The 71,191-nt window shown below is 37.0% G+C and overlaps 7 protein-coding genes, 1 non-coding gene and 1 pseudogene across 11 annotated transcripts; 5 read left to right on the top strand and 4 right to left on the bottom strand.

The window, feature by feature from the left end:
- Positions 1-25,759: 25,759 nt before the first annotated feature.
- LOC145113940 (uncharacterized) lies at positions 25,760-26,890 on the bottom strand. The gene is made up of 2 exons (XM_079049978.1): positions 26,287-26,890; positions 25,760-26,223 (listed from the first exon to the last, which is right to left on the bottom strand). The coding sequence occupies exons 1-2, from the start codon at positions 26,888-26,890 to the stop codon at positions 25,760-25,762; spliced, it is 1,068 nt and encodes a 355-aa protein (XP_078906104.1).
- Positions 26,891-30,341: 3,451 nt separating this feature from the next.
- On the top strand, positions 30,342-33,520 carry LOC145130392 (F-box/LRR protein). The gene is made up of 10 exons (XM_079065220.1): positions 30,342-30,675; positions 30,770-30,877; positions 31,202-31,294; positions 31,414-31,557; positions 31,789-31,890; positions 31,964-32,003; positions 32,111-32,263; positions 32,363-32,544; positions 32,651-32,769; positions 32,953-33,520. Exons 1-10 carry the CDS (start codon positions 30,457-30,459, stop codon positions 33,374-33,376), a joined length of 1,584 nt encoding a protein of 527 aa, XP_078921346.1. The 5' UTR covers positions 30,342-30,456; the 3' UTR covers positions 33,377-33,520.
- A 17,613-nt stretch (positions 33,521-51,133) lies between these two features.
- LOC145130295 (agamous-like MADS-box protein MADS4) lies at positions 51,134-54,716 on the top strand. 2 transcript variants are annotated; one of them, XM_079065160.1, is made up of 8 exons: positions 51,134-51,385; positions 51,538-51,619; positions 53,145-53,212; positions 53,288-53,387; positions 53,619-53,660; positions 53,777-53,818; positions 54,232-54,383; positions 54,464-54,716. In XM_079065160.1, the coding sequence occupies exons 1-8, from the start codon at positions 51,201-51,203 to the stop codon at positions 54,534-54,536; spliced, it is 744 nt and encodes a 247-aa protein (XP_078921286.1). In that variant the 5' UTR covers positions 51,134-51,200; the 3' UTR covers positions 54,537-54,716. The 2 variants fall into 2 exon arrangements, with proteins under 2 accessions (XP_078921286.1, XP_078921260.1); XM_079065134.1 differs by having other exon boundaries at positions 51,135-51,385; positions 54,223-54,383; positions 54,464-54,715.
- Positions 54,717-54,889: 173 nt separating this feature from the next.
- LOC145104753 (uncharacterized) lies at positions 54,890-55,435 on the bottom strand. Its single transcript, XM_079041942.1, has one exon. The coding sequence runs from the start codon at positions 55,228-55,230 to the stop codon at positions 55,021-55,023; it is 210 nt and encodes a 69-aa protein (XP_078898068.1). The 5' UTR covers positions 55,231-55,435; the 3' UTR covers positions 54,890-55,020.
- Positions 55,436-58,219: 2,784 nt separating this feature from the next.
- LOC145130168 (CBS domain-containing protein CBSCBSPB1-like) lies at positions 58,220-62,126 on the top strand. Of its 3 annotated transcripts, none has more exons than XM_079065092.1 (15): positions 58,220-58,338; positions 58,463-58,631; positions 58,817-58,985; positions 59,065-59,197; positions 59,293-59,463; positions 59,551-59,629; positions 59,737-59,850; positions 59,929-59,995; positions 60,091-60,196; positions 60,277-60,335; positions 60,429-60,538; positions 60,633-60,763; positions 60,845-60,930; positions 61,011-61,100; positions 61,693-62,126. In XM_079065092.1, the coding sequence occupies exons 2-15, from the start codon at positions 58,504-58,506 to the stop codon at positions 61,876-61,878; spliced, it is 1,629 nt and encodes a 542-aa protein (XP_078921218.1). In that variant the 5' UTR covers positions 58,220-58,338; positions 58,463-58,503; the 3' UTR covers positions 61,879-62,126. The 3 variants fall into 3 exon arrangements, with proteins under 3 accessions (XP_078921218.1, XP_078921184.1, XP_078921154.1); XM_079065058.1 differs by having other exon boundaries at positions 58,220-58,345; XM_079065028.1 differs by having other exon boundaries at positions 58,220-58,358.
- A 248-nt stretch (positions 62,127-62,374) lies between these two features.
- On the bottom strand, positions 62,375-62,458 carry TRNAS-UGA (transfer RNA serine (anticodon UGA)). Its single transcript has one exon. It is a non-coding gene; the product is annotated as a tRNA-Ser (tRNA).
- Positions 62,459-62,654: 196 nt separating this feature from the next.
- On the bottom strand, positions 62,655-65,083 carry LOC145130051 (protein NUCLEAR FUSION DEFECTIVE 4-like). Its single transcript, XM_079064934.1, has 3 exons — positions 64,637-65,083; positions 63,636-64,546; positions 62,655-63,330 (listed from the first exon to the last, which is right to left on the bottom strand). Exons 1-3 carry the CDS (start codon positions 64,967-64,969, stop codon positions 62,856-62,858), a joined length of 1,719 nt encoding a protein of 572 aa, XP_078921060.1. The 5' UTR covers positions 64,970-65,083; the 3' UTR covers positions 62,655-62,855.
- Positions 65,084-65,514: 431 nt separating this feature from the next.
- Positions 65,515-66,852, top strand: LOC145130114 (thylakoid lumenal 17.9 kDa protein, chloroplast). Its single transcript, XM_079064976.1, has 4 exons — positions 65,515-65,866; positions 65,954-66,068; positions 66,164-66,233; positions 66,432-66,852. The coding sequence occupies exons 1-4, from the start codon at positions 65,517-65,519 to the stop codon at positions 66,650-66,652; spliced, it is 756 nt and encodes a 251-aa protein (XP_078921102.1). The 5' UTR covers positions 65,515-65,516; the 3' UTR covers positions 66,653-66,852.
- A 1,095-nt stretch (positions 66,853-67,947) lies between these two features.
- On the top strand, positions 67,948-70,329 carry LOC145113934 (acetolactate synthase 1, chloroplastic-like; annotated as a pseudogene).
- Positions 70,330-71,191: the final 862 nt, after the last annotated feature.

Genomic DNA, 71,191 nt, shown 5'->3' with positions numbered 1-71,191 from the left:
TTTGGGTTGCACTTCACCAGCACAATTTATATGGATAGTCTTTTGAGAATAGTATATTTATGATTTATATTAATATATTATAAGTTCTAATATATTAATATGGAATCATATTATTTAATTAGTATTGATCAAGAATTAATTTAGAATTAATTAAGTGATCAAAAAGAACTAATTAAATATGGACTCTTATACATATGGAATGGGCCAAGTTCATTTAGGTTGGGCTAAGCTTTCATGGATGGTCCATGGAGCTTTTAACCCATGGATCCTATGTAAATGAAAGGTCATGGGTATTAGGGTTTACATGGATGTAACCCTAATCCTCCATAATATATAAAGGGGTCCTTGGCTCACAAAATTGGCACAAGTGTGTGAAAATAAGAGTGGGCCGATTTTAGTGTGCATACATATTCTCTCAAGTTCTTCCAAGGTGTTTTGGTGATTTGTGATTCCATTTGAGGCTTCCACACTATTGGGGCTAAGCTCTTAAAGCTTGAAGACATCAAGCTACATCAAAAGGTATGTCATCTAACTACAACTTTGTAGTATAGGTGCTTCATAATATGCTAGTTAGGATGAAACCTTGGAATAGTTAATATTTGCATGTATAATAGAGAAAACATAGATCCAAGGTTTATAGGGTTGCATGTACACCATAGGAGTGTTAGAATGCTCAAAACCCAACAGTGGTATCAGAGCCATGGGTTGTTTTCTGTTATATTGATGCAAATGTTTTATTTTCAAAGTTGAAAAAAAAAGAGGAAAAAAAAACATGACGTTTGTCAAATTTTAAGATAATTACTTGTTTTTGTGAAAAACTAATTATTTGTAAAATTTGAATCATTTGTTATATGAGTTGAATTAGGTCAAATTTAGTAAAAGATAAAATGATATGATTATTTTATTAGTTTTAAAAGTTTGATCTAAAGAGTTTTTTGAAACTTCCATAAGTTATGGATATGAAAGTTTTTTTTAAAAAAAAAAATTGATTCAAAGTTGTTATGGAGTTACAAAATTTGGTGTTAATGTTTTAAAGAATTCCATAACTTGTTCTTAAGTTATGGAACATGAAAAGTTTCATCATAAAACAAGTATTTAACTCCATAAGTTATGGAATCCAAAAGTTTTCAAGAGTTACAAAACTTGCCCTCAAGTTTTGGAATTTGGAAAAAGTTTTTTTATGATAAAAAAAAAAGAATTGAATTCTAAAACTCTTGGGTTCATAACTTAAACAATTAATTAAATGGTTTTAATTTTGAGTTTAATAATTAGAATTATGATGTTTTGTTGAATAGTTCAAATTAACTCTTATGGACTTTATTAATAGATAATTAAAGTGTTTAATTAAAAGAGAATTAATAATTCCATAATGACATGGTTTAAATTTAATTAAATTAAGAGTATAATTTAATTAATAGATTAAACCACCAAGTATTTTAAATGTCTAAAATACACCCTTATATTATTGTAATATTAAAAGTTTAATATATTATATGTATAAGAGCAAGTCGTCTTACCATTAGTATGCCTCATTCACGAAGCCGGTCTATAAGGGGGGTATAAGGTACTGCCTATAAAATGACAGTTTAATGGGTGTCCACTCTCACCCACCGCTTCCTTGACTGGTGGAGGGTCGTTAGCCGAACAGGTAGGACAAGGACTATAATTCTCCCTTCATTAAAAGTATTAATGATAAATACTAAGTAACTAAACTTTTTATAAATTCCCAATCTTAGTTACTTAGGAAAATGTGAATAAGGTGTTAATCCATGAAATTACACTTTGCACTTTGTTTAAGCTGTTAGTGGAGCGTGTGTGGTTAACCGACACACTAACCTGGACTTAACAAGGTAGGCAAAGGGTAACTTAATGTTTATCATAGTATCGTTGGAGCGTGTGTGGTTAACCGGCACATCGATTGAGGGGTAAATATTAAGGGTACCAAGTATATTTGCATGGTTACTTCACACCTTGTTTTGTGATCCTCGGCATCCCAGTCACAAAACCTGAAGGGCACACTCGAGATTGAAACATGCCATTGAAAAATTCAATGAATCTCAAAAGAATCTAGGAGTTTCAAAACCAATTAAAACCTAATAATACATTTCGTTTATCTTGGTGGAAATTGGTGAATCGTCATTCACCTACCTTCAAATATTTTATAGCTTGGATTACGGCATCCCTCTTCCAAGTTATAAAATAGTTTGTTGGGTCCTAGCCTTAATATATCATATTGGGTGTTATATTAAGGACTTAAATCAACTTTACGTTAATTTCTCCCATTGTTGATGTCTGGTTAATATTTATATATATATGTATAAGATCAAGTCGTTTTACCGTTAGTAGGCCTCATTCACGAAGCCGGTTTATAAGGGGGGTATAATGTTGTTGCCTATAAAATGGCAGCTTAATGGGTGTCCACTCTCACCCACCGCTTCCTTGATCGGTGGAGGGTCGTTAGCCGAACGGGTAGGACAATGACTTTAATTCTATTTAAAAGTATAATGATTATTATAAAGTAACTAAATGTTTTATAAATTCTCAATCTTAGTTACTTTAGGAAAAATGTGAAATGGTGCTAACCCATGAAATTCACACTTTGTACCTTACCAAGTCGTTGGTGGAGCGTGTGTGGTTAACCGGCACACTAACTTGGACTAGTAAGGATAACAAAGGGTGACTTAATGTTTATCATAGATCGGTGGAGCGCGTGTGGTTAACCGACACATCGATTAGGTGATAATATTAAGGGTACCAAGTGAATTTGCATGGTTATTCACACCTTGTTTTGTGATCCTCGGCATCCCAGTCGCAAAACCTGAAGGGCACACTCGAGATTGAAACATGCCATTGAAAAGTTCAATAAATCTCAAAAGAATCTAGGAGTTTCTAAGAACCAAATAAAACCTAATACTTATATATTTCGTTTTTTCATGGTGGAAATTGGTGAATCGTCATTCACCTGCCTTTCAAATATGTTATAGCTTGGATTACGACATGCCTCTTCTAAGTTATAATATATTGTGATTGGATCCTAGCCTTAATACTACATTTGGGTGTTTTATTAAGGACTATATTTATATCTAAACTAAACTTGTCTTTTCTTCTTTTCAGATGTCTTCCAACAATGCTGCTTCTGGCCCAAACCCTACCGGCTCCTTCTCTCTCATGAACCTGTGTGGGAGAGTCATCTTTGATGGATCCAACTTTACAGATTGGATCAGGAACATCAGGATGGTCACTCGGTATGAGAACAAAGAATATGTTCTCGACAAGGAGCTTAAGGTGCCCGAGCAAACTGCTACTCCTGAGGAGCTTGATGAATATGAGGCACATGAAAGAGATGCTACAAAAGTGGCATGCATCATGATGGCCACTATGACAGCCGAGCTTCAAAAGTCCTATGAGGACTACTATCCTTTTGAGATGCACCAGGATTTGATGGACCGCTACCATCAGAGTGCTCGTCAAGAGCGATATGAAATCATCTCCTCCATGATAACAACCCGAATGAAGGATGGTGAACCCATCACGGGCCAGTTGCAGAAAATACAAAGGTATGTGGACCGTTTACAGAAATTGAATGTGAACTTCCCTGAGGAGTTGGCAATTGACATCATTTTGCACTCCTTACCTTCATGTTATGATCAATTCCGCATGACATACCACATGAACAAGGAGGAAGTCACACTCAGCAAACTTCAAGGACTTCTGAAGACCGCCGAAAGTGGTCTTAAAGGTAAGTCGGTTGTTACTACTCCTACTCCTACAGCTACCCCTGTTTTGGGTATCGGACAAGGCAAAGGGAAGAAGAGGAAGACCCGTTCGAAGGGTACCAATGGAAAGTCTCTTGATGGCTCCTCATCAAGTGGAACCAAAGGTGGTTCTGCTACTCCTTCTGCTATCCCTAAGGATGCTGAATGCTTCTATTTCCAGAATAAGGGGCACTGGAAGCGAAACTGCCCAAAGTACTTGCAGGATGTTAAGGATGGGAAAGTTAAACCATCCCAAGCAGGTATTTACACTATATTGTCTAATAACTCAACATATTCTAACTCTTGGGTCCTTGATATAGGCTGTGGTATTCACATATGTTCTTATTTGCAGGGCCTAAGAAGAAGTGAGGATATGGAGCACGGAAAGATAAACTTAATCATGGGGAACAAGAAGGTTTCATCTGTTACCAAGATTGGAGTTTATACTTTGTTGCTAGATAGTGGGTTAAAGTTAGATTTGAATAAATGTGTTTACTCGTCTGAAATGACGAGGAATATTATTTCTTTTCATGTTTTGTACAAACAAGGGTTTACCTTTTCTTTTGATAATGAAATTTGTAGTATTAATGCTTTCTTTAATAATGTTCTTTATTTTAAAGCATTACCTTGTGATGGTGTGTATGAAACTGTGTCGGTTGTAGATAACCTAGGAAAAAATGTGTTGTGTATTGATTCTTCTACTAGCTTGGATAAAGCATCATTGTGGCATTGTCGTCTTGGACATGTAAACAAGAAATGCATAGGCCAACTCCAAAAGAATGGAGTCTTGGAGTCATTTGACCTAAAGTCGGATGATAGTTGTGAATCTTGTTTGCTTGGGAAAATGACAAAATCACCCTTCACTGGTTCTTGTGAAAGGGGTGAGGGTTTGTTGGACCTTATACATACTGATGTATGTGGACCTTTCAAAACCGCCACAAGGGATGCTAATCGCTATTATCTGACTTTTACTGATGATTACAGTAGATATGGTTATGTCTACTTAATCAAGCATAAGTCAGAAACTTTTGAAAAGTTTAAAGAGTTTAAACAGTAAGTAGAAAATCAATTGGGCAGGAACGTTAAGATGCTTCGATCCGATCGAGGTGGTGAGTATCTTAGCACTGACTTCCTCGACTATCTTAAGGAGTGTGGGATTGTCTCACAATTGACACCTCCCAGGACACCACAGCTGAATGGTGTGGCTGAGAGGCGTAATCGGACCTTGTTGGACATTGTTCTCTCTATGATGAGTCGAGCTTCGCTACCAATCTATTTCTGGGGGTATGCCTTAGAGACTGCCGCCCATATCCTTAATATAGTCCCTACAAAGAAGGTTGCCAAAACACCTCATGAGATGTGGACTGGGAAAGTTCCCAACTTGGACCACATCAAGATTTGGGGTTGCGAGGCTTTTGTGAGATGCGAGACTCACGATAAGCTCGAACCTCGAAGTGAGAGGTGTATTTTCATCGGCTACCCACAGAAATCCTTTGGTTACCTCTTCTACAGACACAGTGAGAATGTGGTCTTTGTAGCAAGGAGAGGGGTCTTTCGAGAAAGAGAGTTCATGAGCCAAGGAAACAGTGGGAGGCAAATTGACCTTGAAGAACTTCAAGAGTCAAGTGGTGAAGGAACCTCAAATCCTAGCAATCAACCTGAGGAGGAAACTCCTGTTGATCCGACTGACAAGTCTGTACCTCTAAGGCGTTCCACGAGAGTTAGGAATGCACCTGAGCATTACTATGGTTTCCATATTACTACGGAAGGTAATACACTTATCAGTGATAGTACACTGGTAATTCTGGATGAACCTAACAGCTACCTGGAAGCTATGGCAGGCCCTGAGGCTGCTAAATAGAAAAAGGCTATGGACAGCGAGATACAGTCCATGTATGACAATCAAGTTTGGAACTTGGTTGACAATGTACCAGAAGAGAATCCTGCAGATCCCCTTACGAAGGGACTGACGAGGGTTAGGCACTTACAGCATGCGAGGCGCATAGGGCTGAAGGATGATATTAGTTTTACAGATTAGATAGCTATTTCTGAAGCTTGTAAAATGTAATCGACATTTGATGATGAATAAAAGGTGTATTTATTTATGAGTAAGGTGTTACTGTCTTTTGTCAATTATTTACTATTGTTTCAGCTTTGCATGTTTTGACTTCCAGAATAAATTACTTTATTCAAACTTCCACAGTCGGTCATACGTTGGAAGTAGGTATGAAATAAGACTGTCATGAATTGGGCTTGTAGATGACTAAAGGTGTTTAGCCATAGCAATGGTTGCTACAACATTCATGAGTGCTCATAAGTTCTGAGTATTGGAATAAACCCACGCTCACTGGCATCACTTCATGGAATTTATCTCAAGTGATCGTGAGACGGTAATATCATATAAGTCTTCAAACCTAGAGATATGACTTGTTGCCTATGAGTTGGTTATACATTGATTGTACGTAAACGCATTGGTAACTCGATGTTATAAAGCGTGCCTTTGTGTATAATTCAACAAGTAGTAGAACAAGCATATGAGTCGAAGTTTATCTGTTCCTTCTTGGATTAGAAGCGATATTTGGGCCCCTCGATGATTTTGTGTTGACCCATGTATCGGGCCCGGTCAGAACTAAATTGATGTGTTTGATTAAGTTCTTTGTCAAACAAATCGGAAATCGGGAAACAAACAGCTGGACAATAAGTAAGACATTGTTCCATGTATTTGTCCGGCTGATATCTAGAACAGAGGATTATATGATCACTTATCTAAAATGGCGCTTCATAGTTCAACAGAATTTTGAGAGCTACGATTGCTGGTTGGTTCCTGAAGTAATATAGTCAAATATAGTTATTAGACTTATCCAAGTGGGAGACTGTTGGATAAGGTGTCTAAGTCCATAACTTTATTTGGTGTATACTTGACCCGACCCGACATGGTCCATTTGGGTTGCACTTCACCCGAACTATTTATGGTTAAACCTTTGAGAATTGTATGTTTATGATTTGTTAATATATTATAAGTTATAATATATTCATATGAAATCATATTATTTAATTAGTATTTATCATAAATTAATTTAGAATTAATTTGGTGATAAAAAAGATGACTAATTAAATATGGGCTCTTGTATTTATATAGATCTCGGCCAACTTCTCCGCTGAAGAGCTCTCACTGATAGCCAGAAAGTGAGCACTCTTTGTCAACCGGTCTACAATCACCCATATCGCATCGACACCTCGCGCGGTCCTCGGTAATTTGGTGATAAAATCCATGGAAATTTGTTCACACTTCCACTGGGGAACCTCTAAAGGCTGCAACAGGCCATGTGGATGCTGGTGCTCCGCCTTGACCTGACGAAAGGTCAAGCATCTCTCGACTACCCATGCCACATCCCTCTTCATACAGGGCCACCAATAATCCCTTTTCAAGTCCAAATACATCTTGGTGGCTCCCGGATGGATCGATAATCTCAACCTATGGGCCTCCTCCATCAAAATGCGTCGAGCTCCACCCGTATACGACACCCAGATCCGCCCATGATAGGTCATAAGCCCACGACCATCGGTCTCAAACTCAGAAATCTGCCCAATTACCCGCTCTTTCTTACGGTTCTCTGGTCTTACGGCCTCCACCTGGTCCTCTCGGATAGTATCTAAAACTGGAGTCATCACCGTCATCTTCATGCACACGTCTCGGATCGGAGCACTCACTACTCGGCGACTCAGGGCGTCAGCTACCACATTAGCCTTGCCAGGGTGATACAAAATCTCACAGTCGTAGTCTTTCAATACATCCAACCATCTCCTCTGTCTCATATTCAGGTTGGGCTGATCCATAAGGTACTTCGGGCTCTTATGGTCCGTGTATATGGCACACCGAACACCGTATAGATAGTGACACAAAATCTTGAGGGCGAACACCATCGCCCCAAACTCCAAATCATGGGTGAGATACCTCGTCTCATGAGGCTTCAACTGCCTCGATGCATATGCAATCACGTGTCCCCTCTGCATCAACACGACACCCATCCCTGATATAGATGCATCACAGTAAACTACGAAGTCCTCCACTCCCTCAGGAAGGGCTAACGCTGGAGCTTCGCACAATCTTTGGCGAAGAGTCTCGAATGAGGCCTACTGCTCAGGCCCCCAAGCAAAAGTAACAACCTTCCTGGTCAATTTGGTAAGAGGAACGACAATCTTGGAGAAATCCCTGATAAATCTCCGGTAGTAACCTGCCAGGCCAAGAAAACTCCTGATCTCAGATGGGGACCTCGGCACCTCCCATCACATAACTGCCTCAATCTTGGTCGGGTCGACCAAAACCCCATCCTGGTTAACGAGATACCCTAAGAAATGGACCTCTCGTAACCAGAAATCACACCTGGAGAATTTGGCATAAAGCCTCTCTGTCCTCAATACTCCCAGAATCTCCCGAAGATGCTCCTCGTGCTGCTCTTTGGACCTTGAGTATACCAAGATGTCATCGATGAACACCAACCTATCCAACATAGGCCTGCACACCCAGTTCATGAGATCCATGAACGCTACCGGTGAATTGGTGAGTCCGAAAGGCATCACCACAAACTCGTAGTGCCTATAACGAGTCCTAACGGTCGTCTTCTGGATATCCTCCTCGAAAAATCTCATCTGATGATATCCAGATCTCAAATTAATCTTGGAAAACCAAGACGCCCCCTGCAGCTGATCGAATAAATTGTCAATCCTCAGTAGTGGATAACGGTTCTTGACCGTTAACTTGTTCAACTCCCGGTAGTCGATGCACATCCGGTGTGAACCATCCTTTTTCTTGACAAAAAGGATCGGCGCTCCCCACGGTGAGCTTCTCGGTCTAATAAAACCCTTCACCAACAGCTCCTGAAGTTGCAAGGATAACTCCTACATCTCGGACGACGCAAGGCGATAAGGTGCTTGGCAATAGGCGCCGCACCCGGAATCAAATCAATCTGGAACTCCACGTGCCTCTCGGGAGGCACACCCGGTAACTCCTCGGGAAAAACATCTGGAAACTCACACACAACCAGAACATCGGGGATAGAACTCGGCATCTTAGTGGCGACTCTCGTATCCATCACATACGCTAGAAAGCCCATACACCCCTGCAGTAAACTCTGCCTCGCCTTGGCGGCAGAATAGAAAGTTGGCCCATATCTGGTCCCCTCGTCATACACAGTAAGTACTCCCCCACTAGGGTCTCGTATGGTCACCATCTGATGCTCACAGTCAATCACAGCTCCAAACCGGCTCAACCAATCCATGCCCACTATGACACAGACATCACCCATCGCTATCGGCACCAGATCTATCGAGAACTCAACACTGAAAATCTCCAATACACATCCCCGGAATACATCAGTGGCAAAAACCGCTCGTCGGCTATAGAAACGCTCAGTGGTCGACTCAACGCCTCACGTCCGACACTAATGTGACGACTAAAGGATAAGGACACAAAGGATCGACTTTCACCCGAGTCTAACACCAAAGCAGGCACAAAACTCACAAGAAAAGTACCTATATTCAACACAATATAAGCATAAAAAATCTCAAAATAACATAAATAAAGGAGATACGTACCAGCCATGACATCAGGTGCTACGCGGACCTCCTCCGTTTTCAGCTGAAAAGCTCTCCCACGAGCCCTCGGAGCCTCGGCCTTCCCCGGCCGACCATCACTAACACGTAAAGCAGCAGGAGCAGAAGCCTGGGTTGATCCCTGAGTGAGCTGAGGACACTCGAACTTCTTGTGGCTAGTCTGGTTGCAATGAAAGCAAACCGAAAATCCCTTAGGGCAGTCCCTCGCCATGTGCCCCTCCTTGCCACATATGTAGCAAGTCCCTGCACGACAAGATCCCTCGTAGTTCTTGCCGCACTTGCTACAAGTGCGGCCCTTCTGGCCTCCTGATCTCTAATCAGCGGGCTTAGCCCGCTTGGTCGCCGGTTGTGACTGTACCGACCTCCTATCTCTCCCCTGCTGCTCTCCCTCCTCCGTGGTCTGAATCTCCACCTTAATCTCTCTCCTCCTGGCATTCGTCTGCAACTCAGCCAATGTCCGATAAGACGAGTTCGCCACAAACTCCTGCATATCCCTCCTCAAGATGCTCAAATACCGGCTCACACGTGCCTTCTCAGTGGACGCGTGCTCAGGGCAGAACAACGCCCTCTCATGAAACATCCTCGTAATCTCTGTCACTGACTGTCGTCTGCTTAAGATACAGAAAATCTTGTGCCAAACGTTCCCTCTCCACCTAGGGAACATACTCATCTCGGAACAAATTGGTGAACCTCTCCCAAGTCACTGCAGCATGATCTGACAGGGTAAAATCAGTCGTCACAAACTTCCACCAGTCCTTCGCTCCCAAGCAAAGCTGGTTCAACGCGAATCGGACTCTCAAATGCTCTGGACATGAACATGTATAAAAACACCCCTCAATGCTGGAGATCCATCTAATAGCAGCGATCAGATCCTGAGCCCCATCAAACTCAGGTGGCTTCGTGTTGCTGAACTCCCGGAACAACAACGAGTCACCCCCCCTGTGGCCTCGAAGCAGCTAGGGCTACGGTGGCTGCGGCAACAGCAGCCTCCGTAATAGCAGCATATCACTCATCAAACGTCTCAATCATGGTGGTCTTGATAGACCCGAACATCTCTGGTATAGCCTCTCTGATAGCTGCAACCACCTCTTCATGTATGATCCTGCGGATCTCCTCGTCACTGGTACCACTGCCCCCGGGTTGTTGTGGGTAACCACCATAGTGTCTCTGAAATACAAACACAAAAATCATCAGAGACTAGCTCAAGAACTCACGCCATTACCCACCCCTACATGCTCCTTAGTATCCTAAGGTTCTTACTTGGATCGCATACAGATCCGATGTTTCCGGTAGTACGGGCCCAATACTACCTTCCACACCATCATGTAGTCGTCCCAAGTCCTCCTCCTAGGATCCTAATTCATAAGCACTCTATCTCTCACGGATATCAACTACTCTCTCGGTAGATACCTCAATGCTCATATAGGAACCTCTCCTAGATGATGGGTTGAGCCATAAGAACTTTCCTATGTGCACATGCAAACCCTAATGCTTGTATCTAGGTTTCTCTAATTGTACATGCTTCATCCAAGACTTTCAAACCCTAGATCTATTGAGTATAATTCGAAATTAATGTGACAAATCAGATCTAGATGATTACCTCTTGTTGCTTGCTTGAATCTTCTTGTTCTTGGAGCTTAGAGTCACAATTGTCACTCCTCTAATGGCTTACAAACACCAACTAGCAAAATGATGATTTGGAGAGAGGAGATAGGTATAGAAATCGGCCCTAGGGTTCCAAGGAATCAAGTGTAGCCGATTTCTACAACCCAAGGGATCTATTTATACTATGAGCTTCTAGGGTTTCAGCCAAAACCCTAATGGACAACTTAATCACCAAGCAGCCCATGGAACCTTCTGGAGTAAGGCCTTGGACGAAATCTTTATGGGATCCTTCCCACAATTTCGTCCACCCCTTATCCATGAGGGTTTCCTAGCCCAAAATACAACTATCACACATTTGACAGTTTAAGCCCCTTTATTCAATTAATCTCTTTTAGTCACCAAATTAATTCCTAATTAATCTATGACTAATATTAATTAAATAATATAATTATTCCTTTAATATATTATTCTCATAATATATTAATATAATAATATCTTCTCTCTCTCTCTTCATAAATCACCCTGTCAAGTTGTTATGGTGAAGGCAACCCAAAAGGACCATGCACAAGCGGGTCAAGTACTTACCAAATATAGTTACGGGCTTAGACACTAATCCAACAGTCTCCCACTTGGATAAGTCTAGTAACTACAAATGCAAGCCTAATCCGATTAGCAATCGTAGCTCTCAAAGACGCTGTCAAACTCTGATCTTATCAGTAACCTGTCCTTTAGATAAGGGATCATATAATCCTCTGTTCTAGATATCATGTGGACAATCACATGGAACATAGTCATACTTATTGTCCATCAGTTAGTTTCTCGATCTCAGATTCATTTGACATAGAACTTAATTGAACACATCAATTCAGTCCTGACCGGGCCCGGCACATAAGTCAAATCAAATCATCGAGGGGCCCTGATATCGCTTTTACCCTCTTAGGATAAAAGGAACAGATAAACTTCGACTTATATGCATTTACTATCCACTAATCAAATCATACACAACAATGTGTTTTATAACATCAAGTTACTGATGCGTTTACGCATTATCAATGCACAACCAATTAGCAAACAATAAACCATATATCTAGGTTTTAAGACCATATGATATTACCGTCTTGCGATCACTCGTGATGAATTCCATGAAGCGATTCCAGCAAGAGTGGGTTTATTCCAATGCTCAAATCAAGTTCATAAGCACTCATGAACGTTGTAGCAAACCTTTGCTATGTCTAATACATTTTAGACATTCTACACACCAATTCATGACAGTCTTCATTCATATCTACTTCCAAAATATGAACGACTGTGGACCGTTCGAATAATTCGATTATTATCAAATAATTCAATTATTCAGGAAGTCAAAACATGCAAAATGAAACAATAGGTAAATGATTAACATAAGACAGTAACATTACTAATAAATAATACTCTTTTATTTAATCATCGAATGTTAATTACAATTTATCTATTACACGTTTCTAAACTATCTAATCTAAACTAATATCGTCCTTCAGCCCGATGCTCCTAGCATGCTGCAAGTGCTTAACCCTGCTCAGTCCCTTCGTAAGCGGATCTACTGGGTTTTCCTCCGACGATACCCTCTTCACTACGAGGAGTCCTTCTTCCACCCGATGTCGAATAAAGTGATATTTTTTGTCGATATGTCGAGATCTACCATGATCTCTTGGTTCATTGGTCAAGGCAACCGCTCCTTCATTATCACAGAAAATCTCCATGGGCTCCTTTATGGCTGGCACAACTCTAAGGTCTCCAATGAAGTTCTTCAACCATATTACCTCCTTGGACGCTTCGCTCGCTGCAATGTACTCTGATTCGCACGTTGAATCAGCTACGGTTTCTTGTTTGGAACTTTTCCAGGTCACTGCTCCTCCATTAAGGGTAAAGACCCATCCTGATTGTGAACGGTAGTTGTCCCTGTCGGTCTGAAAACTGGCGTCACTGTACCCTCGCACCTTTAAGTCATCACTCCCACTGAAGACTAGAAACCATTCCTTTGTCCTCCGAAGGTACTTAAGAATATTCTTGACTGCGATCCAATGCGCTCTGCCAGGTTTCCCTTGATATCCGCTGACCATGCTCAAAGCGAAGGCCACATCAGGGCGAGTACAAGTCATAGCATACATGATCGAGTCGACTGCGGAAGCGTAAGGTACTCGGCTCATCTCTGCTATCTCGACTTCAGTACTCGGTCTTTGAATCTTACTCAACTTGGCATTACTTTGGATTGGTAACTCCCCATTCTTTGAATTCTCCATACTAAAACGTTTTAGTACCTTGTCCAAGTAAGTATTCTGACTAAGTCCTATTAGTCTCTTACTTCTGTTTCTCACTATCCTTATTCCCAAAATATAGGAAGCCTCTCTGAGGTCCTTCATAGCGAAGCACTTCCCGAGCCAGGACTTAACCTCCTGCAGTGTCGGGATGTCGTTTCCCATGAGTAGTATGTCGTCAACATACAAAACGAGGAAGCTTACTACACTCCCACTGGCTTTGACATATACACACGATTCATCTTCGCTTCGTAGAAAACCAAACTCTTCGACCTTCTCGTAAAAACAAAGATTCCATCTGCGAGACGCTTGCTTAAGTCCATAAATGGACTTCTCAAGCTTACACACTCTATTGGGATGCTTCGCATTGACAAAACCCTCTGGCTGAGCGATGTAAACATCCTCAGCTAACTTCCCATTAAGGAAAGCGGTTTTGACATCCATTTGCCATATTTCATAGTCATGAAATGCAGCAATGGCCAGCATCACCCTGATAGACTTTATCTTCGCAACTGGTGAGAAGGTTTCGTCGTAGTCAACTCCAGGAGTTTGAGTGAAACCCTTCGCAACCAATCGCGCTTTATAAGTGTGCACATTCCCATTCACGTCAGTCTTCTTCTTGAAGATCCACTTGCAGCCGACCATCTTACGACCTGGTACATTATCAACCAAATTCCAAACTTGGTTGTCATACATGGACTGAATCTCGTTGTCCATAGCCTCTTTCCATTTTGCAGACTCTGGGCCTGCCATGGCTTCTTTATAGCTGTTAGGTTCGTCCAGATTCACTAATGTACTATCACTAATGAATGTATCCCCTTATGTAGTAATATGAAAACCATAAAACTGGGGTGGAACACTAACCCTTTCGGAACGTCTAAGAGGTAAGGACTCGTCAATTGGTTCAACCGGAGTTTCCTCCTCGGGTTGAGCGCCAGTGTTAGAGGTTCCTTCATCGCTCGACTCTTGAACCTCTTCAAGATTGATTTGCCTCCCACTGTCTCCTTGGCTTATGAGTTCTCGCTCTCGGAAAACCCCTCTCCTCGCAACGAAGACAACATTGTCACTCCGTCTGTAGAAGAGATATCCAAAGGATTTCTACGGGTAGCCGATGAAAATACATCGCTCACTACGAGGTTCGAGCTTGTCGTGAGTCTCTCGTTTTACGAAAACCTCGCAACCCCAAACCTTGATATGTGCCAACGAGGGAGCCTTCCCTGTCCACATTTCGTGAGGTGTTTTGGCAACCTTCTTCGTAGGGACTAAGTTAAGGATATGGGCGGCAGTCTCTAAGGCATACCCCCAGAATGAGATAGGTAGTGAAGCACGACTCATCATGGAACGAACCATGTCTAGCAAGGTTCGATTACGCCTCTCAGCTACACCATTCAACTGCGGTGTCCTGGGTGGCGTCAATTGCGAAACTATTCCGCATTCCTTGAGGTAGTCGTGGAATTCAAGACTTAGGTACTCTCCATCTCGATCAGATCGAAGCATCTTGATTTTCCTGCCCAACTGATTCTCCACTTCTTGTTTAAACTCTTTGAACTTTTCAAAGGTTTCTTACTTGTGCTTGATTAAGTAGATATACCCATATCTGCTATAATCGTGTGTGCAAGTCACATAAAAGCGATTTGCATCCCTTGTGGTGGATCTAAAGGGTCCACATACATCTGTATGTATGAGATCTAATAAACCCTCACCCCCTCGCATAAGTGCCAGTGAAGGGTGACTTGGTCATCTTTCCAAGTAAACAAGACTCGCACACGTAATCGTCCCTAAGGTCGAATGACTCCAACACTCCATCCTTTTGGAGTTGGGCTATGCGTTTCTTGTTGACATGTCCAAGACGACAATGCCACAAGCATGCTTTATCCATACTATTGGAAGAATCCACACACAACACATCATTTCCTAAGTTATCTACAACCATCACAGTTTCATATATTCCATTACAAGGCAATACTTCAAAATATAAAACATTATTAAGATAAGCATAAATAGAACCCTTTTCATTATCAAATGAATATCTAAAACCTTGTCTATATAAACCATGAAATGAAATGATGTTTCTAGCCATATCTGGCGAATAGCAACAATTATTCAAATCTAAATCTAATCCATTACTAAGCACTAAGGAGTATACTCCAATCTTGGTGACAGGCGACGTTTTTCTGTTTCCCATGATCAGATTCATCCTTCCATGCTCCACATCCCTATTTCTTCTTAGTCCCTGTAAATTAGAACAAATGTGAAAACCACATCATGTATCAAGAACCCAAGAAGTAGCATGTGATAAACCATTAGATTTAATTGTGTAAATACCTGCAAAAGATGGCTTGATCTTCCCATCCTTGATGACATGCAGATATTCTGGGCAGCTTCTCTTCCAATGCCCTATCTTGTGGCAGTAGTGGCACTCTGCCTCCTTAGGGTTAGAGTTGGGTTTAGCAGAACCAACTTTGGTTCCACTAGAAGAGGTGCCATCTTGGGACTTTCCCTTGTGGTGGCCCCTAGAGGGAGCCTTCCTCTTCTTACCTTTCCCTTGCCCTATTGCCAAGACAGGGGCAGCAGCAGGAGTTGGAGTTGATGCAACAGATTTATCTTTGAGGTTGCTCTCAGCAGTCCTCAACAAGCCCTGAAGCTTGCTCAAGGAGACCTCTTCCTTATTCATGTGGTAGGTCATGCGGAACTGGCTATATCAGGAAGGCAATGAGTGAATGATGATGTCAATTGCTAGCTCTTCATCGAAGTTCACATCTAACTTTAGCAGGCGATCGACATATCTCTGCATCTTTTGCAGATGGGCGGTAAGGGACTCTCCATTACCCATTTTGGTAGTGATCATCGAAGTGATGATCTCGTACCTTTCTTGCCTAGCGCTCTGGTGGTAGCGTTCCAGCAGATCCTGATGCATCTCATAGGGGTACTTGTCCTCATAGGACTTCTGGAGTTCTGCAGTCATAGTCGCCAGCATGATGCAATGGACTTTCGTGGCATCACGCTCGTAGGCCTCATAGGCCGCGATCTCTTCAGCGGTAGCTGTGTCGATGTCAATCTCCTTTAGCTTCTCATCGAGGACATATTCTTTGTCCTCATAGAGAGTGACCATACGAATGTTGCGGTCCAATTACTGAAATTGGTCCCATCAAAGATCACTTTCCCACACAAGTTCATGACTGAGAACGAACCAGAGGAGTTTGAACCAGAAGCGTTGTTGTTTGCGTTCGACATCTGAAAAGGAAAAACAACAAAATTGATTAGAAACAAATTTCCCCAATTAATCACCCAAATGAGAAATTAGGGCTAGGAACCAACAATATTATTCACAAATTAGAAAAGGGATGTCGTAATCTAACAAGCAAATAATTTGAAGGCAAGTGAATGTCGATTTACTAATTCTCCACCATGAAAAACGAAAAAAAGATTAGGTTTTAAATGTATTAAAAAACTCCTAGATACTTTGAGATTCATTGAACTTTTCAATGGCATGTTTAAATCTCGATATGCCCCTCTAGTTTGTGACTGGGATGCCGAGGATCACAAAGCGGGTGTGAATAACCATGCAAATGTACATGGTGCCCTCATTGTTACAGTCACCTATTCGATGTGCCGGTTAACCACACACGCTCCATCGAACTATGACAAACAATGAGTCACCCTTTGCCACCTTTTCTTAGAACCCAATTAATGTGCCGGTTAACCACACACGCTCCATTAACGTCTTAGCAAGGGTACAAAGTGTAATTTCATGGAATTGCATCAAATTCACTTTTGCCTAAAGTAACTAAGATTGGGAATTTTGTAAAAACATTTAGTTACTTTATATAGATTCATTATACTTTTAAATGAGGAAAGTTTGCCCTATCCTACCCGTTCGGCTAACGACCCTCCACCAATCAAGGAGGCGGTGGGTGAGAATGGACACCCATTAAATGGTCATTTTATAGGCCATAACCTTATACCCCCCGTATAGATTGGTTTCATGAATGAGGCCTACTAACGGTAAGACTAGCATTTAAGTTATACATATATATATATATATATATATATATATATATATATATATAATCTTATAATATAATAAGTATAAGGTTGAATTTTAAAACTTGTAAAATTCTAAGGTTTGAAATTTAAATAGTTCAAATTAAAACTTTTAATCACAAAATTTAAATTTCAAAACTTAAGGACAAGTTTTGAACTTTTCAAAACATAAAGGATCAAATAGCAAATAATATAAATTAACCAATTAATTTAATGATTATCTAAATATGACCTAGTCAATATTACTTGCAAGATAATTCAACAATTAATTCAAATAATCAATTATTATCAAATAAGGAAATTATTATTTAAACAAATGGTAATTATCTTTTGATTTGGTAAGGATAATCATAAAATAACATTAAAATTCGGATTTTAATAGTCAAAAACGATTTAGGTAATTATCCTTAAGCAAAACAGCAAGAAATCCCGAAAATCTCTCTGTCTGACAGCAAAACTCGTCGAGTTCACTCAGGAACTCGTCGAGTTCCCAGAGGAACTAGTCGAGTTCATCAGTCAGAGAGCACAAAATTCGATTTTAAAGCAAGAATGATCATACAATGCATCAATAATAGAAACCAATCAAAGCTTTGATACCACTATTGGGTTTGAGTCATAAGAACTTTCCTATGTGCACATGCAAACCCTAATGCTTGTATCTAGGTTTCTCTAATTGTACATGCTTCATCCAAGACTTTCAAACCCTAGATCTATTGAGTATAATTCGAAATTAATGTGACAAATCAGATCTAGATGATTACCTCTTGTTGCTTGCTTGAATCTTCTTGTTCTTGGAGCTTAGAGTCACAATTGTCACTCCTCTAATGGCTTACAAACACCAACTAGCAAAATGATGATTTGGAGAGAGGAGAGAGGTATAGAAATCGGCCCTAGGGTTCCAAGGAATCAAGTGTAGCCGATTTCTACAACCCAAGGGATCTATTTATACTATGAGCTTCTAGGGTTTCAACCAAAACCCTAATGGACAACGTAATCACCAAGAAGCCCATGGAACCTTCTGGAGTAAGGACTTGGACGAAATCTTGATGGGATCCTTCCCACAATTTTGTCCACCCCTTATCCATGAGGGTTTCCTAGCCTAAAATACAACTATCACACATTTGACAGTTTAAGCCCCTTTATTCAATTAATCTCTTTTAGTCACCAAATTAATTCCTAATTAATCTATGACTAATATTAATTAAATAATATAATTATTCCTTTAATATATTATTCTCATAATATATTAATATAATAATATCTTCTCTCTCTTCATAAATCACCCTGTCAAGTTGCTATGGTGAAGGCAACCCAAAAGGACCATGCACAAGCGGGTCAAGTACTTACCAAATATAGTTACGGGCTTAGACACTAATCCAACACTAGATTACTCAAAACTCTCTCTAAAGATTCCTGCTATGTTTCTCCCTACTTAGTACACACACAAAGTAAATAACAGATAAGATCAATCAATAGCATACCCTAGGCTAAGGCATCATGAATCAGGCAGCTCTAGCCATAATTTCTGAAGTACTTAGCCTATTCTCTAGCATGCAACTTTAATATCTCATAAATATCTCATAATATAAACAAATCATGGTATTTTGGGAAATAACCGTTCGGGCTCTGGCTAATTGTACACACTGCTCCGTCTCGTTTCCTCTTTAAAACTCTTACTCGTTTTAGAAAAATCATTTCTTTCTAGAAAATTTTCTCAAATCCTCAGTCTGATTCCGAACGTACCCAAGAGTACATCTGAATCCCTCAAACCAAGGCTCTGATACCAACTTGTAACACCGTAAATTTTCAGACAAATTTTTCGTTTTAAAATCACATAATTCTCTTTAACACATTTCAGAAAACCCCAAAGTGTCAAATTATCAAGAAAACACAAATCCATAATTGTTTGAATAAAAATCTAGGATCCTCAAAACATAATTTCATCTCGTGTGTACAATCAAGTCGGCGCCTTCCCGCGATCCTGAGAAGTAACTGAAACACATATCACACAACACTGTAAGCACAAAGCTTAGCGAGTTCCTCAAAATACCACATACACAAATAATAAGCCTCTCATGGCTCTAGCTCGTCATGGACCCTCCGGTCCTGCGTCCCAGTGAGGACCCTCCGGTCTCACGGCTCGGTGTGGACCCTCCGGTCATGTGTCTCAGTGAAGACCCTCCGGTCTCACAGCTCGGGTCGGACCCTCCAATCCTGTATCTCAGTGAAGACTCCGGTCTCACAACTCGGTTTGGACCCTCCGGTCCCAACTCAATAATACACATAATAATATAGCATATATCACAAAGACAAGATGCATAATATCACATAACTCAATATAAGCACATAGGACCTTCCGGTCGATAACTCAAATAAGACCCTCTGGTCACACAACATTACCACTCAGGTAAGTATAGTGAGAAGACTCACCTCGTAAGTAAGCAAGTAAACCTCGTACCCCTCGAACGGTCTAATCCCCGCCTACATGTCATAATCATCTCTAATTAACACTTATAACCAAAACTCTAAATAAATTAAGCTAACACCTATCTCTAACTCCTGGAATGGGTAAAAGACCATTTTACCCTTCTATGGTCTCTACAATCCATGTCTTGACCAACCCTAAAGTCAACATAAGTCAACACTCGAGTCAACAGTCCATGTTGACCCAACTCGTCGAGTGCATCTATGCGACTCGTCGAGTTCCCTTGTTTCCTCAGAAATGTCGCAAAAGTCCAACTTAACTATTCGAGTTGTCTCGTCAACTCGTCGAGTTACAACGTATACAGACTCATCGGGGGAAACCCTAACTGACTCGTCGAGTCCGCTCACCGACTCGTCGAGTCCCTTCAGCCCCTTTTCTCATTCAGACGATTTTAGGCAGAAATGGTGTCTCATACTCTGGATCTAGCCTTCCAAGGCTCACTTATCACGTAAAGCTGCAAGCTTTACGTTCATGCATGGCATCAATGGCTCAAAATGCCAAAATAAGCTCCATAAGAGGTCTCATGCATGGAAACTTGTCCAAAGCTTGATAAAGCTTGGATCTTTGGGCTCATGGGACCTCAATATGTCCAGATCTGGAGCCTCAACTCCATGACAAGCTCATAACACTCTAGAACTCAAAGAAGGATGGGGAAAAAGGCCCTAAACTCCCCAAAATGAGATCTAACTACATAATGAGCAAGATAATGACTTTTTACCTTCAAACAGAATCTAAGAATGAGTGAACACCAGATCCAGAAGCTCTTTCTCGTCCAAGGTCTCTTGCTCTTCAACTCTCCTCCAAGAATGCACTAAAACCCATAATATTAGCCTCTCTTTCCCTCACACAAGGTTACAACTCGATTAGGGTTTCTCACAGTGTAGTAGGATGACAAGGGTGGCAGAAATGAGGGCTTAAGGTCCTTTAAATAGGACACAAACCCGGAAAATTAGGGTTTCCTCACACAGCTCCTACTCATCGAGTCGGGGTCCTCCGACTCGTCGAGTAGACTCTAAAAGTCACGCGACCAATTAACTCCTCTACTCGGCGAGTTAGGGCATCCAACTCGTCGAGTTGCTCTGCCAAAATTAATGAAAATAATTAAATAATATACATGAGACTCGGGATGTTACACATTCCTTAGTCTTCAATTTTAGAAATACTTTCCGAGTCAAGGTGATACACCTTGCATCATCAAAATGTTATTTCGAATGATTAAGTATGCCTCAGTCATACATTATTAGGAATATCACTATCCTCCCACTAGTTCTTAGTAAACACATATATTCTTCTCACTTTTATATAAAATCATACCTTGAATCTTCATATTAAAATGACTATTCCAACCTTGAGATGTTTGATTTATATCCACAACTGGATCTTAAACATTGCACATTTGTTAGGATAACATGGATTAAGAAAACCTCCTAGCTAGTAGATGTCTATTAAGAAAAGCAGTCTTTCTTTAAATCTGTTTGCTATATCTCATATTAAGAATATGAAGTTATAGTAAATAATATCCTTGTTGATCTAATCATAACTACTTGTGAGAAGGTTTGATCATAGTCAATGTCACGAGTATGATAAGGACCATAGTCAACGACACGAGTATAATAAAACCCAGTTATAACAAGCCTTGATAAATGTGTATGATATCCACGTATGTATTCTTTCTAAAAGAATCTCTTACTCCTTCTAGCCTAGCTAGAAAGAGGAAGAGTAATCAATCCCATACTTGATTATTAGACATAGATTACATCTCAATGTTCATGACTCTAAGTCATTTATCAAATTCAAGATTTGACATAGCTTCTTGGTAGTCGATGGATTTGCCAGAAACCATCACGAATAACTCAACAATGAGAGATTCCACATTTCTCAAGTCAAAGATGATTTCTACCATTAATGCGAACTGTTTGTGTTTGTGAATATTATTCGAGTTCAACAATTCGTTGTTGAAACCAGTGCCAACAATTGCTACATCCGGCTATAAGATCGATGGTACGATGGTACTCAAGCTTTTATCCCTTCATTCCCATCTTCTTCACAAGCCCTAACACAGCCACACTTTGATATGAAGAAATTAACAATGGTGTTGTGTTTTTGTGGTAAAATGGTTGTTGTTCACACTTCATGGACTGACAAAAACCCTGGTCGATGTTTCTGGGGATGCGCTACTGAGGTAAGCAAATCGATTTTGGATTTTCATCATTATTGTCCCATTACACGTTAACAGTTGTGATAGATTTTTTTAATTTTGAAGGGATCCAAATGTCGCTTTATTGGGTGGTATGATGGTCCCATGTGTGAACATTCAAAAGCCATCATACCTGGATTGCTGAGGACAATCAACAAATAGAAGGCTCAAACCACAAGAATCAAAATTTATCTGTTATGCAGTTGAATTTTCTTTGTGTTTGTTTTGTTTTACAAGTAGTTTGGAATGTAATAGTTTGGGTAGGGTAGTATTTTGTTGAAGATATACGCAGTAAGCAGTGTAATCTTTTGTTAAGTAGCATGAACTTACAATTGTTTAATATGTAAGCAATGTAAGACATGTTTTGCAATAAAATGTCAATGGAAATTATATTTGGTATCTATATGTTGACCATTCTATTTTATGTATGATTTAAATATTGTCAAATATGCAATTAACATCAAATTAAACATACCATAAACCATAACATCAAATTCCTGATTGGTTGTTCCTAAAAATCACAATACATAATAGACATGTCTGCATACCATCAAGTGCCAAAAAAGGGCATCAATGTATCTTCAACCCCAAAAGACATCAATTACCTAACATACAATAAACATAAGCAATTGACATTTAAACCCCAAAAGACATCAAAGTAGCTTCAAATCCCATTAGTTTCCTGTTTGGCCTATTCAAGTTCTAGCATTGTGCCCTTTACTTTTGCACTTGCTGCAAGTTACAATGATAAACTTCCTTATCACCTTCCCACTCCCACTAACAACATGAGTTTGACTCCCACTAGTACCATGAGTTTGACTCTCAATAACACCATTGTCTCCCTTATTATGGCTTTTTCCCCCCTCATATTGCCTTCTCTTTTTCTTGGGCCTCCCAGGATGATTATGGTGTAAAGGAGGGGTGATTTTAATTGGACATTCACTGATAGTCCACATTTCTCGCCCTTTAATAAGATCTACCTTGTACACATAACATGTTTTCCAAGTTTATAGCCAGCGCACCTTGTAGACATAAGTGTGTAGCTCTCCAATTTTCTCACCATTATCTGCTTTGTCATTTAGGACTGCAATGACATGTTTACAAGGGAGGCCTGTTAATTCCCACTTTCTACAGCCGCACACTCTTTCAGCCATGTCAAAAACCTGTTACTTTATATATCTCTCCTTTAGAGCACCTTGTCTCCTTCCCAAATTATTTTAATAAAGCTCTTCTTTTCCTTTCCATATCAGAACCCTCATCCATTGAATCCCATTGACCATTATCAATTACATCCAAATCTTCAAGGTCTTTAGGGTCTTCATCACTATCATTATGCATAAGATTTTTTATTTTCTTTTTCCATAAATTCAGCTTCCAGTTCAACACTCATGTAAAAATCCTTCATATTTACCTTTACATCGGGAATTATGTTCTCCTCATATACCCAAAAGTCATTGTCATCACTATCCTCCTCCCCATCACTTCTTTCATCGCTCATTTCATCGCTTTCTTTTTCACCCTCATCAGTCTCCTCCCTCATATCTAAATTATGAGTAACTTCATCTTCAATTCCAGCATCCATCTCATAATCCCATATATAAAGACAGTCAAGAACGGATATCGTATGAGAAAGTTATGAATTTTTAAACAGACTTTAACAGTCTAAACCTGTTTAAAATTATGCTTTAAAAATAAAGTTAAAATTAGCCGACGGAGTCTAAATGAAAGTTGTAGATATCATCGATAGCTTTCCAGGGATATAAAGAACATAAAAAATGGAGTTCGTATGAGGAAGTTATGCCATTTTGAAAATCTGAAAAATCACGCGCGTGAAGTGCGCGGCGTGCACGATGACGTGGTGCTCTCTGGAGGCAACACGTGGCGATGTTGTAACGCCGGGTCCCTGGTATGCATTTAACTCATTTATTTATTTATTTTGAAAGAGGATCTCGACGAGTTGGTGGCCCTAACTCGTCGAGTAGAGGGCTGATTATGCGCAGGGTTTGAGCTATCTACTCGACGGGTCAAAAGCCCCCGACTTGACGAGTAGCTCGGCCAGAGTGAAACCCTAATTTTGGGGTTTTGCACCCTATTTAAGCTCCTTAACCCCCACCCCTTGGCCTCATTTCCATCCTCCTTGTCCCAAACCCTAATCCACGAAACCCTAGAGCTTTCTTTAAGAGTGCGAGCCATTTTGAGTGATCTTTGTGTGCTTTTGAAGCTTGTGGAAGAAGTAGAAGATAGAGGGCTCAAGAGGGGAAGATTAGATCCATAAACTACACTCATTTTGCTACATTTTCTGGTAATCAAGTTTCTATCCTCGCTATTGGTTCATTAGATTTCTTTATGTGGGTTTTTGGTCCAAGATTGATAGCTTTTGGAAAATGATCGACCCAAGTAGGTATTCTTCCAGATCTAGGACCTAGAGGGGCTGTTATGACATAAAGGTGCAAACTTTATGCCATTGGAGCCTCCATGCAAGCCATAGAGTGTCATATTGGCATTTTTAGCCCCAAAAGGCCATGCATGTGGGGAAAGGTGGGAACTTTACGTGTCCAAGTAGTGTTAGGGGTTTAGATCTGAGGTTGTAAGCTTTAGTTTGGTGTATGGAGGGCTTAATGACCAAGTTCCAGATCCCAAGGAATTAGGGTTTGAGCTAAACCCTTTAAGAAGTGGTATTAATGGGTAAAGTCAGAAACTTTACCCTTAAAAGGACATGTTCAGGGTTTATGTGAAGTATGAAGCTTAGATCTGAAGTGTAGGAGCTTAATCCATTAAGATAGCCCAAACAGACAGGGGAACTCGACGAGTCCAGTAAGGGACTCGACGAGTTGAAGCCAGGTTGTCCTGATTGTATGCCAGGTAGAACTCGACGAGACTGTGAAGGGACTCGACGAGTTGACTCGGTTGACCACGAGTCTGAGTAGTATAAGAACTCGCCGAGTTAGGAAGTAACTCGACGAGTTGAGTTGACTGGGAGTTGACTTTGACTTTGACTTTGACCAGGATGTTGACTTTGACCAGGGGTAAAATGGTCATTTTACCCTAAGAAGGATTATTAGATTTTGATTAAGTGTTATTGTGAAATTGATAGCTGGGAGTCGTCGGAGCAGCAGTAAGAGATTCCTCACACGAGATTTCACAGCTAACATTCGAGGTGAGTTTCCTCCAGTAGAAACGGGTCTAAGGCACTAAGGCCAGCCCGTTTAGCTAGTAGTAGTTCCGGACTATGGTTCGATGCCCAGTTGACACCAGTTAAGGGGGACCAAAGTAGCAACAAAATAAACACTTTTGGACCATGAGTGTTGGTCCAAACCTTTTTGGTCCAAAATGGCAATTTCGCCTAACCATAGGGACCATTCTTACAATTTTGTCTTTTTTTTATTTATTTATTTTTTATTTTATTTTATTTTATTTTTTTAACGGGCCGAATAAGACTCAACAATTGAGGTATCTAAGGTGTTGTTTGTTTTTTCGAAGTGAAACTGTCTGAAGTCTGCGGACCACCTCTGTAGCCCTCTGCAGCAGAAGAGGTGGACCAAAGTGCTGCAGACTGTAATGAGAAGCACGTTTGTTTTTTTAACGTCTGCAGGCTGCTGCAGATATTAAAAATTTTAAAAAGTAATTTAATAAACTGAAAATAGTTTTTTAATACCAAAAAATTAATAATGGTAGTCTTAAAACATTGAAATAAAATTCAAACAACCAAATTAGTCTTCCAATAACATTTTTAAATAAAATTCATACAACCAAACTTTAATAATTATCATTCCATATTTTGCATCAATTGTTCGACAATTTCATCCCGTAACTGGGTCATATATTCACGGTCCGCTGCAGTACCATGTGTTGGAATCTCATCTTCATCATTATCAACGACTGCATTGTTATTCCGATCCGAGACATTTGGTTCATCATATCGTGCAAAATACTCATCACGTAGTCCCTCTCTTCTTATAAAATTATGAAGCGCAAAACATGCTAGGGTAATGTTTCGTTGTGTAACTAACGAGAATGGTGTCATCCTCTTCAATATAGGGAATCGTGCCTTCAAGATACCAAAAGCATGCTCAATGACATTCCGAAGTTTTGCGTGTGCATGGTTAAATTTTTCTTTATTCGTTAATGCACGTCTTCGACGGAAATCTCCAAGCCAATACCTCACATTACGGTACGGTGCCATAAAACCTCGAATGTTTGCATAGGCGGCATCACAAAGATAATATTTATCTGTAAAAAAAAGTCATTTATTTTTCAAACTAAGATAAACTATTTAAATAACCATAAATTTACCTGATGGTGGAAGCGGGAATGGTGCATGTGGATTTGCTAATGCTTCAGATAAAATTCTAGAATCGTGTGCTATCCCTTCCCAACCGGCCACAACAAACGTAAACATCATGTTGAAGTCACATATTGCCAGTACGTTCTGGTAACAATCGTCTTTTCCCCTACTTCTATATAAATCCCGTTTGTTTGCAGGGACAACAGCATGTATCAAAGTGCCATCAAGTGCACCAACTGCTCCCTTGAACACCCGACGTAGCCTCCTATTATGTCCCGGAATGTTTGGATTCAGATTAAAAGAAGTTGGTACTATAATGTCATGTGCGAAAAGTAACATTTTGTCCAACACTTCATGAAAAAACTTATGAATTGTTTGCTTTGAGTGTTGAAATCTCCGCTTGATAATCACATAACGTTGGTTATGACCGATCATCATAAAAAACATAGCCATCTTCTCCTCAACCGACACATGTTTGCTATCCTTTAACGCGTAGTTTACTCTAAAATGAGCACATAGTCGGACAAATGATTCACGGGACATGCGTAGCACTTCAAGACATTGTAGAGGATTACGATGAAGTAACTCTAACATAAATTCATGTCCCGTCATTTCCGAATCGTTGTCCCGCACTCGTTTGACACCCCTCTTCCAAAAGTAGCGGACATATAAGTACATAAGAATTATGAGTAGTATCTTTTTGTCGTGATCCATTACAAACCGATTAATCAACAAAACATAACATAGCATAAGATAATAACATAACATAAGACTCAAGAGCCAACTAACATAAGATAATAACATAACATAAGATTCAAGTACCAAATAACATAACATAAATCTCAAGTACCAAATAACATAACATTCAAGTACCAAATACTACAAATAACATAACATTCAAGTACCAAATACTAAACAACTCAAACATATAAACTTAAAGAACAATCTTTCCATCCTTTAAAACTCCTAAACTTGTAGCTGTCATCGCGATCCATCCTCTTAATATTTGTGGATTATTAGGCAAATTTACCCACATCTCTCTTATGTTCATGGTCCCTCCAAAAATGTGATACACAGCAAATCGTAGAGGGTCTATTGGGTCTAACTCGAGCAACTCAAGCTTCTCTAAACATTGGGGAATTGTTAGCCCTTGAGTCAAATGGCGTAGAGCTTTTTGCATCTCCAGTGCTAAATCATCAGCAGTAATAGAAGCTTTAGGTGAGGCACTAGGAGCTCGGGGTCTAGGAGTTGAGGGTTTAGCCCTTTTGTTGGGGTTACCAGAAGGTGAAGCAGCAGAAGGTGAATTAGCAGAAGGTGAAGCAGCAAAAGGTGGAGGCTGAGTAAAATGCTCACTAGTATGACTGGAAAAGAAATCATCCTCATCTATGTTAATGGAAGGGGCGTCCATAAGATGTAGTGGTGCGACATGGAAAGAAGATGATCCATGTCCTGATGGTGTTTGGGATGTGGCATAGCTGAGATTACCAGATGCACTGTTTCCATCAAAGAGTTCTGCACAAAGCTCTGGAAACAATAATGGGACGATTTTCAAAGAAGCGGCTTTCGGATGTCCCTAAACGCAATCAATGTAACAAAAGTAATATAAGAATAAATGGCAACTATATAAACAAAATACATATAAATATGTGTGTGTGTGTATATATATATATATATATATATATATATATATATATATATATATATATATATATATATACCTTTTTAAAGTCCTCCCACTCCTCATTTGTTAAGTTAAAAGTATTTGTTTGTGGATTGTAAAGGTTTCCAGTTTTGTTTTTTAAGTATAACCATCCTGTGTATTTGACTTTAAGGTTATCATAGGCGTTTTTTAATTGTCGTTGATTCAAATCCACGCCATACTTTTCCTTAATGGTTGTTCCTAACTTGTGCCATGATTGTTTGTGCAAACTCAAACCTTTTCTACCCACGGTTTGTACTTCTTCAATACAAGTTTGCAATAAGCATTTTGTTTGCTCATTGGTCCATGTATGTTTATCTCCCATTGCTAATAACAAAAAATATATATATAGAATACATACTTTAGCTACAAAGATTAATCATATTTCAACATAATCAACAAATAAGTTTAGCATATTCAACAACAATACATCATGAATGAACAAAAAAAACCATATAAGCAAAGATTATACAACATAATCAACAAATAAGTTTAGCATATTCAATCAACAACAATACATCATGAATGCTCTTTAAAAAAAAAAACAATACATCATGAATGAACAAAAAAAACCATATAAGCAAAGATTATACAGCACAATCAACAAATAAGTTTAGCATATTCAACGATTTAAGCACAACATTCATAACAATTCATCACAAAAATTCATAAACCTAAACATAAACCTAAACATAACGTTTATACAACACAATCAACAAATAAGTTTTGCATATAAGTTTATGATTTCAGCATATAAGTTTATGATTTCGGCAATGATTATGATTTTACCCAACATTCATAACAATTCAACACAAAAATTCATAAACCTAAACATAAAATTGAGCAGAAAATTTGTTTAAATAACAATTGTATCATAAATCAACATTCAACAAAGATTTTAGCAAGGATTCTTCACATCTCAGCAATAAAATCGGTACTCAAATAAAAAAATTGGTACTCAAATGCATAGAATCGGTACTCTATAAGAAATCAGAAAAAAAACCCTAACCTGATGTTGAAGACGATGGCAGCAAAGATCGAACGTGCACTTGGCAGCAGCAGCGGCGACCGGCAAGGGAGGGGCGGCGGCTGGAATCAGTCTTCAACAGGAACGATGAGAAGGGTGCGAACGAACGAAGAAGAAGAAGGGTGCTGGAGCGGTTTTTTTTTTGTTTAGGCGTACCTTTTTTTTTTGTGTAGGGTGTTTTTTTTTAGATGAGGTTAGAAGTGGTCAGAAGAGCCAAGCCCAATGCTGTGTGGGGAAGAGGTTTTTGAGCCCGAAGTCTGCGGAAAAACAAACTGCTGCGAACTTAAAAGTGTTGCGCGTGTGCTGCGCCACGCAACACTAAGAGGTTAGAAGAGCTTTTAAAAAAAACAAACACAACCTAAGGTGGTGTTTGTTTTTTGTCTGCAAATCTGCGTGACCTCTTCTGTCTGCGCCGCGTAGACCACACGCAGACATTAGCTTTCGCAGACTGTTTGTTTTTTTGAAGACTGCAGACCTAAAAATGTCTGCGCGCCCTCTTCTTGGCGCAGATGTGGACCAGAGTCTTCTAACATTTTCAGACATCTTCTAGCCTAAAAAAACACATATATCTATATTTTTTTAAAGTTTTTTTTAATTTATATTTTTTCCAAGTTTATTAATGATAAACAATTTGAAAAAAAAATTACAAAACTTAAAAAAAGAAAAAAAAACGTTCGACGATACAAACATGATATTTTTGACAAATTTATAAATAAAGATTTATTACAATAATAGTCGTTGAAGTTGTTTATATAAATACGAAAAAAAAAATCATAATATATTCTTATATTTTTTTGCTAAATTTTTCTAAAACATTATTTAATACACTATCGTCAATTTCTCGAGAAAATATTTATGTTACGTTTTTAATGGATTTAACTGAAAAAATCGAGGTTTATTTCCATCCATTTATGTATTAATTTCTTTGATCATTAATTATAATGTTTAGTTATAACTTTGCAATCAAAGTTGTTGGTTTTTATCAAATATATACGTTAATTCATACCATTTTTATTTTTATTTTTTATACAATAATGCATAAAAGTTGATATAGATTTGTTAATTATTTATAACAAAGTCATAAAAATATTAAAAAAACACTTTGAAGTTTAAAAAAATCAGTTTATTTAGATTTCAGTTTATTTTAGTAGCCCGCAGATGTTAAAAAAATAAACAGTCTTTTTTTTTCAGACTGCAGACTTTGGTCCACATCTTCTACTACAAAGGTCTACAGATGTGGTTCGCAGACTGTTGGCATTTTGCTTCAGAAAAAACAAACAACGCCACCTAAGTATCTAACACACCGATTTGAACCGACCCGAGTCGAACGAGCTCCTAAATGTGACTTCTTGAACAGGTTGGGTGCACCTCAGGGCTAACGGGCGGTAGAGGAAAGTGTACGAAACCCACAGCACCACTACCATCGGCAAACTAGCACAATCAACCACCGCAATGGCATCGCCGTCGACATCGCGGACAACCCCGACTTGTGGAATCGCAGCCACTATTGATCTCATCGGCGAAGACCTTCTTCAAAACATAGTCGCTAGGCTTCCGGCCTTCTCTTTCGCCTCCGCTGCCTGCGTTAGCCGCTCCTGGAACCTCGTTTGCGATCGCGTCCTTTGTCGCCCCAAGCTCTCCTCCGCCTGTTCTTTCAGTTCTTCTCTCGAGGTACCTTATTTCAAGCCCTAAAATTTATAATCATTAACTATAACCGAAATCGTGTCATTAGACAATTTTAATGTTATTCCCCAATTATCATTAGGTTGCTGTAGAAGACGTGTTGAATAAAGTACTATCAGAGCCGATTCGTCCTCATTTTGCCATTGCTTCTGTTGGTCCTTTGTTCGATTTGCACCAGGCTCACCAACTCGTACGTTATTCATCTCTTTTGGCCACGTCCACACTCCAGCACAAATAGAAAATCTACTCTTTTACATTGGATGTCAAACTTGTTACATTTCCACAAAATTGATGTAGAGTTTCAAATTCCCGTGTAAAATTATGAACTACATCAAACTTTGTAACCATGAATGAGCTGGTGTTTGATGTTATTGTGCAACAATATCAATTTCAAGTGATCAATCATCAGCTTGACATAAAAAATCAGAATGCTGTCTTCTTCCCTTTCTCGGAATGGATGGAAATACTTCATTGCATACTCCAAAATTTTATTGATTCCATGAATGACATGCAGATTACTGCAAAACTAGGCTCCAAAGTTCCAGTCATTACTAATGTTCCATCTGGAATCATTGGAAGGGATGCGTTTTCTGACGAATTCAAAGAGGTTTACTCTGTCGTCTACTTACATAATTTGATTTTTCTAAGTAAAATTGATTGCCAAATGTCAAGTTAGTACTTGTGATTCTCTGGTATTAACAAACTAATGACTTCAACAATCCACAGATTCAGTGGGAACTTACGGAAGAGGATGATGATCCAGGTGTTCCTCTACTTCTATCTGAGAGTGCAAATAGAGCATTCATGCTGATTGTTGGATTTCTACCAGGGCTAAAAGTCGAAGCAATTCCACTTCTAAAAGAAATTGAGGCAAGAAATCTCATGATCTCATCTTTGTTGAACAAGGCATTGCATCTATAACCATCTTCTAAAAATTTACCTCCATTTTTAGTTGGAATGAAGAAGATGGTTAACATTTTAGAACATTGTGCTAATATAACTCATCATTATAGTTATATTTTCTTCTATTACTCATATTTTTATCTTTGATATGTTTCTTTTTCTTTCAAAATTAACGAGAGGATACGTACATGTTATCAGGAACCACTAGTTGTCATGATAGACAAATTTGTGATGGACATTAGGGAGTACTCGACTTCTATTTCAGGATGTAGATCCCCTGCTGCCATAATAATGTTCAGTGTAAGTCGTTACTCTTTGTTATATACATTAAAAAATCTTATCTTTGTTGCATTTCTGATGCCTCAATATACAGGACTTTGAAGCAGGCATGAAATCTGTTATGGAAAAGATGGGTGAGTGTTGCATCAGAAACATAAGTGCTATACATACTCTGACTTATATAATAGAATTACTTTTTAATCTTTTTTTTTTTTTTTTTTTTCTTTTTCATTCTTGGTAGATTTTGCCATGTCACCAGATACTGTCATAGTTGGTGATTGTGGTTGCCAGTTTCTACATAGCAATGGAAGTTCAAGGGACACAAGCGCCACAGAAGGACACATGTCTACAGCTGTTGCCTTGGTATTTGCAGTGGACAAGAACAAACGTCATGGTAACTTCAAAATCACATCTTTAGAGATGATTTTCAATTTTCATGCATGATTTGATTATTGCATTAGGGTTTTATTTATTTTAAAATATTTTTGAGCAGGCACTGTAGAAACCCATTTCAATGCTGTATTATCAAGCGGTTTGTCACCTGTGGGCCCCACATACAAGGCGGCATCTGTTAGAGAGAAACACCGTGATTCTATGACTTGGCTCACTGCAAGAAGAGAAGGGTTGCGTGAAAATATCGATGGTGAAACTATTTTGAATCAAGTTTATGATGAAGTAAGTTCAAATTCTTCTTTACCCTTATTTAATACATATAATGTATTATTTTTGTCTCCAAATTCTTTTTGCCTATCTCATTTTATCTGTTTATAATTTATGACAGCTAGGAGAACGAATTCAGTTTCCTACTTTCTACATTGGGGTAACAAAACGAAGAAAATGCTCAATTGGGCAGGATAAAGTGGGATGGGTTACTTCACTCGCATTCCATGAAGTTCTAGGGTAAGATAGTAAATTTCTTCTTGCTCATTTTTATTTTATGTCTACAAATATAACCAATAGCGTAATTAGAGCATCCACCAAGTTTGATTTTGTATTAGTTGACCATTTATTCACATTGGTTGAAAACCTATGGGACCCACAAAAAAAAACATGATTACTCATTCAATCACGTTATCCATACAGGGACAACCAGGAGTATCTCTTTGTTGGTGACGTTGGCATAAAAACAGGGGATTTATTTCGCTTTTACCACTCAGATTCCAACACCGCGTTATCTACAAACACCGATGTCTCCAACAATTTAAAATGTTTTAAACAAGGAAGCACCAGTAGAGGCGATAAAAAAGAAGTGTATGGTGGTCTTGTTTTCACATGCTGTGGTCGGGGTGAGTCATTTTTCGGGAAACCGAATATTGACAGCTCACCATTTTTAAACAACTTCCCTGGTGCGACACTTGCGGGGACATTTTGTGGTGGGGAAATTGGACGTGGTGATTTAAGCGCATATGTTAAAGAATCTCAACAACAGAAATCAGTACGTTGTTGCTTACATGTATATAGCGCTGTCTATCTACTCATGTCTTATACCCCTTCAAAGGGGAATTAAACATGTTTTCTTTGTTCTGGAGAAAAATGGTAATAACGTCTTTTTGGTATTGTTTTTTGCTTATAGTGTTTGTTGGATGCTTATTTTGGGTAGCGACTTGTAATGTTTGTGCATATATTCCTATTAAGTCTTACTTTTATAAAATTGTTGTCGTCTATGTTTTCCGTATTTTGCTGAATTTGATCTCAGTATTGGAATCTAAATCACTAAATGAAATTTCATTGTTGATAAGACATTGCTGAGTCATGAGTTAAACATTGAAAGTTCTATATGAATGAATACATGTCGTGCTTTTTCGGTTTCAGGTTAAATGAAATGAAATCAAAAAAAAAAAACATAAAAACAATAAAAAAAAATCACAACCCACTGTCTAAATTATTAAGTTTCTTCCAAGTTTTGGCCATAGACTCTTGCAGTGACTATTAACATGTGTTGGAATAAATTATTATTTTGTACCCACAAGGTAACTAACAACTACAACTCAGTTGACAGCCACAAATATCCTTTCTGATTTATTGGGCATCAAGTAGGCTCAATTATAGTTCTATTTTTACGAAGCGTGTTATATGAAACAAAACCACACAATTCTTTAAAACGTGGTATGTATTTGTCCAATCAGACTTATTGAGATAATTTGGCTATATATATATATATATATATATATATATATATATATATATATATATATATATATATGATGTATCCAAACTCGATTGAGAAAATTTATTAATATCTCAAAAAGATTATTTATTTATGTATAAGACTTCGCCACTATCTCAATAAGACAACCAGATTCCTCAACATAAAAATCTTACTGTCTCAATAACTCAAATCTCATCGTCTAATCTAATATAAAAAAATCAAATCGTAAATCATAAAACATAAAACCATAAATATATAATAACATAAAAAACAATAAAACAATAAAAAAAAATCATAACCGAATATCTAAATTATCAATCTATTAAAATAATAAAACAAGAAGAAAACAACGGAAGACCTTCAAATTATTTCAATGAAGACTCAAGATCGAATTATCAAATAGGACAGAGACGGCCACATAAAAATTTCAAAGAGAAATTCCCGACTCGAGAAGATAAAACATTTTTTTCAACTTCAAAAATAGTTGCAGACTTCCAACCTCTAACCTCATATGATATAAAACTAATGTCTGTTCCTAGCTATTAGCACTGTCTCAAACAATTTGTAAAAGACAAATTGTAAACAACAAGAACTTAAACCTTTTGGATCACAAAACTAAACATACAAAGGAAAACAATTATTAGAAACCAAAGAACCTTTACATCATTATCAAGAAAATATTATGAACAAATTTAGGGTTTATCGCAAAACGATGAATAGTCAGAGCTCTGAACATTGGATATTTTCAGAATGAATACAAAATAGAAAATAAGAGATTAAATATTTTATATAATAATCTTGTAGTTAACTACCAATTTAGCCCTCCAACCTTTACTTGTTTCCAGCTTTAGTCCACAGCTCCAAGAATTTTTCCCTTTCAACCCCTCAGCTTCCAGAAATTACCATGTTGGCCTTGTACTTTAACGACGGCACTAACAGTTTAAGTTAGGACATCTAAACACATTTTCATTGTTAAGATTGACTACCCGAATGCAATTTGTGCAAATTATCACCTTAATATGTATTTGTGATGATGGAGGATTTCTCATTTGTTAATTTTACCACGTTATATATATATATATATATATATATATATATATATATATATATATATATATATATATATATATATATATATATGAAGATGATCAAATGAGAACACCTAAAAGGTTGAGAACGCGAGAACAGTTCTGGACCAATCATTTTATAAGGGTATATTAGTAACTTTATATAAATATTAATTAATGATTTCCTAAAATCTAGGGATAATGATTTTAATTACCTAAAAAAATTAATATTTCCTTTTAGTTAATGAAATATATATAAATTTTTTTTTTATGATTTTTCCCAAAAAAATTTATGACCGTTTCAAAAAATTACCTAAAAAAATTAATATTTCCTTTTATTTTAAATCTGAAAAGAAAATCTTAAAAAAATTATTATTTTCTACTATTTCATGTTTTTGTTTTAAAAAAAAATGAATAGAAATCCAATCCCAAATCAATACACTTCCGATCATAAATGAAAACACATCAAATTACAAATAATTCAATGCATTTTTCATCAATTGAAAATAAAAATAGTGTAAAAATTATCATTTCTTCATAAAATGAATACCTCTAATCATAAATAAATACACTCATTCACATGAATACACTACTATTCATAAATAAATACAATCATTCACACATGAATACATTGCAATTCACAAATGAATACACTGTTATTTATAAATTAATACACATTCTATTATATAATGAATACATCTAATCATAAATAAATAGACTCATTCACATGAATACACTACTATTAATAAATAAATACAACCATTCACACATAACTACACTATTATGTTGGATTAGGTGTCTAAGCCCATAACTATAATTGGTATGTACTTGAATTGATAGCAGCACAGTCCTTTTGGGTTGCCCTCAACCTAGCAACTGGACAAGGAAATTATGAAAGGAGAGATATTAATTTATAAGATTAATAAATTAATATATATATATATATAAATGATTTATTAATATGTTAATGGATTAATATATTAATTAGAAATCATTATGTTTAATTAATTGTTAGCCAGAAATTAATCAGAATTGATTTTGGGGTTAAAAGAATTAATTATAAGGTGCATGGACTAGTTTGCAATTATCTAATAGTTGAGTGGAAGGCTCTAGAAACCCCCTTGGAAGAGGGTGGACGAAATCTTTAGGGGAAACCCTAATAATTTCGTCCATAGGGGCTTGGATAAGGCCCTTGGGTTTGCTTAGGCCCTAAGCAAAGGATAACTAGGGTTTCCCTTAAACCCTAGATCCCTCAGCTATATAAGGAGCCTCCTGGTTCATGTTTTTGGTCACTCTTTCTTTTGAAGAAACCCTAAGGCCGAGATTTTGCATACTCCCTCTTCCCTCTCTTCTTCTACTTTCCTTCTTGCTAGTTCTTGGGTGTGACTCCATTAGAGGCATTACACTTGTGGTGCTAAAGCTTCCAAGAAGATCAAGATCAAGATCAAGGGAATATCAATTGTTTGCTATAACAATTGAAAGGTATGTAAATCCTAAACCCTAGTTTACTATTTTCGAAAATAGTCCCTCTCCTCTAGGGTTCTTGTTTTGCAATTCAAAGTTGTATGTTCAATAGTTAAAACATAGATCCAAAGTAGGTTGCATGTGAACTTAGGAATTGTTTTCTAGTTTATTTGTTGTACCTAAAACCCATCAGTGGTATCAGAGCCATTGTTGTTTTAAATTGAATTGCTACAATTGTTGAATTGCAAATTAGGGTTTATAGCTATTAAACCCTAAAGGCCAAATCTTTGATTTCTAGGGTTTTGGATCAAAGGGTTTTTTCGAAAACCCTAGCCTCCAAAGAACCCTAATCGAAATTAGGGTTAGGGTTTTGAAAACCCTAGCCTCCTCCCTTGTAAATTTCGAAATTTGCTTAGAAGTTTTAGGGTTTCTTGTTTTGGATAACTGTTACTTAATTAGATTAATTGGATAATTATCCTTACCCTATTTTTCGAAATTTAGAGGGATAAGGATTAGGATTAAATTAATGGATTAATTTAATTAGATAATCCTTACAAGATTTAATAATTTGATTAATAGTTAATTAAAAGATAAATATTAAATCTAGTTAATTGGTTTATTTAAATTTAAATTTAATAGCTTAAATTTCGAAATTTATAAACCCTTGAAGTTTTAAAATGTTTTAAAACACACCTTATATATATATTATAATTAAAAGTTTAATATTATATATGTATAAGAATATGGTCAGTCAAATCGCTAGTATGCCTCATTCACGAAGCTAATCTATAAGGGGGGTATAAGGAAACTGCCTATAAAATGGTAGTTGAATGGGTGTCCACTCTCACCCACCGCTTCCTTGATTAGTGGAGGGTCGTTAGCAGAACGGATTTGATAGGACAACTACTTCTCATTAAAAGTATAATGATATTAAAGAAAGTACTAGAACATTATTTTCAAAATCCCAACTCTAGTTACTTTAGGAAAAATGTGAAAAGTATGCTAATCCATGAAATTGCACATTATGCTTTATTGGTCGTTAGTGGAGCGTGTGTGGTTAACCAGCACACTAAAAGGCACTAATAAAGAGTAGTAATGGGTATCTCATAATTGTCATTTTGATGGAGCGTGTGTGGTTTACCAGCACATCAATAGTTAATGATAAAGACAATGAGGTTACCAAGCACATTTGCATGGTTATTCACATCTTGTTTGTGATCCTCGGCATCCCAGTCACAAATAGAAGAGCATAATCTGAGATTAAAACATGCCATTGAATAGTTTCAATGTATCTCAAAAGAATTAGGAATTTCACTTCGTTTGTTTCGTCTAATGGTGGAATTGGTGAATCGTCATTCGCCTACCTTTATGAAATTTGCACTTGGATCTCGGCATCCCATTTCTGAGTTGTCAATCTTCATAGTTGGATCCTAACCTTGATATTTTATCTTTGGGTTATTATATTGAGGTATCTTGAAATCTAACTAAAACTTTCTTTCTTTTCAGATGTCTACTCCTGGAAACACTTCTGCTTCATCCTCCTCCAACCAGAACTTCTCTTTGCTCAATATCTGCTCCAAAGTCGTTATGGATGGCTCAAACTATAACGATTGGATGCGCAACATCAAGATGGCTCTTCATTTCGAGAACAAAGAATATGTTCTTGAAAAGGAGCTCAAAGAGCTTGATGAGAATGAAGCTACTCCTGAAGATCTTGCTGCCTACAAGAAACATTACGATGATGCTACCAAAGTGGCATGCATCATGGTGGCAACTATGTCCCCAGAAATGCAGAGGTACTATGAGGACTACTGGCCTTTCGAGATGAACAAGGACCTTATGGAAAAGTACCATAAGCGAGCTCGTCAAGAAAAGTTCGAAGTAGTCAAGTCACTCATGGCTTGCAAGATGAAAGATGGGGAGTCGGTTGTGTCACATGTGCAAAGAATGCAACGCTACATAGAGCGTTTGGTCAAGCTCAATATTCACTTTGATGAGGAATTGGCCATTGACATGGTCTTGAACTCACTTCCTGAATGTTATGGTCAGTTTATTCTAACTTACCATTTGAACAATACTGAGCAGACCTTGGCCCAATCGCACAACTTGTTGCAGACAGCTGAGGCAGGGATGAAGGGTAAAAGTATACCCTCCACACCTACGAGTGCCCCTGTTTTGGCTATTGGACAGGGAAAGGGGAAAAAGAGGAAAGGTCCTCCCAAACAAAACTGGAAGAGCAAGGCTCAAGCTGGGTCATCTAGTAATGGCCCAAAGGCTAAGCCCAATGGTTCCACTCCCCATGTTTCTGATCCAAAAGAGGCAGTTTGCTTTTACTGCAACCAAAAAGGGCATTGGAAGAGATCTTGCCCACAATATCTACAAGATATCAAGGATGGCAAAGTGAAGCCATCTTCGGCAGGTATTTACACTATTTCTGCTAATAACTCATTATCTTCTCGTTCATGGGTCCTTGATACAGGATGTGGTTTTCATATCTGTTCTGATTTGCAGGGTCTAAAGGAAAGTGAGGAGATAGAGCGAGGAAGGATAAACCTGATCATGGGAAACAGAAAGTCTTCACCAGTAACCAAGATCGGAGTTTATCAGCTTCTGCTTAGTAATGATGTTAGATTAGATTTAATAAATTGTTGCTATTCGTCTGAGATGACGAGAAACATTATTTCATTTCATGCATTGTTCAGACAAGGTTTTACATATTCTTTTAATGATTTGAATGGTTCAATTTCTGTTTATAAGAATGGTGTTTTTATGATTGAAGCTTTACCTTGTAATGGTGTGTATGAAACAGTGACTTGTGTTGATAGCCTAGGAAATAGTGTACTTAATATTGACTTGTCTAATAGTGTAGACAAGGCATGCTTGTGGCATTGTCGTCTTGGACACATTAACAAGAAACGCATAGCCCAACTCCAAAAGGATGGAGTGTTGGAATCATTTGACCTAAAGTCAGATGATATGTGTGAATCTTGTCTTTTGGGAAAGATGACAAAATCACCATTCACAGGGTCTTGTGAAAGAGGTGAAGGTCTGTTGGATCTCATACACACAGATGTGTGTGGGCCCTTCAGATCAACTACAAGAGATGCTAATCGATTCTATGTGACTTTCACTGACGATTATAGCAGATATGGATATATCTACTTGATCAAGCATAAGTCAGAAACTTTTGAAAAGTTCAAAGAGTTTAAGCATGAAGTCGAAAATCAATTGGGCAGAAAGATAAAGATACTTAGATCCGATAGAGGCGGGGAGTATCTTAGTATCGAGTTTAACGACTATCTGAAAGAATGTGGGATAGTCTCACAATTGACTCCTCCTAGGACACCACAGTTAAATGGTGTAGCTGAGAGGCGTAATCGAACCTTGTTAGACATGGTTCGTTCTATGATGAGTCGGGCTTCGCTTCTCATTCACTTCTGGGGGTATGCCTTAGAGACAGCCGCCCACATCCTCAATCTTGTCCCTACAAAGAAGGTTGCCAAAACACCTCACGAAATGTGGACAGGGAAAGTTCCCTCGTTAGCACACATTAAAGTCTGGGGTTGTGAAGCTTTCGTAAGACGAGAGACTCACGACAAGCTAGCAGCTAGAAGTGAGAAATGTGTTTTCATTGGTTACCCAAAGCAGTCTTTTGGATATTTGTTCTACAGGCCTAGTGAGAACGTGGTCTTTGTAGCACGAAGAGGAGTATTTCTTGAAAGAGAGCTCATATTCAAAGAGGACAGTGGGAGCACTATTGACCTTGAAGAAATTCAAGAGTCAGCCAATGAAGGAACCTTAGATGACACTAGCACTCAACCAGAGGAAATAGTTCCTGTTGAACCAATCGATAACTCATTACCTCTTAGAAGATCCACTAGGGTGAGTGTGCCACCTGAGTTGTATGGTTTTCATATTACTTCAGATGGTGACACATTCATAAGTGACAGAACACTGGTAAACTTAGATGAACCAGTCACTTATAAGGAAGCAATGGCAGACCCAGAGGCTTCCAAGTGGAAAGAGGCAATGGACAGCGAGATTAAGTCCATGTATGACAACCAAGTTTGGAATTTGGTTGATAGTGCACCAGATCGTAAGACAGTTGGGTGCAAATGGATCTTCAAGAAGAAGACAGACATGGATGGAAATGTGCACACATTCAAGGCTCGACTGGTTGCAAAAGGTTCACTCAAACCCCAGGGGTTGACTATGATGAGACCTTCTCGCCAGTGGCTAAGATTAAATCTATTAGGATATTGCTCGCCATAGCTGCCTTTCATGATTATGAAATCTGGCAGATGGATGTCAAAACTGCTTTCCTTAATGGGAAGTTGGCTGAAGATGTTTACATGAGTCAGCCAGAGGGTTTTGTTGATGCAAAGTTCCCCAATAGAGTGTGCAAGCTTGAGAAATCCATTTATGGATTGAAACAAGCATCTCGTAGTTGGAATCTTTGCTTCCATGAGAAAGTCAAAGAGTTTGGTTTCTCTAGAAGTGAAGATGAGTTTTGTGTGTATATCAAGGCTAGTGGGAGTATAGTAATTTTTCTGGTGTTATATGTCGATGACATATTACTCATTGGTAACGACGTTCCAACCTTGAAAGAAGTTAAGTCTTGGCTTGGAAAGTGTTTTGCCATGAAAGACCTTGGAGAAGCTGCCTATATTCTTGGGATTAGAATATTGAGAGATAGAAAGAAGAGACTAATTGGACTTAGTCAGAGCACATACTTGGATAAGGTACTAAAGAGGTTCAGTATGGAAAATTCCAAGAAGGGAGAGCTACCTATCCAGAGCAATACCAAATTGAGTAAGACTCAATGCCCAAGTACAGATGTTGAAATAGATGACATGAGTCGTGTACCTTATGCTTCCGCTGTCGGATCGATCATGTACGCTATGACATGTACTCGCCCTGATGTGGCATTTGCTTTGAGCATGGTCAGTCGCTATCAGGGAAACCCAGGTAGAGCTCATTGGATAGCAGTTAAGAATATACTCAAGTATTTGCGAAGGACAAAGGACTGGGTTCTTGTGCTTGGTGGCAGTGATACTTTGAGAGTAGACGGTTACAGTGATGCCAGCTTTCAGACGGATAGAGATAACTTCCGTTCTCAGTCGGGCTGGGTATTTTTACCGAATGGAGGAGCAGTTACTTGGAAGAGTTCCAAGCAAAATACGGTGGCTGATTCTACTTGTGAATCAGAGTACATAGCAGCAAGTGAAGCGTCGAAAGAAGCAGCTTGGTTGAGGAACTTCATCGGGGATCTCGGAGTTGTTCCAACCATCCAGGAGCCTATGGAACTGTTCTGCGATAATGAAGGAGCGGTTGCCTTGACAAAGGAACCGAGAGATCATGGTAAGACCAGACATATCGACAGAAAGTACCATTTCATCAGACATAGAGTAGAAGAAGGCCATCTTATAGTAAAGAGGGTGTCATCTGAAGATAACCCAGCAGATCCTCTCACAAAGGGTCTGAGTAGGGCTAAGCACATTCAGCATGCTCGGAGCATAGGACTGAAAGATGATATTAGTTTTAGTAGTTAGATTAGTTTTTGAAACTTGTAACAAAGTAAATGTAATTGACTTTTGGTGATTAAATAATAAAGTATTATTTATAAGTTTGGCTACTACCTTTTGTCAATTGTTTATTATTGTGTTTTATTTTTGCATGTTTTACTTCCTGAATAATGAGATTATTCAAACTCCACAGTCGCTCGTACTCTTGGAAGTAAGTAGTGAATTAAGACTGTCATGAATTGGATTGCAGATTGTCTAAGGATAGACATGGCAATAGAATTGCTGCAACGTTCATGAGTACTCAGAAATTGAGATTTGAGTATTGGATAAACCCTCGCTCAGAGTATTACTTCATGGAATTCATCACGAGTAATACTGAGACGATAATATCTTGTAATCTTGAAACGAAGATATATGAGTTGTGATTTACAAGTCGGTCATACATTGGTGATACGAAAACGCATCAGTAACTTGGTGTTATAAAACGTATTGTCATGCATAATTTGATGAGTAAAAGATACAAGCATATGAGTCAACGTTTATTCGTTCCTTTTGCCCTAACAGGAAAAGCGATATATGTGGGCCCCTCGATGATTTGGTGTTGACTTATGTGCTGGGCCCAGCCAGGACTAAATTGATGTGTTCGATTAGAAGTCCTACATCATCACAAATCAGGAATCGGGAAACATAGATTCTGGACAAACAGATTGATTACATTCCATGTCTTTTGTTTGGGGATATCAAGCAGAACGAAGGGTTATATGATCACTTATCTTAGGACACGTAACTGACTGGGTCAGAGTTCGGCAGCAGCTTTTTTGGAAGCTACAATTTGCTGGTCAAATTTAGAAGGCATACTAGCAATTATAGTTACAGACTTATCCAAGTGGGAGACTGTTGGATTAGGTGTCTAAGCCCATAACTATAATTGGTATGTACTTGAATTGATAGCAGCACAGTCCTTTTGGGTTGCCCTCAACCTAGCAACTGGACAAGGAAATTATGAAAGGAGAGATATTAATTTATAAGATTAATAAATTAATATATATATAAATGATTTATTAATATGTTAATGGATTAATATATTAATTAGAAATCATTATGTTTAATTAATTGTTAGCCAGAAATTAATCAGAATTGATTTTGGGGTTAAAAGAATTAATTATAAGGTGCAGGGACTAGTTTGCAATTATCTAATAGTTGAGTGGAAGGCTCTAGAAACCCCCTTGGAAGAGGGTGGACGAAATCTTTAGGGGAAACCCTAATAATTTCGTCCATAGGGGCTTGGATAAGGCCCTTGGGTTTGCTTAGGCCCTAAGCAAAGGATAACTAGGGTTTCCCTTAAACCCTAGATCCCTCAGCTATATAAGGAGCCTCCTGGTTCATGTTTTTGGTCACTCTTTCTTTTGAAGAAACCCTAAGGCCGAGATTTTGCATACTCCCTCTTCCCTCTCTTCTTCTACTTTCCTTCTTGCTAGTTCTTGGGTGTGACTCCATTAGAGGCATTACACTTGTGGTGCTAAAGCTTCCAAGAAGATCAAGATCAAGATCAAGGGAATATCAATTGTTTGCTATAACAATTGAAAGGTATGTAAATCCTAAACCCTAGTTTACTATTTTTGAAAATAGTCCCTCTCCTCTAGGGTTCTTGTTTTGCAATTCAAAGTTGTATGTTCAATAGTTAAAACATAGATCCAAAGTAGGTTGCATGTGAACTTAGGAATTGTTTTCTAGTTTATTTGTTGTACCTAAAACCCATCATATTATTCATAAATGAATACACGTGCTATTCATAAATAAATACAACCATTCACGCACCCCCTTTCATGATCCGTTTTTTATTGTCGATCGACTACAGCGACATCAAGAGTGAATCAATACTGTTGAGTTCATCGTAGCCCAAGGTGGATTGAAGGCTTTCTTCCCGTCACTCCGTTCTTCATCTTCTTCCTATTTATTTCAAGCAACAAAACACCACCAAAATCTATTGATTAAGCTCATCAATTTCTGTTAAAAAGCAAACCCAAAAACCCACCTTAAACTTCACAAATTTCAATCAAAATAGAACAAAAAAAAGGGAATCAAACAAACATCCACTTGAACTTATCGAGTTCTGCCAAATCAAACAAGAAGAAAAAAAGAAGGAACCCTTACCTGTTGTTGAATCGTTGCTGCCTTTCTCGATCACCAAACAACCCAATGTCGGGGCTTTGTCACCGGAAACCAATGGCAAACCCCACATCCCGCTGCTCCCATTCTCTTTTCTTCTTCTCCTCGATCCAGCCAAGCACCAAAGGTGCCCCATCTTCAACCCCCGATCGCATTGTTGCATCCACCGAGACCGACGACCCACCCCTCGCTGCCTCCTCCTTTCCTCCTCTTCAGCCTCGCCGACCCCGGAGACGCTCCCCTCGCCATCACGACGGCCGACTGCAGACGTCGCCGACTGCCTTCACTTCCTTCCTACGTCTTTCATCGACCTTGTTGCTTTCAATTCTTTGTTTTCTCCGGTCCCCTCAAGTAACGCCTTGGAGGGTTTTGGTGATGGCAAGGTCCGATGATGATAAAAGTAGCATGGTCGCGTGGGTATGAGACGGTAAGACGAGGGAGGCGTTGATTGTATGCTGTAGGAAATTAGGTCAACGAAATAGAGAGGCAGAGAGTAATTATAGGAGTTTACAAAAGTAGGGTAATGTTTATTTACCTTAATACCCTTTATAATTTTCTTTAATTTAAAAATTAAATTTTAAATGTATTAATAATTAGAAAAATAACAATTAATTATAGCCACACATCTTAAAAATTAGATGGTCCAGATCTGTTCTCGCGTTCTCAACCTTTTAGGTGTTCTCATTTGATCCTACTCCTATATATATATATATATATATATATATATATATATATATTAATAACAAAGATTCAAAGAGATCTTATTTTGGATCCACCATTATTATATATATATATATATATATATATATATATATATATATATATATATATATATAAATATAAAAGTGGATCCAAAATAAGATGTTATGAGTAACACATGATTTTAAGGATAGAATGTCAACACAATTACATTGCATTGGAAAACATTTCAAAAAAATTTTGAAAAAATTTGAAGGGTAGCTTAAGCATAGACATAGATCCGTCACTTTATATATACCGAATAGATATTTATATATAAGACAAAATTGCAAGAATGGTTCCTGTGGTATGTCAAAACTAGCAACTTTGGTTCAAAATGGGTTTGACTCGCAAGGATGGTCCAATAGTTTTGTTTTGTTACGAGTTTAGTCTAAAATTTTATAACTTTTTATAATGACGGATTTGCCCTTAGTATTTTCCCTTTTTTAATTTTTTATTACAGAAATCAAAAAAAGAAAAAAGAAAAAGAAAAAGAAAATCTCTCTGTCTCTCTTCTTCTTCTTCTTCTATCTCTCTCTCTCTCTCTCTCTCTCTCTCTCTCTCTCTCTCTCCATTTCATCTCCAACTCGTTTATCTCCCTCGTTTCTCACTTCTCCGACGAAGAGAGCCACCACAGTCGACTGTGGCAGCTCCTCCGCCTCCCCCTGTCGTGACCCACCACCACCATCTAACATCCCAAATCCAAATCCACAATAGGTGTTCTTCGTTCTTGATTTTGGATCTGAAATAAAACCCAATTCCAAAAATTGAAGGTAGGTATGTTCTTGGTTCCAAATTTGAAACGAAGATGAAGAAGGGTAGATCTGAAACAAAATCCACACACAAAACCTTACCTGAAACGAAAACCCACCATCGATTCGAAGAGAAACGAAAACCCACCATTGATTTTGGATCTGAAATAAATCACTACACTTGTTGCCTCCTGTTTTTCTTTCCTGCCGGCGAGTATGAAGAGAAAGGAAGCTGGTGGTCGGAGGGAGTGGCAGCATTTGGTGGCCGGAACTCACAACAGCAGCAGTGACAGCAAGCTGTTTGGGTGGCAGAGCGACGGGAGGAGCTGGGTTTCCTGCTTAGCGGTGCAGTATGACTGGAGAGAGGTAACGAGGGTGGTGAGGTCATGTACGATGGTGAGAGGTGGCGTTGAGCGACTGGGACAGGCGGAACAAGGCTGGCAGTCGACGAGTCTCCTTCTCTCGTCATCGTTGCCGATTAAAATGGGGGGGGGGGGTGGATGGAGAAAGTCGGGAAAGGCAGTGGTGGTGCTGTGACAGGCGAAGAGGTGGTGGATGTTCACGGTGGTCACCACAGCAACACCGCCAGTGTCAAAACCAATGGTGCTCCATTCTTTGTTTGTAAAACAGGGACGGAAATAAGAAAGGAAATGAATCGAGAGAGAGAGAGAGAGAGAGAGATTATTTTTGTTTTAATTTTAATTGTTGTAATAAAAGAAAAATGGAAAATAAAATAATAAGGGGAAAATCCGTCATTATAAAAATTCATAGGAAATTGGACCATTCTTGCGAGCCAAACCCATTTTAGACTAAAGTTGCTAGTTTTGACATACCACAGGGACCATTCTTGCAATTTTATCTATATATAAATACAATTATATCTATATTAAAAGGCAATGTGTAGCTTTCACCTACATTTGCCTCCCATATTGTCACACCCCGAAACCGATGGCGGAAACGTTCCAGGGCGGAGGACGTCATGTGTAGCATCACAACCAATGGATAATAGCAATCATAGCAACAAAACCATTACGGTGAATACTTATGTAAAAATGTTTACATCAGTTTGAATCTTTGTCTGAAACTTTGTTTGAATTACATCAAATAGCTTTGTATAGTATAAACATAAAACTCTTATTGCTCCAGTTCCTCAAAATCCAGCAAGTACCTGTCTACTGATTTCCTGAGAATACAAGCAGTTTGAAAGAGTATCAGCATAAAGCTGGTGAGTTCATAAGCGTTGGTTTGTAATGAAAATCGTTGATGAGTTCGTAAAAGTGTTTTGCATTGTTTCAAGAAAATCCGATATTTTCTTTAGTGAGAAAGTAGTGTTTTCAATTCTGTATAAAACCATGAATATTTGTCACTGAAAACTGTAGTGATATGCGAAATTATTACTTCATGTGACTAGCTAATGCTAATCATGATGTAATAGTATTTCGTGCGTGAAACCATTGTATGCTCGTTCTGTTTGAAAACCCTGAAAGTTCCCTGGTTGTAGTGTGTATTAGTTCTATTTAATGTAAATAAAACTGTTGAAGAGTGTTAAGTTGTAAACTAAAGGTGATTTATACATATTGTGAGTCGTATAACCATGCTTGATATGACTAGAGACCTTTCCAACATTCTTTAGGTGTCGAGTTAAATGACATTTGTACATATCAGGTGTGCCCGCCTAACTGTAGCTAGCAGTCCAGATGTGGGATTGTCAGTCCCGAATAGATCTATTCACAAATCTCACGCTCTTCCTCCAGGAGACTCTGCTTATACAGTGGTAGGATTTATCCCTGTACACCTAAGGGTATAGTAGTGAAGTAGCGCCTCACAGTATCGTACAATCTAGTTTACATGTAGTGTAGTAGCGTTCTACCATAGTGAAAATCCGTATGTATACCGTATATAGTGATAATTTCAGTTATGAATACCATGATAAAGTAGTGATGTAAACTGTAAACTGTTTCTGTCTTAGAGCATATGTTTAGTAGTGAAAGTTTCTGTACTTGTTATGTTTAGAAAAATCCCAAACTATACCGATTATAGTTTGCATGTATAGTGAATAGCGTGTCCGGAAAACTATGCAAATTTTAGTGAAAACGTCCCTTATGCTCAGCATAGTACAAAAGGGATTTCAAGTATGAGATTTGCATAAGTTTTTGAAAACATTTATGTTTAGCTTGTATCCCCCCTGAAAACATTGAAAATATGGAAAATGTAGGGGTATGAACTCACAGTTGTTGCGTGAAATCGTTGACTGAAATGAAGATCCTCGAGTTGTTGCACGTGACACCTAACGGAATCCTATTATCGAATAAATACATATATGTATCTAAATTAGCGATTTCGTTAGATAACGTGTTAGAGGAACACTTGAATTCGGTTGAGGAATGTTACCGGGACTTGATCGAATCGATGAAAGTGAGTTTTCAGTAAAAAACACCACTTAAAAGGTGTTTACGGCCGTGAACAAGAGTTTACGGTCGACAGGTAGTTTACGGTTTCTGAAGGCTCGGTGAGTTTACGGCCGTAAACTCAAGAACAGAGTTTACGGTCTTTGAAGGCTTGGACCGTAAACTCAAGAACAGGGTTTACGGTCTTTGAAGATGGACCGTAAACTCAAGAACAATGGTGCTGATTGCTGATTTCGAAGAGATAAGTGCTCTGAGACGTTCCAAAGTGACTCCAAACGTGGTTTCTCGATGTTTCCCGAAGTTTGAGGGTGCTTTTAGGTGTTTACGGTTAAGGTTCTTAGAGAGAGGAGGAGAGAGTTTTTGGCCAGAAATGTTCTAATGAAGGTGGAGGTATCGTATTTATAGGAGTGAGGTGGTCGGTGGTGGGGGGTCCACTCCTTACTGACCGTAAACAGGTTTACGGTCGTAAACTAGTTTACGGTCGTAATCTCACTTAGACCGGAAATGTTTGATTTTTCGAGATTTTCGGGTTTCCGCGCGATTTTGGTTCTGACTTGCAAATAATTTAATTAAAAATAACTAGATTATTTTCTAAACCAAGAAGTTTGACGGAAAAGTTAACGAATTCGAAATTTTATTAACGGAAATCGCGTAACGAAAACGGACAAAGTTTCGGGCTGTCGCACATATCCTTATAGTTTTCAAAACTTTGTAAATGACATTTTCTATTCATATATTATTCAAAAGTGAAGACTTTACCTTTTATGTTTTTTAAAATACTTTGTAAAAATGATATTTTTTAACTTTCTACTTTTTAAAATGTCATTTTCATCATCTTTAGTTTGAGTTTTTTAAATGTCATTTTCATCATTTCCATTATCTAAACTTTTATTTATCCCCATGGTATATATATTATGATTTTCTTAACAACTTTCGTTTGTTAACTAAAAAAAATTAAATTTTTATGTTCTTATTTTAATGTATGTGTCGGTATAAATTCAAGATGATCAATGTTTCGACGTAAATTTATAGCTTTTGTTCGTTATCTAAAAAAAGTTGTTTTTTTTATGTACATGTTGGTATAAATTCAATTTTGTCTATGTTTTAATGCAATTTTTTTATGTTTTCGTGTTTATTTTTATGTACGCTTCCTACATATGAGTCGAGTCGCATATAATACAATTTTGATTATTTGAACTTTCGTTCGTTAACTTAAAAAAATAATATAAACCTTACTTATTTTTATATACATGTTAGTCTAAATTCAAGTTTCTTTACGTTTCGACCTATATTTTGTGTATGTTTTTGTGTTTATTTTGATGTACATTTTATAAATATGAGTTCGATCATATATAACGTTTTCATTCGATGGTATAAATTGAAATTAGTCAATTATACCAATTTTGTATATTTATTTATCAACAAATGCAAATACCTTGCTAAATATTTATAATTCATCTTTTACTAATATCAGCTGAAAACTTCGTCATATTAAAATAATCAAAAAATAGTTGAAATACGATAAATAAATAACTAAAACAATAATAAGATAAAAGTTTTTTTGTATGTGATTTTTATTTCGAAAAAAGTATATGAAAAATGAAATGATTATTAACCCTGAAGTACCGAAGGGTAAATTATGGAAAGTATTTTAAAGTGGGAAGTTGCCATTTTCAGTTGACCCATGTAGCCAACAAGTAATTTCCAATAATACCCCAATGGACTTACAGCTCCACTTTCTCACTCATACCAAAACCGGACACTGCATCATCGAGTTGTACAGACTGCAAAACAAAGAACCCAATTGGCATTTTGTTGGAGTGTGGTGGACCCCAGCAAAAGCAAGTACAATGAGTGGAGGATAGAAGCAGAAGCAATCAGACCCAGCAGAAGCGATGTGTTGATCTGATGACACGTAGCAAAGTGGGACCAGTTAAATTCATTAAAATGTCCACCAAAGTGTTAAGGTATCATCTTCCTTTCAGTCACCTTTTCCATCTTCCTTTCTTTTCACCATATTTCTTTAGATTTAATGCATTTTCATTTCCCCCTACCCCACTCTGCTATAATTATTCTACTTTTCTTTTCTTTTCATTTTACACATGTTGCCAAAGGCAATAAGCTAACGAATTAGTAACTTCTAATCTAATCTGAAGACTAAAATCATATATAAAATTATTAATAATCTATAACTTATTGATTCACGTCTTATAAATTGCTCAAACTTCATTTCTTTATGACTTTATCCATATACACATTCTTTTGAAAATTCTTATTTGTTGCATAAGATCATCGTGAGATTTAGGCATTGATGGAGAAAGATCTCGTCTTCTGTTTCGGTTTATTCACCTTTCTAAAAACTAGCATTTGTTTTCTTATTGATTTCGGAGATGATAATGTAGGACGAGACGAATTGTTATAAACTTGGCCACTTAAACTTTATCATTTATGTAACTTTCATGCTATTTACAATAAGAAAAAATATACGGGATAATGTGCACGTTTTGTTTCACATTTTTCTTTAAATTTTTTATGCAAAACAGAAAAAAGAAAACTAGTAAGTTTGATAGTCATGTAGACCTTTTCTTTAAAAAACGTAACGTCCTCCTCTCTTGCAACACCACCTTCTTTCCCCATCGGTTCCAATTTGCAACCAAACCAGTCGAAACCTAATTTAAAGATTTTTTTTTAACCACCAAGGGCATTTTAGTCATTTTGGTTGGTTTAATGTAAATGAAACTAAATTGATGCTTGGATGATATATTATATGTTTGTGAGCTTTATACTTTGATCAGTGACATGTTTGTTATCATTTCAACAATTTTGTGTTATTTGAATACATTGTCCTTTATTTCTTTTTCCCAATTAATTCCCATGTTTTTTCATAATATATTTAGGCCATCTTAGAGATAGCTAGAATATATAATAATGATTTTAAAGGAAATAAAGGAATATTTATTTTGAGGTGGGTTTGAGTATTAAAGGTCAAAGTTACCTTTAGGGTTATAAAAGATAATAGAAGAGAAGAGAGATAGAATAAGAAAGAAGAGAAAGAAACAATGGGAAAAGGGAGGTTAGAGTTGAAGAGAATAGAGAACAAAATAAACAGGCAAGTCACCTTTGCCAAGAGAAGAAATGGGCTTCTCAAGAAAGCTTACGAGCTTTCTGTTCTCTGCGATGCTGAGGTTGCTCTCATCGTCTTCTCCACTCGTGGCAAGCTCTATGAGTTCTCCAGCACCTCAAGGTATAGACAAACCCTAATTATATATCTTCTTCAAATATTCCTGCAGATTTTCAACCAACTTTTCCTCTATAATACTTTGATTTCGAATCTTACATTCGGGCTATCGGAGCAAAGAAACCCTAATTATCTTGTATGTTCTTTGAAATCAAAAGCATGTTGAAGACACTTGAGAGGTATGAGAAATGCAGTTTTGGTCCACCGGAACAAAGAAAGCCGGCGAAAGAGGATCTTCAGGTATGATCGGTTACCGGTGATTTTTTGATATAGTTGGCTTCTTATAAATAATTAAATATCCATTGTATATGAATTTAGTCGTAAAGATTATATATCAACCATCAAATATGCAATGTCTTTATTGATTTGAAAACGTTCTTTTGAAAAACTGATATGAAAGGAAGTTGACAATATTATTTTTTAATATAAAATCGAAAAGAAATCTGCATATATAGGGAATGATGGGCAATGGAGAATAAGGTTTTAAGCGAGGGTTAATTAAATGATTATTTCGATATTTTATATACTCTTTAAAATTTAAGTAATAATTTTTTTACCTGAAAGTATACATAAATGATTCAATCTAAGATCGAAACACACAATATTGTTACTTGAACGTTATTATTATTATTTTTTTAATATATGACATGGTTCTAATGCTTTATGTGTTAGAATATTTTATTTTTTTACTAATTTATATGATAAGATGATTTTAACCATAAATATTTTCATTACCAAATTCAAAAGAAAATTTACATAACGTAACGGCTAACCGAGCAACCAAGATTTTTTAAATTAATATTCAACCATTAATATATTGGTTTTGTATATTTTTTATATACAATTAAAACTATGTATTTATAAAAAAAAAAGTTATTAATAGTTTTATAAAAATAATAATTTTTATTACATTTCTTCTAGATGAAAAAAAAAACTTTTAGATACATTTATTTTGATTTTAAATTATGTGTGGATAACTTTAATTAATATGCTATAAAAACACTATAATTCGAAATATTTATTTATTTTGTAACTATTAAATAGAGACTGTAATTGTGAGCCATTTATATATAATTATGTATAATTATATGTTTAAACTTTTAACATGATATCAAATCGGTTCATTTGTCGCTTCTCCGTATATTAGAAAAACTTTTATATCTATACAAAATTGCGTGTTTCAGATATGGGAAGTTCAAAACGTTTGGCTTTTTCAAATCAACAATATAATTATGAAATAAGGGATAATGCAAATATTTGTCACCTTAAATTTCATTTTTTTTTTGCTAAAGCCAACTTTCCAAAATTAATTAAATAACTATTATGTCATATATGTACATTTAAAAAGGTTAAATGTTTTTTTACTTAACAAAGTGTTATATTTTACCAATTTAAACAGTAAATTCGTTTTCCACAGGGGACAATCTAACAAATTACCTATGTTTTATCAGTTAAACATAATATACATAAAATGTTGTATGGTTTTATGCTAATTTGAAATGTAGGTGCGTAATTAGGATATAATCCACACTATTACACAAATAACAGAAAGATAGTAAATTATTGAATAAATAAGCAATTTACCTTTAAGCAAATGTTTTCATAGACAGGTTAATTTGAGTTTTATCATCTCCAATAGTAAATGTCAGATTTGTTACTTGGGTTGATTTACGAAAATTCTAGGTGTATAATAATATATATAGACGCATGGGTTTGTGAATATGTTTATTATTAATTGTTATGGGAATATTTTTGTGGAGATTAGGAACAAAGCAGTTACCAGGAATACATGAGGCTTAAAGAGCGCTACGACGCTCTGAAACAACTCGAAAGGCAAGAACCCTTGTTTGTAGTTTCCACAAATCCATTGTGAACTCGGTTTTCACTTTTTACTGCTGTAACTTTCAGGAATTACTATGGCGAGGAGATAGACTCCTTAACTATCAACGAGCTCGAGTCGCTTGAAAGACAACTTAATTGTTCATTGAAACAGATTAGAACAATAAGGGTACATTTGTTATTTACAGGCTTATTCTTCAATGTTCATTCTCAAATGCTACTAGATATTACTTGACTCTTGAAAGTCAACACCTTGACCTTTTACCATATCAACAAAAACGCGAATCCATATTGGATTCATGGATACCATCCATGTTTCTTTATCTAAAAAATAGAGTAAAAATTTAAACTTTTTAATTTTTTTTATTGTTCGTAATTTCCTACCATCTTGTTTGCACAGACTCAATCGCTGCTGGATAAGCTCTATGAACAACAGAAGATGGTACGAACTAGTTTTTGGATTTTAAATTTTTAAATATATTAAATTTTGAATTTTATTATCTTAAATTCTTGGCTTAATGGTAACTGCATTTGGAAACGTTTTAATTTTGTTTTCAGGAACACCAACTTTACGAGTCCAACAAGACCCTTCGACTAAGAGTATGCACATGCTTATCTTTTGGTTAAATGCAAGAACTAAAAATGTACTTTCATTGATTTGTTTATTAATATCCTACTTCCATTTACTTTTTTAACTTTTTAAATCTACCCGGTTATATAATAATGACATATACAATTTTCACTGATATTTGGTAGATTTTTTAAGGTGTACATGTTTAATAAGATTTTTTTTAAAGTATAATGTTGTAATCATTAGATTTTCCATAGTACAATATCTTAATGTCATATAAACTGAAATTAATTACAATGCTTTAATAGATAGAAATGAAAGTAGATTGTTATAATACACTGAGTAGTTAATGAAAGCACATTACTATTTGTTGCATATCTTTCTTTATCTTTTATCTCTAGTTTTCGAACAATTGAGCCTTAGAAACTTGTAGTGGTCACAGATAGAAGAAGAAAGCCAAGCAGAGGCGCTCCAATGGGATGCACACGCACATGCAAATGGCATGATTTATGGGCATCATCAACACCAACTGTCTCAACCCACACGTGACGCCTTCTATCACGCAACTGGCTGTAAAACTACTTTGCAAATTGGGTAAGAAAACTCCATTTTAAGATTAATATTTCAAAAAATAAAAAGAAGGATTTTTATGCTTAATATTCATAAAATTTTAGGTACCAAACGGAACAAATGTCTGGGGTGACCTCTACGAACGTGAACCATCAAATGCAAGGTTGGCCAGCTTGAAATTAACAAGATTCAGTCTTTTGTTGCTAAATCTGATTTACTACATATGGTGTTGCATGTTGGGGAAAATTTGTTCTATCTAATCTTAAATTTGATATGTTTATGTTTAACCGAATTTAGAGTCAATCTATCAAACTGTATTAATTTGTGGTGTAACCAATTCGGTTTTAAGGAACATACTTTGCTTTTTCTGATCTTAAAATATATTTCTTAAAACAGAAATTGAATGAAAATATGTTTCTTTTAAAGCTTATCTATTTACTTTTAAAAAGATTTATCATCTTGCATGTTGTATATCTTTCATGCCAACAATAAGTAGTTGGTTGACTTGGTTGGAGGACGAAATGGAATGATGAAGTAATGTAATGAAACGGTCAATGTAATAGATTAAGGGGTTAAAGAGCACATAGATCATAGATGAAGGGCTTAAAGAGCATATAAACCAAACAAGTAAGGGGTAAATGTAAATATAAAGTTTAAATTACTAGCCGGCGTATACATGAACGCCGATGGTGATCAGGAAGAGGGTGAGAATGCCGAAAAAGATAACAGCATGAACGATCACGGCGGCGCCGCTGGTCCGCATGCTGCCGAACTCCACCACCCTGTTGTGACCCGGCAACTGGAACAGTAATCCTGGCGATAATAGCACAAACAGCACCACCGCCACTAGAATCGGGCCCCAATCCGCCATTGCCGCCGGCGAACTTGAGCTTGACGCAGGTAAAAGAAACCTTGTGATTTTTATCAGATCTGTAGGTGCTGAAAGCCTGAAACTGTAGATTATGATCTGTGAATGAGAGCTTAAATTAAAGATGGTGAAATTCGGGTTCACGGGGAGACATTGTTACGTGGGGTTTTGCGAATTATGCGATGCTTTCACGTGCGATGCCTCTGGTGGTGTGTGACCCTCGAGCCAAGAAGTGAACAGAGGCCGACCCTGGCTCGTAAAAAGATGCTGTAGGATGGAGCCTAGAGGTCCAAGGCGAAGAGAAAAGAGTGGAGCTTGAATCTGGACAATATTAATTTTCAAATATTTTTGATGATAATAATTGTTTTGTTGAAGTATTTCCTCATTACAAAATTTTTTTAGCAACATCCTACTAGAAAACGTTTCAAAGGCAAATGTGTGTATTTCTTTTAGTGAGATAACATAGGGATGACAAAAAGCCCCATACCCGATGGGAAACCCGAAACCCGCACCCGTTTTGACCGGGGAATCCTCACGTTGACCGGGGATGGGGACAGGGATGGGGAATCACCGAATAAAAAAGTGGGGAAGGGGATGGGGATGGGGATACCCCTAATCCCCGACCCTGGACCCGCCCCCGATATATATTAATATATAAAAGTAATACAAAACATATATTTATAGTACAATTTACAATACATAGAATTTTATCCAAGTAACCTAACTCATTAGTAATTACTTGGTTGAAATTATATTTTTGTTTTTCTTTTATCTTATTTAAACTCATGTATAATTTTTTTGTATTTTGTTCATCTATTTTACCTCAAATATCACTCTGATAATTTTTTCTACTTGATTTCTCATGTATGTATTTAAATATGGTAGAAAATTTATTTATATTTTTTATGCAATCTATATATTTTTTTATATTTTGTAAAATCTTTAAACTTATGCTGGTAAAATTGAAATTTAGATGTTTTCTTTACATAAAATTTTTCATATTAAAAGAGAAAAAGAAATCCCCGATTCCCTGTTGGGGATCCCCAATTCCCGTTGGGGGTGGGGATGGAGGTTTATCTATATTCCCCGGTGGGGATGGGGATGAGAATGAGGATGAGGATTGGAATGAGGATTCGGAGATGGGGATGGAGATTGGGGTCCCCTGTAAAACCCGCCCCCGTTGCCATCTGATGACACTATTTCATGAAAAATAATGTTGGGAACAAAAGTAAAATTCTTGATTTTTTACGAATTTGCTATATGAATCATATAAAGGGATTTTGAAAATATATATTTTACAATAATAGACAATCATTCATGAAAAATGTTAAATTTTTTTTTGAACATATATATAACCAATAAAAAGCTAGCAAAGAACAAACAAATTCAAAGTAGAATAGGATTGAGTAAGAGATAATGACTTAAAATGGTAATATATTTTTTGATTTGTACATATTTCGTCACTGAGTTTTTTTTTCGTCCACATTTACCCCTTAAACTTGTTAAATTGTACACATTCAGTCCTTATGACCGGTTATTTCAGGTTAGCCGGGAAAAATGACTTAATAGGGTAATATATTTTTCATTTTATACACATTTAGTCCTTAATATTTTTGTACATATTTAGCCCTTAACATTTTTTTTGTTTCAAATAAGTCCATTTTTTGTACTCATTCAATACTTATGAATGATTTATTTAGGTTTTTCTCGTGACATCTTACGTGAGACAATCATTGATGAGTTGTTTGGGGTTGTTGATGTTTATGTCTAACATGATCTCGACTGTTTGGCTGCGTAGGTATTGTGGTTTGGTTTAGGTCTTCTATTCTGAACGTCGTAACTTCTTCATACGATATCATATTTTAACGATCTTTATATCCACATGTTCATTTTTTTAATTAAGATTATTCCCTGTTAAAATGTAATATATTTTTACTTACGATTTTATAAAAAAAAGCATCCATACATGCATTCATAAAAAACGTATGGACAGGGGCAGACACAGAAATACATAGTAGGTGTTGCCGAGATGAAATTGGTGTTGTTGATACATGAAAAATAGCTATAAACGAAAAAAAATCGAAAATCTGAGATCGTATGGATATAAAGATCGCTCACATGGATATAAAGATCGTTAAAATCCGAGATCGTATGAAGAAGTTCTGACGTTCAGAGCACATGACCTAAGCAGCCAAGCAGTTGAGATCGCGATGGACATAAACATCAAAAGGCCTAAACACTTCATTAATGAATTTTCCACGTAAGATTTCGTGAGAAAAAAACTAAAGAAATCATTCATAAGTATTTAATGAGTACAAAAACAAAAATGACTTATTTTGCCAAAAAAAATATATTAATGACTACATATGTACAAAAATATTAAGGACTAAATGTATACAAAGTGAAAAATATATTACCTATCCAATCATTTTTACCGACTAACCTGAAGTAGCCGGTCATAAGGACTGAATGTGTACAATTTAACAAGTTGAATGAGTAAATGTGGACGAAAAAAAAACTCAGTGACTAAATGTGTACAAATTGAAAAATACATTACCCTTTTAAGTCATTATCCCCATTTATTTATTAGTACGGGTTAATTGGTTAACCAATAACCAAACCAATAAGTTAACCAAAATCGGTTAATTGTTGATTTCAATTTAGGCTTAGGTTCAATAAATTTGCAAACCGACCACTCCGGTTATCCTTCCGAAATATAGTTTTCGTTCGGTTAACCATCCATAAACACTTTACTTTATATTGGGTTTGACTGTTTTTCTAATGCTCCAATATCCATTATGAATTTATGAAGTACATGGTTATTAAAAAAAACAAATGGTTATTTTACCAAAAATATACAAATTGGTTATTTCTTTAAAATGCTATAAAAGTTTCCTCAATTTCCCAATAAAAAATATGACATAATGAAAATGAGTTAATGACTATTTTAACGTGATTTTATAGAATTATTTGTATGTTTTCTAGAGATAAAAAAGCGCCTCATTTCCTCCTCTGAAAATTGGAACAAGGATCTGCACATAATTCATGGAGAATTCATGAATACCTTCCAATCAATTGTCCTAAATCTTGTTTATGTGTGAGCGATAACCGGTATCAGGTTAATTAATTGTGTAGGTGTTCTTTCTTTTGATGTTATTAACGGAGTACGATATTGTTGTAGTAATCTCATTGTGTCATGTTCCCCAAATTGATTGATTCATGCGATTTCATGTAGGTTAAGGTAAGGAATCCTGATTGACACCTGCCGTGGTGAAGATGACGACTAGTCATGCAGGTTCTTCTTCACGAAGAAGCATGGCGTTAACAACTTCGTCGTCTCAAAGGAGGAATGGTTCTGAAAGGGGAACCCCTGATCGCAGATCCCTTGTTGCTTCTCGTTCCATGTATGTGTTTTTGATTCCGTTGTATCTCGACTCATTTAGATTCTCCAGTTCTTTATCTACATGCATATGAACAAATGAACAACTGAGCATCATACGAACGCCTTTTAATCAACTTAACTTATACTTCAAATTTCAATTCTAATGCGCCACAAAAATTTGAGATACGGTTTGAAAAATCTGTATAGGGGACTAACGGGAGAGCGTACAGTGAAGCGTTTACGTCTCTCAAGGGCCTTGACAGTACCTGAAACCACAAGCATCTATGAAGCATGTCGTAGAATGGCTTCTAGAAGAGTTGATGCACTTTTGGTTACTGATTCAAGATCTTTACTTTGTGGAATATTAACAGATAAGGTTAATTTTGTCTTTGAATTTTCTTCATTCATCTGGATTCCTATCTTTCACTAATTAGCCATTATAATAACAACCAAAGGACATTGCAACAAGAGTAATTGCTCGTGAGATTGATTTTGAGAACACGCCTGTGTCAAAAGTGATGACGAAAAACCCCCTTTTTGTACTTTCTGATACTCTTGCTGTTGAAGCCTTACAAAAGATGGTTCAAGGTGAGTATTAAACTATTAATCATGAGAAATGAGATGTTTTTTTTGTAAGATAACTTGCTAATCTGCTTTACTAATTGAAATTCCTAAAACTACAGGAAAATTCAGACACTTGCCAGTTGTAGAACATGGACAGGTTATTGCTTTGCTTGACATTGAAAAATGTTTATATGATGCAATTGCACGTATGGAACGTGCAGCTGAAAAGGGGAAAGCCATAGCAGCTGCTGTTGAAGGTGTTGAGAAGCATTGGGGATCTTCTGTTTCTGGTTAGTAGTCTCTATTTTTCACTTACGCACTTCAAGATTCATAAATTTTTTTAAAAAATACGAGTAAAGTGACTTAAATTAAAACAGGTTCCAACACATTTGTTGAATCACTGCGTGAACGGATGTTCAGACCATCTTTATCTACTATAATCTCCGCGAATCCAAAGTAGGTAATACCTTTACTTAATTTCTTTTTTTTTTAAAGTAAATTTCTTCATCCTGGATTTTTCTTGAAATGGAAATATATCGATGATTTCCACAAAATAATACCAGGGTTGTCACAGTTTCACCATCTGACACAGTGGTAACAGCAACAAAAAAGATGCTCGAGTGTCGCATGAGCTCTGCTGTTGCAACTATAGATAAAAAACCAGTAGGGATTTTAACGTGAGTGTCTCAATTATATAAAAATTTAGAACAAATAACAAACAATACCATAACATGCTATTTTCTACTTATAATTAGATCAAAAGATATCTTAATGAGAGTGATAGCACAAGATCTTCGCCCCGAACTCATCTCTGTTGAGAAGGTAAATTACCTATTTGCCCCTACACATCTACATTTTTCTTCACAATATTTATGATTTTCTGCGAATGCTTTTTATTTTTTATTTTTATCAAGTAGGTAATGACTCCAAATCCAGAATGTGCTACACTTGATACACCTATTGTCAATGCCCTACATAACATGCATGATGGGAAATATTTACATCTTCCTGTAGTCGATAAAGGTAATCATTAAAATAAATAGTTGTTAATGTTACACAATTCATACGTATAATATCTAAAACTAGCAGATGGTTTGGTGTAGAGGGAGTTGTGGTTGCTATTGTGGATGTACTTCATATAACTCATGCTGCGGTAGCCACAGTAAGTAAAGTACATATATACCCTCAATGAAATTGTGAGGAGTCGTGTTTAATTTTTTTAGTTGTTTGAATATATAGTATTGCCATGTCACAGGTGGGGAATACAGCTGGGATAGATAATGAAACTGCAAGTTCAATGATGCAAAAGTTTTGGGACTCTGCCATGGCAATATGTCCCGGAGATGATGATGATGATCTAAGGAGGTTATTTGATGATATTTTTTTAATTACATTATTTTATTGCGACTCTAATTTAATGTTGGTTTATAATCTAAATACAACCGGTGATATGATACAGTGAGAGCTCTGTGAGATTGGTTTCGGAAGCAGGAACAATGAAAACTCTTCCGTATCCTTCATCAACAATACCCAATACGTTTGGTTTCAAGATCCAAGATAAAAGGGGTCGGATGCATAGATTTATATGTGGTATGTTTATTTATTTATTTTATGTTTTAAAAGATATATTTAAGGTTTGGTTTAATTAACCGGTTTTTATTTTGGGTTTAGATACTCGAAGTTTGGCGGATCTTATAACTGCAATACTTCAGAGAGTAGGTGGTGAGATTGACCGTAACAACCTTCCACAGATTCTGGTATGGTCTAAATATATATTTTTGTATTCAAATTTTTTTTTTTTTTTATATTTTTTTGCTTACGAATGATCCATTTTTAGTATGAAGACGAAGATCAAGACAAGATCGTACTGGTAACAGATGCTGATCTTGCTGCAGCTGTTGACCATGCAAGATTATCCGGGTGGAAGGTATGATCCATTTTTACCATGATACACAAGACCCAATTTGTTATTCAAGGGAAGAAAAGATGACCTTCATAGGGACATGGAAAAGGATTGTGTTGGTAAATGGTCTCAAATATTCCCAACATCCCATTCAATGACAACTAATAGAGAAATAAGAAAAATGAATATATATGGAAAACTCTAAAACCGTAGAAAAACCATGAGCCTCCACATAGAAGAATACACTATACGACAAATTTTACAATCACACAATAACATGTATTTCTACACTACAAAACAAGAGAATAAACAAATAATCAAATACTTAAAAGTGTATTTTGATTTGGGGCGGTTTAAAACAAAGCCTTGCTCATTTTATATGCATGAGCTCACTCCATCTATGAAGGTGCACGAATTCCTCCTTCAATATTTGTCAACAAATTATAATGTTTTGTTCCACCCACAAAGATAAAACAAGGTGGGACAGAGTCTGTAGTTTGTGCAAAAGATATGAATGCCATCTATCCAATCACCAAAGAGTCATATCTTGTGTAACAAACACATAAACTGTAGAATGAATGAGGTCCAATATGTTGTTAATGGTGTACATATACAGGGTTTAAAATTGCATCTAGATTATTCTGGGGTACCTAAACGTAGAAAAGGGTCTTCCACAAAAGGACGTATTATGGAGTTTACTCAAGGAGATGCATGGACCACTGCATATAGTACAGTTGCAGCTGGAGCTGCGTTAGTTGCCGGTTTAGGCATGGTTGCCTTTTTGAGAAGAGCTGGTGTTTAAAGATTATTTTCAGCACATTCCCGGACTTTTCTTGAAGCATATATATCATTGAGAATTGATGATATGAAACAAAGATCAGTTGTATAGTTGTAAATATAGTCTTGAATGTCTGAGCTCTATTTTTGTTATAAAAAATGAGATAAGATCGTATTAATGTGTTGTATGATGATCGATCTTTGCTTGATGCATATTCTTTTGTAATACTTGTAAGTCATTGCAGCAATATCAAAGAAACATCAAATTCATTATTCATAGGCACATCTATCTTCAAAGATTAAGACATTTAAATTATCCAAAGAAACATCAAATTCATTGTTCATAGTCACATCTATCTTCAAAGATTAAGACATTTAAATTATCCAAAGTTGTATGGCTATTTGAGAAAGGCGTGGACATAGATATTATATAAATAAGTGTAGTTTTATATTTTAAATATTCATCTTTTATTTGAATCATAATTTGTAAGATAAAAAACAGAAAAATAAAATTCACTTTTCGTCGACAGCAAGGTTCGCGAACCTTCGCGGGCAAAGCCCAACAGATTTCAAGTCTGTCTCCTTAATCACTCGGACATATCGACGATTTTGTTTTTTATGCCTTATGTAACATGAAATTTAGTTATTACAAATTGGAATAAAGAAACCCCCTTAAAATCAAGGTTACTAATTTATAATGTAGATATTGTTTGTTATTGTTCCATAACTACTTACCTCAAATTACAATTACAATTTTCTTTTTTTCTGCATACCCAACAAAAATATACTGACGATGAAATATTAGCTGGTAAACACACATATTTTTATCCATTAAAAACATAAAATATACAATGATATACATTTTATCGATAGTTTTACACTCTTAACTTATATTTCACAATAGGATCATGTCCGATAAGCTATAATCCCAATAATACAAGCAATATTCTATTCCAAAAAATAATTGAAGCAGTTATTTATAAAGTATAAACATCTCAACTTTTAAGTCCGTGAGTTCCCGTAGAGTTGAGCGTAGACTCCTTTAGTCCTGTAAACTACTGTCATACTCAAAGCAACCGCAATTACACATAGGGCAGATAAGATCCCACAAGTGATGGAGTAACATATGGTGCCATAGCATGTAAGTTCTTCATTATCTTGAAAAATACGATGGTTTATGGTCATTTGCTTCTTTGCTTCATAGTCATAAATTCCACTAGCAATGACACCAGAAAAGATTAGGGAACCTGTTGGGCTTGCTAGTGCAAGACAATTATACAATGCACCAAAACTCTTCAAACCGAATAATTCAGAGGCAGTTGACGGAAAAATGGCCCAATGGGCTCCATAACAGAGTCCGATCACCACCGAAACAATATAAATAGCACTGGGTGCGCCGATTGCGTAGTAGAAAAGCGAACCTGCCATTACGACCTGAACTACACCCATTGCAATCGGTCTCGGGTATGCGTACTTTCTAGCATGCAAAAAGATTTATCAACACTCAAATAGTACAATATATAATTTAATATGTTTAAAGTTATGTTACTCAAATGTACTATAAACTTAAAGGTACACTCATCAACAAACTTTAAAAAAAAAATCAGGTAACCAAAAAAAAAAAAAAAAACTCGACTTCAACATTAAAAGTATCTTAGAGTTTTTAGTTTCTATGTTTCAGTCATTTTACAAAATTAAAAAGTTACCAGCTAATCTTACCAAAAACTTTTATACAAATAAACATTATAACATAGCAGTTTTAACAAACATTTTAAAACGTACCTTACGATTATCTCGGAGAAGTATCCACCACCAACACGACCAAGAAAGTTCCAAATACTAATCATGGAAACAAATATATGCGGGTTTTCATACCCAAGCGATTGGCACATTTGACCAAGGTTATCAATTATGGTCAAACCGGATCCTGAAGCCAACACTAACGAAAAAAACATGAGCAAGAAATCAGCTTTTACCAACGCCTGCATTAACGTAAAATCCTCCCCTCTTCGTGGACCCTTCTTCCGCCGCTTCACCCTCACAGCCCCATCCGCCACCGCCTGCACCAGTCTCGCCTGCAAATGAGAGATTCTCTTTTGCCTTTCGTAAGCAGAAAGCAAGTCTACTTCCGATGTCTTCTCATCTTCCATCTCACTCATTATCATTTCATTTCCATCTTTCTTTTCATCCTCGTTAAGTAGTAGCCTTTCCTCCGGTAGATTCTCTGAGAAAAAAACCAAAAAAACGGGAATTGCAATCGGAAGCAATACGAGGATCAACAGCCCAACGGTGAGCAAAGTCACAGTTATCTGGTTCAGAACGATCAGATCTTGTAAAATCAAAACTCCGAGGAGATAAGCCGCGAGAATGAGACAAACACTGTAAAGAAATACAAAGCTTGTGTCATCGGATTCTCGACCTTGTCTATGGCCTCCGACAGGTCTAACCATGAACATTACCGATAATATAACGATCGTGGGCCCCACCGCAACCAAGAATATGATGGAGGATTGATCGGGAAAATTGAAGATTGTATAAACTTGTGTCAAAATCGCACCACTTAACCCGGCAAAACCCTTTAATATTCCGACGACTGGACCACGGTTTTTTGGGAAGTTCTGAACTCCGGATACTAAAGCTCCTGTATTGAAGTAGGTTTCTCCGTTTGTTCCGACGAATATACAAACACATAGCTGAAAGTATATATATGCAAACGCTTAAAGTGAATTAAATCGATCAGATGAGTAAAGGGGAAAGAGGATTATAGAAAGTGAGAAACTGACCACCCACAGAGGCAATTCCGGCAAGGTGTGTGTGGTGGTGAGCCAAACCAGACCATATCCGACGAAGTTTTGAACAACTCCAATGAAAAGAACCACCCAAATGGGAGCAATTTCACATAAACTACCAGGAATGAATCCGATTGCATCACCGATATCTTTAGCCACACCCAACATGGCAATCTGCCGCTGATTGTAACCCATGGATTTCTTTATCACCGGCGATATGCTGCCGAACAAGTACCCAAGTCCTGAGCAAGATTGAACCCACATTGAAGCTACAAAAACCAGCCATCTGTTGTTGAAGAAACTCTTTGTTTTTTCATGTAACCCCATGCTTCTTCGTTTTCAATTTGCACTTGGTAAGTGTGTATTAATGTATTATGGATTGGTTGAGAGAGTGGTGAGAGATGGTCCAACAAAAAAATCATTTTGTTTGTGGGTACTAAATCAAAGATATTTCCTACATTTTTATCGCTACTTGGAAGATAAGATTCAAAAAATAGTTTCCAGGTAGATTATAATTTTGATCCTTAAGTTTAGCAATTTTTTCTGTTTTGGTTCTATTTTTTTTTTTTATTAGCTTACATATCAAAGAAAGTTTTAACAAACCAAAAAATGTTTAATATACGTTATCTGGATTTAACAGGATACCAAGCCAATCAAATTGATAAAGCTATTAAACCAAAATTTATTCAGTTCGTTTAGATTAACAATTTTAAGTAAACAACCGATTAAATTGAAACAAACAAATTGATAATAGAGAACTGATTAAACGACTGATTAACAATTTTAAGATATTTATAGCATTTTATTTTATTTATTTATTTTTAACTTTTCCGTGTTTTGTTTTATCATGGACCGGAGCACCATCAATATATACATGCGACCCACAAGTGAGCCCAAGTTATTGATCACCATGAGTTTCGGTTTAACTACTCACCTTCTCCCTCCATTTCCACTCAAGAACACCACAACCACAACCACCATCAAACAATCCCCAATTCAATCATCAACATTATCAGCTTCCTTCTCGCAAAACCCTAATCCCAAAAAACCATCTCTTTTATCAAATCATCTGCTCTCTGTAGCCATTGCCCTCGTCACCCTTACTTCACCACCGCCCTCCATTGCACTCCCTTCTCTCAACAACCCCCTTCCGCCGCCCAGTTTACCCCCCGCCACCACCCCATTCTCTCAATCCAAGAACTTACTCACCGGATTAGACAATGGGTAATTCTTTCTTCACATTTTTATGTTGAATGTCTACTATTTTCTTCATTTGGTTTGTTTATTTCAGAAAACATTTTGGTTTTGCAGGAAAATCAGACCGTGTCCATCGAACAATCCTGGGTGTGTTTCAAGTAACCCACAGTCATCATCTTTTGCCTTCCCTTGGAGAGTCCCAGACAAATCTGTAGATAATGCCCTCCAGGTGTTTGATATTTTGTCATTTCTATATACGCTTTTTCCTTTTGAGTCTAGTAAAAGCATGTTGTGAAGATTTGATTTTGTGAACGTTTATTGCAGCAATTGCAACAATCAATTCTAGAAACACAGAAAAATGCCACGATTGAGATCGTAGAGGATACCCCAGATGGTAATTTTAGTCTCAATATTCGAAATATAGTGTTCAGATTTACATGCCCTTAATCAAGATCAGATAATCAAGTGTTTAAAATCACAATACTCTTGTACATCTATCTCTATAATCATATCCGATTAGCTTTTTTACCATAAATAATCAACAAAAATCAAAAATGATTTTTGATCTTTGTGCAAAATCTATACCCAACAGGCCAATATTTACAGGCCACGGTTGATGGAGGATTTGGGCGAGATGTTCTTGAGTTCTTGGTGAAAGGAGATGTGGTCTCTTATAGGTGCATGGCCACAAAAGTTACATATATTTACCCTTTTACCACAGCCTTAGGGGATTCAAAGGGTCAAGAAGAAAGAATAAGGAAGGTTGTTGACCAATTAGGGTGGGATGCTCCTAGCTTTAGTGCCATGGATTAGGGTCACTATGAATGTATATATACATATACACAATCATGTCCATTATCTCCACTTGTTTGTGTCTACAAAATTTGAATATGAGATAGTACTGTTCGATTCATCGATGATTTTTTTTGTGTTTAGTTGGTTTATTATGTATTTTTCTAATCTGTATTGTTTTAGGGTAAATCACCTATTAATGAAAAGAAACAGATTTCTTACCGGTTTATACAAAGAAATAGATTTTTTTTACCCATTTATGTAGTCATGTTTTAATTTGTCGCCAATTCTTTTCCCACTTAATGAATTATTTTACTAAATTGGTTGTATACGTTGATTTGGGATTGAAAAATGGTTGCATAAGTGGGTAAGAATTCATGTTGTGAAAATCTAGTTCAAAGTTGGAGCTTTTAGGTTTTAGCCTATATGTTTTGTATAATTTTACATCTTTGCTTACAATTATTTTTGCCGAAAACTTTTAAATAAAATTTACAAGTTTGAATAAAATTTACAAGTTTGAGCTTCCAACTAGTTTTACAAATATACTGCATGTTTAGAAACTTTTTGGCTGTGGCATTCGACTTTTCCACAACGTTGATGATGGAGATAGTAAGCAATGTGCACAATGTCATAAATGTTTGGGGTTGTTTACAACACAAGGAAATTTGGCGTTTTTAGGGAATGTAAGTATTTTTATTTTTATTTTTAGTTAATTTTATTGCAATATAAATATATTTTAATATTCTTTTATGTGATTAGGGTGTATGTAAATGACGGTAATTTATCGGGACTAGATCAAATGCATGAACAAAGCACACAAATCATGAGAATGGGGCAGTAATGACTGACGACACCATATTTCTTATAGCGGAAATACGGGTAATAGCAGAGATACCATCCATATTAATTTCTTGTAGTGAAATGGTGTTTATTTGTATATGTTAATTTAACTAAATAGAAACAAAAAAAAATAATGTTCGTTACTTTTATAGATAAATAGGCGTAAACATATCTTCATCGAATGATGTACTAAACTTTCTAATTATATACAACCTAGTTCCTAGGAAAGCTTTTTTAATGATCCATTTTGAGACGTCAATTTCCTCCCCCAATTACCATTTTTAATGATCCCTCTTGGGACGTCAATTTCCTCCCCTAATTAACATTGCCTCCAACCCCATTACTACTACTACTACTATATATATATATATATATATATATATATATATATATATATATATATATATATATATATATATATATATAAGATACGAACCATGCAATATTAATCTCAATATCTCATTTCTTGTTCAACAATGGCGATATGTGCATCACACCCAACTTCCATATCCTCCAAATCACCATCTTTCATTCCATCATTTCAGTCAAGTACTACAATACTCTTCTTCTCTCTATCCAGCTTCTCCAATAATTTCCGTCAACAAACACGGTTCCCTCACATGCACATCCACACCACCACCATGTCTCACCGGTACCAGACTCGCTCTGCCATTAACCAACCAAGAAAAGGTTCGGATATCCTGGTGGAAGCCCTTGAGCGCGAAGGCGTCACCCATGTCTTTGCCTATCCAGGAGGCTCCACCATAGACATCCATCAATCCTTAACCCACTCATCCATCATCCGTACCATCCTGCCACGTCATGAGCAGGGTGGAGTGTTTGCTGCAGAAGGCTATGCTCGTGCCTCCGGTTTCCCTGGCGTCTATATCGCAACATCAGGTCCTGGAGCTACAAATCTTGTGACTGGAATCGCAGATGCTATGCACGATAGTGTCCCATTGGTTGCCATTACTGGCCAAGTTCCACGAAAATTAATGGGCACTGATGCCTTCCAAGAAGCACCCATTGTTGAGTTGACTTGTCTTATTACTAAGCATAATTACCAAGTCAGGAACGCAAAATATATCCCTCGAATTGTTCATAAGGCTTTCTTTCTTGCTAAACTCGGATCAACCTTCTGTAGCAAACACTCCACCCTGCTCATGACGTGGTAGGATGGTGCGGATGATGGATGAGTGGGTTAAGGATTGATGGATGTCTATGGTGGAGCCTCCTGGATAGGCAAAGACATGGGTGACGCCTTCGCGCTCAAGGGCTTCCACCAGGATATCCGAACCTTTTCTTGGTTGGTTAATGGCAGAGCGAGTCTGGTACCGGTGAGACATGGTGGTGGTGTGGATGTGCATGTGAGGGAACCGTGTTTGTTGACGGAAATTATTGGAGAAGTTGGATAGAGAGAAGAAGAGTATTGTAGTACTTGACTGAAATGATGGAATGAAAGATGGTGATTTGGAGGATATGGAAGTTTGGTGTGATGCACATATCGCCATTGTTGAACAAGAAATGAGATATTGAGATTGATATTGCATGGTTCGTATCTTATATTATAGGGAATATATATATTATCCCTCGAACTGTTTTAATTGATATTCCACATGACATATCGCGAGAATTAGTAGTGCCTAACTGGGATCAACCTATAAGGTTGACTACATCTATGTTACCGAGTCCAGTAAACAAGTCCTGTTTAGAACATGTTTTGAGGTTCATATGGGAATCAAAGAAACATGTTTTGTATGTGGGTGGTGGTTGTTTGAATTCAAGTGATGAGCTTCGTCCGTTTGTTGAGCTTACTAGGATTATAGTCGCAAGTACTTTAATGGGACTTGGATCATTCCCAGGTTCTGACGATCTATCGCTTCAAATGCTCGGTTCGTATGGTAATTATTATGCAAATTATGTTGTTGATAAAAGCGACTTATTGCTCGCGTTTGGGGTTAGGTTTGATGATCATGTAATAGGAAAGGTCGAAGCTTTTGCTAGCAGAGCAAAAATCGTCCATATCGACATCGATCCTGCAGAATTAGGGAAGAATAAGCAACCCAATTTATCAATTTGTGGGGATATCAAGCTCATTTTACAGGGACTCAACACGATATTGGAGGACAAATATGAAAAAAGAAATCTTGATCTTGATTTCTCTTCATGGATCCACGAACTAAATGAGCAAAAAACGAGTCACCCATTGACGTTTGAAACATTTGGCGATGTAATTCCCCCTCAGTATGCAATCCAACTTCTAGAAGAGTTAATAGGAGGTAATGCGATCATAACTACTGGTGTAGGGCAACATCAGATGTGGGCTGCCCAGTTTTACAAGTACGATAAACCTCGACAATGGCTAACCTCCGGTGGGCAAGGGGCTATGTGATTCGGACTGCCTGCCGCAATGGGAGCATCTCTCGCAAAGCCAGATGCAGTCGTCGTTGATATTGATGGCGATGGAAGCTTCATGATGAATCTTCAAGAACTTGCCACCATTCGTGCCGAAAATCTGCCGGTGAAGATCATGCTGCTTAACAACCAATATTTGGGCATGTCGGTTCAGTGGGAGGATATTTTGTTTAAGAGACATAGGGCACACACGTACTTAGGAAACCCAATGAAAGAATCCGAGATCTTCCCAGATATGGTGAAGTTTGCAGAGGCATGCGATATCCCAGCGGCGAGGGTGACCAAAAAAGAGAAAGTTCGATCTGCCATTAAGGATATGTTGGATACACCAGGGCCTTACTTGTTAGATGTTGCCATTTCGCATCAAGAATATGTTTTGCCAGTGATCCCCAGTGGAGGAACTTTCATGGATGTGATTACCGAATGGTAGAAGAAAATATTAGGATTCAGACATGTATTTGCATTTTGCATGTGATAATTGATATGTTATAAAAGCTTGTTGTCAAATAAGAGATTTGATTAGATAATGTGACAATAGTCAAAATAAGTCGATGGTTGTCAATCTCATCAATATAATTGGCTTGATGTAACGTATTTGATGATTTTTTTTACGAAAATATGTTATAATACTTTAAAATATATAAGAAAAGTAAGTTGAATCCTCAAACCGGGAAGAATTCAGACAAGTAAATATTTAGCATCGAACACAAACAATGACGTTAAAATGTGTTTTTATATAAATATGCAAATTAAACCTCATTTGCTATGAATAATAACCTAATACGAAACTACATGTCAACACTATTCCGAATATATATGCGAAAAGTGGAAATTGGTCGTTGCACACAAAAAAGGGCTCAAAACGAACTATTAAAATCAAATACATATAAATCATATTTTTAGTATAAAGGTTACAATAATCAAATAGTACATGTTATTACGAACACGAGGACACAAAGTATTGGATTTGGTGTCTAAGCCCATAACTATAACTGGTATGTACTTGATCCGATTGTAGCATGGTTATTTTTAGTTGCCTTCACCAGTGCAATTTGATAGGATGATTTTTTAGAATAAGGTTATTTATGGTTTATTAATATTTACAAGTATAATATATTAATACAGAATTATTTAATTAGTATTGATCAACAATTAATTTATTAATTTTGTGATCAAAAGAGACTAATTAAATATATGGGGATTGATTATGTAAATCAATCATTCTTGTAGTGTGGGCTAATGATCCATGATTATGGGCTAAATTAATCCATGGATAGTCCATGGAGGATAAACCCATGGAGCATG

Source organism: Lactuca virosa, chromosome 1, assembly GCF_052849685.1.
Source record: "Lactuca virosa cultivar CGN04683 chromosome 1, Lactuca_virosa_CGN04683_v6, whole genome shotgun sequence".
Lineage (NCBI taxonomy): Eukaryota > Viridiplantae > Streptophyta > Magnoliopsida > Asterales > Asteraceae > Lactuca > Lactuca virosa.
The sequence above is the reverse complement of the archived record's forward strand: the minus strand, read 5'-3'. Positions and strand labels throughout refer to the sequence as shown.

Coding starts and splice junctions, on each gene's coding strand:
- LOC145130295 (XM_079065134.1), top strand. CDS start 51,201: ATGGGAAAAGGGAGGTTAGAGTTGAAGAGAATAGAGAACAAAATAAAC. Junction 51,620..53,144: donor CGGCGAAAGAGGATCTTCAG/GTATGATCGGTT, acceptor TGTGGAGATTAG/GAACAAAGCAGTTACCAGGA. Junction 53,819..54,222: donor ACAAGACCCTTCGACTAAGA/GTATGCACATGC, acceptor AGAAACTTGTAG/TGGTCACAGATAGAAGAAGA.
- LOC145130392 (XM_079065220.1), top strand. CDS start 30,457: ATGGCATCGCCGTCGACATCGCGGACAACCCCGACTTGTGGAATCGCA. Junction 30,878..31,201: donor TGCACCAGGCTCACCAACTC/GTACGTTATTCA, acceptor AATGACATGCAG/ATTACTGCAAAACTAGGCTC. Junction 32,545..32,650: donor TGAATCAAGTTTATGATGAA/GTAAGTTCAAAT, acceptor AATTTATGACAG/CTAGGAGAACGAATTCAGTT.
- LOC145130168 (XM_079065092.1), top strand. CDS start 58,504: ATGACGACTAGTCATGCAGGTTCTTCTTCACGAAGAAGCATGGCGTTA. Junction 59,630..59,736: donor ATAATCTCCGCGAATCCAAA/GTAGGTAATACC, acceptor AAATAATACCAG/GGTTGTCACAGTTTCACCAT. Junction 60,539..60,632: donor GATGATGATGATCTAAGGAG/GTTATTTGATGA, acceptor GATATGATACAG/TGAGAGCTCTGTGAGATTGG.
- LOC145130114 (XM_079064976.1), top strand. CDS start 65,517: ATGCGACCCACAAGTGAGCCCAAGTTATTGATCACCATGAGTTTCGGT. Junction 65,867..65,953: donor CTCACCGGATTAGACAATGG/GTAATTCTTTCT, acceptor TTGGTTTTGCAG/GAAAATCAGACCGTGTCCAT. Junction 66,234..66,431: donor CGTAGAGGATACCCCAGATG/GTAATTTTAGTC, acceptor TATACCCAACAG/GCCAATATTTACAGGCCACG.
- LOC145130051 (XM_079064934.1), bottom strand. CDS start 64,969: ATGGGGTTACATGAAAAAACAAAGAGTTTCTTCAACAACAGATGGCTG. Junction 64,547..64,636: donor CGGAATTGCCTCTGTGGGTG/GTCAGTTTCTCA, acceptor ATATACTTTCAG/CTATGTGTTTGTATATTCGT. Junction 63,331..63,635: donor TTCTCCGAGATAATCGTAAG/GTACGTTTTAAA, acceptor TTTGCATGCTAG/AAAGTACGCATACCCGAGAC.
- LOC145104753 (XM_079041942.1), bottom strand. CDS start 55,230: ATGGCGGATTGGGGCCCGATTCTAGTGGCGGTGGTGCTGTTTGTGCTA.
- LOC145113940 (XM_079049978.1), bottom strand. CDS start 26,890: ATGACGGGACATGAATTTATGTTAGAGTTACTTCATCGTAATCCTCTA. Junction 26,224..26,286: donor ATTCCCGCTTCCACCATCAG/GTAAATTTATGG, acceptor TTTTTTTTACAG/ATAAATATTATCTTTGTGAT.